The 69,007-nt window shown below is 35.3% G+C and overlaps 4 protein-coding genes and 1 non-coding gene across 5 annotated transcripts; 4 read left to right on the top strand and 1 right to left on the bottom strand.

The window, feature by feature from the left end:
- Positions 1–21,856: 21,856 nt before the first annotated feature.
- LOC110638806 (histone-lysine N-methyltransferase ASHR2-like) lies at positions 21,857–24,585 on the top strand. The gene is made up of 2 exons (XM_058143427.1): positions 21,857–22,001; positions 23,528–24,585. Exons 1-2 carry the CDS (start codon positions 21,857–21,859, stop codon positions 24,460–24,462), a joined length of 1,080 nt encoding a protein of 359 aa, XP_057999410.1. The 3' UTR covers positions 24,463–24,585.
- Positions 24,586–25,629: 1,044 nt separating this feature from the next.
- LOC110638792 (photosystem II repair protein PSB27-H1, chloroplastic) lies at positions 25,630–26,389 on the top strand. Its single transcript, XM_021789475.2, has one exon. It carries the CDS (start codon positions 25,716–25,718, stop codon positions 26,241–26,243), a length of 528 nt encoding a protein of 175 aa, XP_021645167.2. The 5' UTR covers positions 25,630–25,715; the 3' UTR covers positions 26,244–26,389.
- Positions 26,390–34,601: 8,212 nt separating this feature from the next.
- LOC131178773 (histone-lysine N-methyltransferase ASHR2-like) lies at positions 34,602–36,067 on the top strand. The gene has a single exon (XM_058144661.1). It carries the CDS (start codon positions 34,720–34,722, stop codon positions 35,941–35,943), a length of 1,224 nt encoding a protein of 407 aa, XP_058000644.1. The 5' UTR covers positions 34,602–34,719; the 3' UTR covers positions 35,944–36,067.
- A 951-nt stretch (positions 36,068–37,018) lies between these two features.
- LOC131178772 (photosystem II repair protein PSB27-H1, chloroplastic-like) lies at positions 37,019–37,883 on the top strand. The gene has a single exon (XM_058144660.1). The coding sequence runs from the start codon at positions 37,198–37,200 to the stop codon at positions 37,723–37,725; it is 528 nt and encodes a 175-aa protein (XP_058000643.1). The 5' UTR covers positions 37,019–37,197; the 3' UTR covers positions 37,726–37,883.
- Positions 37,884–44,281: 6,398 nt separating this feature from the next.
- LOC131178999 (small nucleolar RNA R71) lies at positions 44,282–44,388 on the bottom strand. Its single transcript, XR_009148006.1, has one exon. It is a non-coding gene; the product is annotated as a small nucleolar RNA R71 (small nucleolar RNA).
- Between the last annotated feature and the right edge of the window lie 24,619 nt (positions 44,389–69,007).

Here is a 69,007-nt window from a genome sequence, read left to right as displayed (position 1 = left end):
TCAAAATACCAATATTGTAGATCTATGACTTATGGAAAGTTTTCCACTGGTTTCATGGCATTTGGATTTTTGTAGAGCAAGTTATGGCCATATATCCAAAACTGGTCGGGTATGCCTAAGCCCAGAATTCTTGGACAATTTGGTTCTGGACAGTTTTGTTAACCTAAATTATGCTAGCAATTTGGTTTGGTTAGAGATATTTCTGGGTTATGTGATCTTCATAGAAGTTGTAGTTCTATGTCTAAGCTTTTCAATGGTATAAAATTTAGGTCATTTGGACCTGTCTAGAGGGAGTTATGGCCAAATGAACATGTACTGTTCAGTTGGTCAATTTTTCGAACTCAGGATTTGGTAAGCAGGATTGGAATAGTAATTAAGTCAAGATTTGGACAGAATTTGGGCATGATTTCTTCATGAAAAATGGGGCATTTTGGGTCTAGTTTCATCTCTAATTAGCGTCATATCAATTGGAGCCACACAATTTTAGTTATAGCTCAAAAAATACACTGGACTCAGGTCCGAATTTCCTGTAAGAAAATTGCACTCCCAATTTCAATTTTCTCCAACTTCCTTACTTTAATTGGCATACATGGCACTTCTAAATAGCAACAATCAATCTCAATTTGGTCAATTTTAAGCAATTTCACAAAAGCCCTAATTGTTAGGCCAAACCCTAACTCAACATGTTCCAATTCATGTGATACACATGTAATTCCTTATCTAACTCAAGTATCCTCCTCACATATCATTATTAGCAATTTTAAAACAATCAAAATCATCAAATCTCCCCTAATCCCAAGGTTACCAAAATTGGTACCCTAACATAACCCTTGATTTTCTTTAACTTTCATGCATTATTTAACTCATCGTAATATTAGCTCAATACGTAGTGAAGAAAAAAAGAAGAAATAAGCACTAACCTCTTTGGAGCTTCACTTAACCTAGTTCAAATATAAATTTTCCTTCACTTCTTGGCTGCCCTTGTCTTCCTCAAGGTGTGGGGTGAATTTTTATTGAAAGGTATTTAGGGTTTTGGGGTAGAAAACTTAGGGAATCAAGCTTTGAAAAGGAAGAAAATGGAGAGAGAGTATGGGAAGTGAAATTCGGCCATGAAAAGAAAAGAAGAAGAAGAAGATGGTTATTTTAATTGAATTTTGACTCATTTTTATGTCTTCTTTATCTCTTAATGAGCATTTGTTAATTCCCCATTGGTCTTCACTTTTTATGATGTCATCATGACATCATGGTCACCTCAAAATTTTATTTCCTTTTCTTTTCTTTTCTTTTCCCATTTCTAAGTATAATTTCACAATTTAATTTATTTTATGTGTTTTAATCCCTCTCATTTTAATTCACATTTAGGTCAAAATTCAACTTTGAGATTGAAATGACCAAAATGCCCCTTATTGTACTTATTGAGTTATAATTATCTGTACCGATTAATAAATTTTCTTGAATTTTTTTTGGCATTTCTAATGTCATTTAGACCTCAATAACTATTAATTGAAGTCACAAAAATTATTTTTCTAGGGTTCTTCATGGGTCTAGGGTCAGCAACTGTCTTCACAGTCGCTTCCTCGTACTATCACCCATTGCTGTGACCCTAACTCGTTTAACTCATTTATAATTTACTTCTTTTATTTTTCCTTGATTTTTCTTAGTCTTTATTCAGTCAATTTATGCCTCCTCACTTTAGTTTGAGTGTAGTTCCAGACATCCTAACTATCCGAACAGACGTTAGTCATCGGAACAGTAGAATGTATGGACTGCCTAAAGTGAGGGCATTACACTAGTAACTTTTTCTGAGATCAAAAGACAGATCACGAGGTATGGTTTAGGTTATGAGCCAACTGAAGAGGAAGAAGAGCCAAAGCCTCCTAAGTTCTTGAAAGAGGGGGCAATTACCTAGATGGATGATCAGGAGCTGCAACGTGTGAAAGAGCTAAAGCAAAATAAAAATGCACCACTGATCTAAAGACTACAGGGAAGCCAAGCACCTAAAGCTACACTCCTAAGTTTGAGTCTGTCTTTTATAATGACAATGATGCTAATATTTAAATTTCAGATGTACTTGATGCTGATTTTGAGGCAAAAATTAATAATATAACTAGTCTTTTTGCTTACTTATTTGATGTTTATCCTAATGACCACACGCATAGCATTTATAATCATTTAGAATCTATTTCTGTTAATGCATTAAAATCGATTTCTATTAATTTAGGTACACTAAATAATCCTAAAAACATTAAGTTAGCTGAAGATTTAACCCAAAAAGAAAGAGATACATTTATAGCCTTATTAACAAAGTAACCAATAAGCATTTGCCTGGTCTTATAAAGATATGCCTGAAATTGATCAAGACATAGTACAGCATAAAGATCCCTATGGACCATAGCATGAGGCTGGTAAAATAAAAGAAGCATCGACTTAGACCAGAATGGGATGAAAAGATAGCTCAAGAAGTGAAAAAGCTCATTGAAGCTGGTTTCATTAAAGTAATTGAGTATCCCGAGTGGTTAGCGAACATCATGCTAGTTCCCAAGAAGAATGGGTGAGTTTGGATGTGTGTAAACTATAGGGACCTAAACAAGGCTACTCCTAAGGATGATTTCCCATTGCCTCACATTGATGTGCTTGTTAACAGTGCTGCTTGCATGGCCATGTACGCCTTTATGGATGATTTTTTAGGATATAATCATAACCTCATGGATTTGATAGACAAAGCAAATACAGCTTTTATCACTGAATGGGGAACATATTATTATAAGGTCATGCCTTTTGGGCTGAAGAATGCTAGTGCGACTTATCAGAGAATGGCCACTGTGTTTTTTCATGACATGTCCCCAACTAGGGAGGGACATTTTGAGGTATTAGAGAAGTTTTTTCAGAGGGTCATCAAGTATAAGTTGAGACTGAACCCTAGCAAGCGTGTGTTCAGAGTCACTTCAAGCAAACTATTAGGGCATATGATCAGCAAGAAAGGGATTGAGATTGATCCAGATAAGGTGAAGGCAATCCAGGAGATGCCAGCCCCGAGAACGGGAAAAGAGATTAGAGGTTTCTTAAGGAAATTATAGTACATCAATAGGTTTATAGTTAGGCTCATAATTACCTATGAACCAATTTTCAAACTGTTAAGAAAGCATCAGTCAGTGTTGTGGAATGAGCAATGTCAAAAAGCATTTGAAAAGATAAAGTAGTACCTGAGCAGTCTGCTAGTTTTATCACTACCCATCCCTAACATCCCTCTAATCCTTTACGTACCAGTAGAAGACGTGGCCTTAAGGGCAATGTTGGCATAGGAAGTAGAGAATCTAGAAAGAGCCATTTATTACATCAGTAAGAAACTTCTTGCTTATAAAGAGAATTATTCACTGATAGAAAGAACCTATCTAGTTGTAGTATGGGCATATCTCATGACTGCAAGAACATTCGCAGGGCAACCCCATTTTCTTTAGTGTATGGGACTGAAGCAGTGCTACCCATTGAGCTAGAGGTCAAATCCTTGAGGGTGCTGCTAGAAGTTAATATCCTAAAAAATTAGTGGGCCTAGAAGAGATATGAAGAACTAACTTTGATTGATGAAAAGAGGATGCGAGCCTTATATCATACGCAGACTTATTAGAGGAAGATAGCCAAAGCCTTTAACAAGAAGGGGAAGCCAAGAAAGATGAAAAAGGGAAACATAGTTTTGAAACAAGCTTAGCCCATCCATTTTGATCCAAGAGAAAAGTTTAAGCCAAACTGGGATGGTCCATACATAGTTAAAAAGATCTTGCCAGGAGGTGTTGTAAGAATATTAGACCTAGATGGGAATAAATTTCAAGAACCAGTCAACTTAGATAGGCTCAAATGGTACTTTATGTGAGATAGACCCCCTAGGCTAAAACTTCCAAAAGGTGGTCTAGGTAAAAATAAGGGTCAAAAAAAAGAGAAAAGAAAAAAAATACTGGATTAAAAGAAAGTTTTTGCAAAAAAAAGGTCTCTCAGAGGACTAAGTTTTTTTAGAAAATCCAGTAAAATTAGCATGCCCATGATAGGAAATAGCATATAAGAAGCACAAAAATTACAGAGAGAGTTTTGAGACCCAGTCATCCCAATTTTTTCAAATCATGAATTAGATGTTTTGTGGTAAGTCCCTAGACGTTGTTTAGGGTGTACGACATAGTTGTGTAAGGCATAAAAGAATATGCGTTACCATAGTTTCAAGTATCGAACTACGAGGGGGTTTTATTCTTCTTCAAGATAGCGAGGGGGATACGTAGGCAGTTTAGGATCGCGGTCCTAAATATGAACCCACAACATTTCAAGATAGATGTTTTTTTTATAAGTCCTTAGACATTGTTTAGGGCACATGGCATAGTTGTGTAAGGCATAGAAGAACATACATCAACATGTTATTTGTAGGTGTGTAAGGTGTAGAAGAATATGTGTCACCACAGTTTCAAGTGTCAAACTACAAGGGAGTCTAATTCTTTCTCGGGATAGCAAGGGGGATACGCAAGCAGTTTAAGACCACGGTCTTAAATACGAACCCGTAATATTTTAAGACAAATATTTTTTTAGTAAGTCCTTAGATATTGTTTAGGGTATACGGCATAGTTGTGTAAGGCATAGAAAAACATGCATCATCACAGTTCCAAGTGTCGAACTACGAGTGGGTCTGATTCTTCCTTAGGATAGCGAGGGAGATACATAGGTAGTTTAGGACCGTGGTCCCAAATACGAATCCACAATATTTCAAATCACACAGTTGCCATTATCATTAGACCATAGCTAGTCTCATGACACCGAGTGTATCTACAGAGCGAGATGCACTCAATTTTTATATGACACAATGTCGTAAAGAATTTGCGGTCGCTGGACGATTCTCACCGAAGTGGGAAAAGTGAGGAGTCGCCACTTTAATTTTGAGGGAAATTAAAGAAACCATTTGTAGAAATTAAAATCCACTTTGAAAATAGAGATTCTAGTTTCGGTGTCCGTATACGGGTGGGGAAGGTGTTAGTTACCCCACCTCATCCCTCAACGAGGGTAAGCAGATTTAATGTTATGCTCTTTATAAATTGATAATTTAGGGGGTAGAATGATGATGTTAATCCTTTGTACAGATAAAAGGAATATTTAATATTTCACTATTTTGGGTTGCCCAAGAACACGAGTACATGAGATGACCCTTCAATGAATAGGGGCTGTGTAATGGATTTTTGTTGGGGGTTAATTTAAATACTGAAGTTGCGATATTTTAGTTTGAATTTAAGCTAAGAGAATTCGGGTAAGAACTCTCTTCCGATCTCTTAATGTATTCTGTTAAAATTTTAGCAGATTTTGGGTAAGAACTCTCCCCCGATCTCTACATATTTTATTAAGATTTTGGCTGAGAATTCAAGTAAGAACTTTCCCACGATCTCTATATGTATTCTATTAAAATTTTAGCAGATTTCGAGTAAGAACTCTCCCCCGTTCTCCACATATTTTATTAAGATTTTGATTGAGAATTTGGGTAAGAACTGTCCCCCGATCTCTATATGTATTCTGTTACTTAGCGGATTTTGGGTAAGAACTCTCCCCCGATCTCCACATATTTTATTAAAATTTTGGCCGAGAATTCGGGTAAGAACTCTCTCGATCTCTATATACTTTATTAAGATTTTAGCTAAGAATTAGGGTAAGGACTCTCCCTTGATCTCTTAATATATCGCGTTAAAAGAATTAAACTGAGTTTGGGTAAGAACTCTCCCCCAAACTTTTAATATATTGCGTTAAAAAAAATTAGGCTGAGTTCGGATAAGAACTCTCCTCCGATCTCTTAATATATTGCGTTAAAAATTAGGTTGAGTTCGGGTAAGAATTCTCCCCCGATCTCTTAATATGTTTATTAGAATGGCATTTTATAAGAACTTTGAACTAAGGATTCTGATAAAGGGTCCTTTTTGACCCCCCTTTTTATGGGAATGAAGTACCAAAGACATAGAAAACTCCTTGTTGATCTTCCACATGGTCGCTTTATCAAAACTCTTCGATTTGCAACATCCAATCTCTTTTTAGCCGCTCACCCGGGATCTGAACTTGTCTTGATTCTCGATCTATTGTCTTATCGCCTGGGTTCATTTGAAGGCCCGATCTCATAACTTATTTATTTAACCTAATCTTATTTCCAACCTATTCAACCTTTGTTACACCTATCTTTCTTTATTATTTTTCATTTATTCAGACCAAAAACTCTCGTGTTAAGTTACTCCTGCCTATGTTCTTTAGAGTATTTACAAGTCGCAGATGACTCGAACGTCTACTCTCTAATGGAATGAAAACTAGATGATGATAAATGGAGTTTACGAATAAAAAAAAGGGCACATGAAATAACTATGGGCCTAGATAACTTATTTTGAGATTTAATGCGACTGGATATAAAAGAAACTTTAAAAGAAAAAAAAAACTAGAGAGAACAAACCAAGGATATGTAACAAAATGACAGTTTAGACGCTTACCTGTGATAAGTTGAGGAGACAGGTGAGCTAACTCTGGTATCCACAAATCTTGGAGAGGTGAAAGTTGACGGCCGAAGGACTCGAGTTTACCCGAGGTAATGGGAATGGATCGGAACGAAGATGAGCTCAGAGGGTAATGCACAAACACTAGGGTGGTGAGAATGAGGCAGATTGAAGATGGTTTCATAGGGTAATGCACAGGTATTAAAAAAGAAAATCTCAGGATTTAGAGCTCCTTTTGATGAAATACTTCAGAAAACTGGTTTCTAAAGTTTCTCAACACTTCAAAAGCTCCGAATGACAAATAGCAAGACTGAATCAAAGTTTAGAGTCTTTCCACGATAATCACCACCTTCTTTTTTCTTTCTACAGTGTTGCATGCAGGTATTTATAGGGAATGGGTGTCCAAAATGAAGGGTCAGGATCTTATCAGGGGGGGACGGAAGGCTAAGATTCAAAAGGACATAATCCAATGTTTGAAAATTAAAGAGAATCAAAATGGAGGGTCGGGATTCCGTTCAGAATATCTATCCTTTCTCCTCTTAATCCAACGGTCAAGGGTCTTGTCTTATGAAATAAATCCAAAAGCTGAGAATAAAAGGCGCGAAATCTGCCATCTGCTTTTGATCTGAGGGCTCCAGATCCTTATAATTATAATCAACAGTGTAGATCAGGATGTACAAGGCTACTTTAACTGTTTTGGCGTATGGTGGCTAGGAGGGTATGCTTGCTAATGAGATGTGTGGTGAGGATCTGATCATGCATACAATGCTTTAACTAACTCGAATCTAACAATGGGGGAAGCTAATTGATGGCCATGATTTGGTAGTTATTCAACTTCCTGAGTCCTCCGATCTTACGGGTCGTTCCTTACTTTTCCGATCTTCCCATTATGGACATTCTCTTTTTAGGATCATTATTCCGATTTCTATCTCTTGCATCGGGTCCCTTCTTATTTCTCGATCTCTTTCATTCCTAATCTTTCCTTTCTATCTAACTTGCATTGGTTATTTTTCTGATCTCCGATAAGTGTACTTGATCTGATCCCTAGACGAATCGCTATTCGCCGATTCGTGGGTTTGGAAATTTGTTCAATCCGGTGACCTTAGTTGACCAATCTCATTTATCTGATTTTTTATTATGTTTCTGGAACCTTCTTGTGACATGTCAAGGAGGCGGCCCGATTCTGCTAACCGATGCGTCGCTTGGGACTTCGTGAGCATTTAATGCTCAGACGGGTATAAATAGGGGAAATGTGAGTCATTTGTTTTCTTATGTCATTTTCAGACGTTCCCCTAGCGATTTCAGCACTTCCTCTCACTTTCTAAAGTTTTTAGGCACTGATTCACACTCCGGTAAGGGTTTTGATCTTTTATCGATTAATTTTCTTTTTATTTTGTGAAAATGAGTGGTACCGAGGGTCAGAGAGCTGCGAGCCGGCCTTCCTTCCATATTTCATGGACTTCAGAAGAAGGTAACGCGACTAGACCAAACGGACGATCCAGCATAGCCATCATTCCGTTTACTGGTCTGGCTACCAGACCAAAGCAAGGAATGTCTTTGAGAAAAGAGAGCCTGCCAGTTGATGAACTACCGTCAGTCCTTAAAGAAACCGATCTCCAATCCATAAGTCAAGAATACAATCTATGGATCGACTCTTTTGAACTGATCAGATGCCATGGCAATCTTCAGGCCAATCACTTCTTTGAAGAAGGCGATGTTATCATAGGGTACGAGGAGCAGCTGAAGGCCAGGCTCCATTTTCCCTTAGATGGATTTTACAAGGCCGTCCTAAAATTCCACCATGTCTCGGTAGCTCAAGTGCATCCGAACTCTTAGCAGAATTTAGTAGCCTTCAGAGGCTTTTGTCAAGCCAAGAGACTGGAGCCCACGGTTAAGGTCTTTGCCGAGCTGTATAGGCTTGCCCAAAGAAAGGATGACGAATTCTGATTCTTTTAGGCAAAGCCGAACTGCGGGCTTTTCACCGATCTCCCCTCTTCACTGAAGAACTGGAAAGATCAGTTTTTCATCCTTAGGAGCAAGGATCAAAATGGCTTTAAGGGGATCCCACGCAATTGGAATTATTTGGTCCTCCAACTCCCTAAGAAGCTTACTTTAAATAAAGATGAAGACGCCATGGTGAAGGAATTAAAAACTCAGGCGGCCACCCATAAATATTTGTGCTTAGATGTGGTTATGGCCGAACTGAAATGGTGGATGATGTGGCTGATCTCTGACGAAGATTACGAGCTTCAGCTTTCTGACCTCGGTCTTGCTACCGATACAATCCAGATCTCTAGTCTCTCAATCTTAGCGAACTTAGTGACTTCTTCTTTGTGCAGGTATGGTAGGTGGTGACGCTTCCAAAGAAAGCTGCAAGCGAAAGAGGGAGGTCTCCCAAAAGGTACGAGCAATGAAAGAAGCTACTGCCACCGCTGCTCAGACACCTCGATGAGACCTGGTAGAAGTACCGATCTCCCCTCCTCGACCTCAGGAGCAGCCGGTCTCAGAAGTAGAGGTCGTCATCTCTCCACCTCAACAGATTGAATGTCCACATCCTCCGGTCTCTTTCAATGTAGAAGGGGAGTCTTCTGGCCCTACTGTTAGAACGCTCTCCCGAGGAGCTCAACTCCTTATCTAATCACTGGAAAGGAACTGTTCCACCCGAGGGAATCCTGGTCTAGCCAAGGTCATGGGTGCTTCCATCTGCTTCCAAGAAGATCGGAACCGATTGGCTGAGGAGAGTATTGATGATATTTTAACTCAAACAATGAGTTTGGGCTTGGAGGCTATTGCAAAACAACACGTGATCAGAGAAAAAGCCCACGCCTTAAGGAAGGAGAGTCTTAAGGCGGTCCAGGATGCATCAGCTGCAAAGGCTCAGCTTTCCACTGCCAATGATTACATCGTCAAACTGGAAGATCGAGTAAAATATTGTGAAGAGAGGATAGCTGAAGTAGCGCAGGAACTTGAATTCTCCAGGGCTGGTCGATCTGCAGATCTCACTCATTTTTCTAAGGAACTTCGGACGAAGAGAAGGAGCTCTAAGCAAAGGAAGAGGAGAGCACTACAAAAGAGGTTGGGGCATATGTGAACGCTTATAACGACCTCCTATGCGAACTAAAGAAGCGTTATCCTGAGGAGGACTTCTCCTGGATGGATAAGCTCATCCCAGAGGCTGAAGAGGACAGCGGTGAGGAGCAAGAGGGTGAGGAAAGAGAGAGGAATGTAACCGGGGAGCAGGGCGGAGAAAACCCCCCTTGCTAATTGACTTGTATATTTTATTTTTAGAATGAATTGAAGTCTTTCATATTCAATTTCTTGATGAGATCGGAAAGCATCTAAACTAAATTGTCTGAGTACTTAATTGATTCAATGTAGTTGAACATTAAACATGAGAGTGACTATTAATCGAAAGACATCAAATTACTCCAAGAGATCGGAAGAACATTACACGCGAACATGAGATCGAACTGAGCCATGATCAAATATCGAATGGAACTTTAGAATATTAGAATTGTTAAGATTTGACACTGACTTGAACTTTTAAGGTCGGAACCATTATTAGACCGGATAAAAGCCTAAACTTCATTTTGACGAACATCTGGGCAATTCGGGCGAGAAGCCCGATCACAACATTAGTCAAATGAAATCCTGCGATACATAGAGAGATCGGAGAACACAACAGGAAAGATTGGATGGTCCGGAGACCCAATATTGACTCGAACTCATCTGATAAAGACCAAGAGATCAGAAAGCAATCTAACTTGAGCATGAGATTGATTTGTTCCAGGGACGAAATAAGTTCAGAAAAACTACCTGTTATTGGGACATCGGTCGAGAACAGATAATAAAGTTTTAATTTTAAAAGATCTTTGCCTTCGAAGGTCAGCCAAAATATGGTGTCTACACACAGTTATCACTGTTATAAGACCGTAGCTAGTCTCATAACATAGAGTATGTCGAATGAGCAAAAAATACTCGATCCTCATAGCCAATGTTTCATAGTTATTAAGAGATTGAGTTTCACTTTGATGAAACTTGAGCAATGCTTTCGCATTAATTCAACTCTAACCAAAGTGGGGGGGCAAACTATAAACCCCTATTTTGTGACCTTGTGGGTATGTGCATTAAGGCCGTGAGGACCTGATGATAAAAAAATTGTATAATTGTGAGATATATTTAGAAGCATTAAAAATGGATAATCATATGCTTGACATGTTTCTTGGAGAAAATAATTTTGAAGAGTAAAAAAAAAGTGTTATAATTAAATTTAAATAAAATTTATATTTTGTTTAAATTTAATTTTGAAAATTTGTTTTATTAAAAAAAATCTAATTAGACTTAATTAGGCTCTCTAAGGCCAATAAAGCTCATTCGGGAATTTTGATTGAATAAATAAAAGCCCTCAATTCTTTTTTAAAAAGAAAATAAAAAAACAAATTAAATAGGAGGTTTCCTATTTAAGGCTCCTTAAATCTTCTTATTTAGGGATTACATAAACTTCCTATATAGTATTTTGACCTAAACCCTATAAAAATCTTGCAGAAAGGAAGAAAAAAAAGGGAGACAGAGGGAAGGGGGGAGAGAACAACACAACACATAAAAAACTCTCACTCCATCTCTCCAATTCGGTAAGCTTTTCCCATCTCTATCTTTCTTTCTTTTTCTTTTTGTCTTCCTTTTTCTTCAAAGAACCTTCAAGATTTCTTTAAAGTATGTGCTCTAAATTATGAATATTCAATAAATATGCCATACATCTATGCTTTCATGTTTATGTGCCTTTAGATGGTCTTTTATGTTTATAACATTCATGGATATGTGAAAATTTTGAGGGTAATAACAACTCTGCACATGTCCAGTTTTATGTATCTCATGTTTTTATTACTTTTCATTATTTTCTAAATCTGTAAAAATTTTAGAAAAATTATATTCATATTCTATACGAAATTTTGTTAAATCAAGCTCAATAATCACTGGAAAAGCTTTTGTATTTTGTAGGTTATGGCTGTTTGAGGTTAGGGTTCATGCAAAATCTTATTTGCAGGATACTTGATTTGTGAAGCCCATATCTCCCTTGTTTCTTAATATTCTTGTGTGAATCTAGTGTCCAAAAAGAAGTTCAGAATCTTGTGAATCTTTTCCAATCGGTTTCGCATTCATATGTGTTGTGGTTGGTGAGTTATAAACTTTACAAAAAAGTAGTGTAATTCTATCATTAGAAAAAGTTACAATTTGTATAGACTATTCAGCTAGGATTTTGCTTGGTTTATAAATTTTATGAACTTGTATGATGTTTCAGCTGTCTTTTGTAATTTTTTTTTATGATTTTTAGATATGTCTAACTACTTTTTAAAAATTGAATTTCTTATAACTATCAATCTGCCAGAATCTGGGAATTGTATGTTGATGCATGTTCTTGTGTGTTCTTCGGTTCCAATTGATATTTGATATGTTTTTTTGTGTTCTTTTAATTCAAAAAGTATTATGAAGTATTTGGATTATGTTAAAAGACCAGGATCCTTAGGTAGTTATAACTAATTAGGAATTTTAACTCCTTAGGATACTAGAGTTAGAATTCAATGCGAATTGTTATTAGTATTTTCTCATTTTCTTTACTTCATTTATTTTCTTTGGTTTTCTTTATTTTTTTTATTACAAACAAAATCGGTAAGTAGCCTTAGGGTAAGTACCAAAGAGGACATTTGCGTGGAGCTTACGTGGAGCTAAACAAAGAGTAAGCTAGGGATATCATTGCCATATTAGAAAATAAGACCCTTTTTTAAGGGGGTAGCTTGCTCCAATGCTAACTACAATTACCGACAAGTAAGTAGCCCTAAATTCCTAGAATAACCATTGGCATGAAATTGTAGTAATAATAGGATTTTTATTTCGTAAGTTAAAATTAACTTTGTTTTTAATTTAACCGACTTTTGCATATAATTAATTTAAATAAATACTTGGTAAATTAAAATTAATCTTCTTTGTAAATTAAACTAACATTGGCATATAAAATAAATTTAATTTAATGCTTGATAATTGTAAAATAAATTAGCATATTAAAAATCTTTATTAAGTTATGATTGTTTGGATTTTATATGATATTAGAATAAATTACGGATAAATTTTGATAACTGTTCCTGAACTTATCTAGTTGTAATATTACAGTCCTTCAACTTAAAAATGTAACATAAAACCTCATCAACTTTCAAATTTTGCACAGTAAAATCCCTCTAACCTCCAATTACTAGTTTTTCAGTTAGTTGCTAACCTGGACAATTCCAATATAGAGCTTAGTCAGTATTTCTCTTTTCTCTCTCAAGCCATGTGTAAATTGAATCCTTTTTCTCTCTATACACAAAATAATTTTTCATGCGTAAAGAGAATAATTTTACACTTTGCATAAGAGATGAGAGAGAAATGTTGACTAAGTGCTATGCGGGAGCTATTTACATCAGTTTCTAACTGAAAAATCAGTAATTGAAAGTCAGAGGGATTTTACTGTGAAAAATTTGAAAGTTTAGGGGTTTTATGTTACATTTTAAAGTTAAAGGACTGTAGTATAATAACTATATAAGTTGAGAGACAGTTATTAAAATTTATCCAATAAATTACACATGTGTATAATTAATTTAGTTTAATCATCGTTAGGGTAACTAGATGAAAAATTAATTAATTAAGTTAAATAGAAACTTAGAGTTGTTTGAAATTGAATTTTTTTGTATATTAAATTCTCAATAATAAATTAATTTTAGTCATCCAGTAAATATCATTTAAATAATTTACAACCCCATAGATGGGAATTACTTGTGCATAAAAACTGTTTGCAAACAACAACGTTTTTGTGAATTACTTGTGTGTGTAGGATTAGAATTATATTTTTTGGATAAAGTTTAATAAAGGAATAATAAACAAAACTTTTAGAAACATTAGTAGAGGACTGACACTCAAATTAATGAGGTTAGATCAGGCGTAAGGGGTGCCTAATACCTTCCCCTTATGTACCCACTATAAGGAGTGCCTAATACCTTCCCCTTATATACTCACTATCTCGAACCTAAATATTGGGCTATGGTAATGACAGTTGTGAAAACTCCACAAGGAGTAAGTTGTCATCCATGACCCTCGGAAGAAATACTGAATATATCCCGGTTATTACCTGGGTGGCAACTCCTATCCATCTATACTTTCGTGATATAAATCCTTAGTACTGTGGTAGTATCATGGGAAGATGATACTTATCAGTGGTTCGATTCTATTAGGATTGTATGAAGTGCATGTCTAGGAAATGTTGTCTAAAGAGGTGATACTTAAGTAAGACTATTGTGACTCTACCATCTTTTCTGGACATTACCAAATGCATTTTATATAATTCTAGTGGATATTATTTCACCTCACGCCTTACTACAACCCCCCCTCCCTCGAACAATCATCTTTTTCTTATCATCTATTTTCTTCATTATCTTTTTCTTTCTCATTTAGTTTCTTCATCATCTTTTTCTTTCTAATCTTTTTTTATTTAATTTATTTTTCTTTGGCATAAAATAAAAATTTTTGTGCAAATATATTTCTTTTGGTAAATTATTTGTAGTATTATTTTTTTGTAGTTTTTTTGTTATAATATATATATGGTAATTTTTTTTAGTAATTTGGTTCATATATATGTTTTTATATTTAATTTTTTGTTAATATTTTTCATAATAGTTATCATTAGTAATTTTTAATATTAATTTTTAGTACTAATTTTCATTAATAATTGATTATTTTAGTAAATTTTGAAAAATTTATTTATTTGAATTTTTTATTTCTTTTTTGGAAATTTAATTTTTTTATAATTTTTTAAAAATTAGCAACTGACTTACAAAGTGGTTGCAAAATTACAAAATTAAAAACACTAAATTTTTGCAACTGATTATGTTTTGGTTGATATTAATAATCGATATCAGTTGCTAAATCGGTTGCTACTAACAACTGATAGTTTTTTAATAAAAGTTTTATTTTTAAGTTTAATTAATTTAGCAACCGATTTAGTCGTCAGTTACTATTTACAATAAGGCTAATTACAACTGACTGATTTGGTTGCTAAATCGGTTGTTAAATTGATTAGCAACCAATTTTAATAGATTAGCAAGCGATTCGATCGGTTACTATTTTTTTTTTTTTTGTAGTGAACCCATCCTATAATTTGGGTACCCACAAATACTTGACCCTTTGCTATATCAAATAATTAAGCCTTATCTAGTACTTTATGAGTATGTAATTAAGTCTTACATAGTATTTTAAATATTTACAATTTATATGATTTAAAGAATAATGATACATTTATAAAACCCTTATGTTAAATAGTCCGTACATGTTACTGTTCCAATGACTAAGGTCTGTCTAGATAGTTAAAATGTCTAAAACTAAACTTAAATTATATAGAGAAGTTATAAATAACATTGATAAGGATCAAATGAAGGTGAATAAAAATAAAAGGAATGAAGAACAAATGGGTTAAATAAGCCGAGGTCCCAACGATGGGTGACCTACCCAAGAAGTTACTGTGAGCTCAGTTGCTACCCTAAATTCGTGTGGGACCCCGTAACATCTTTGGCAAAGAGATAATTGTGAAATTATTGGGAACTAGAAAATCATAGAAAGGAAAAGAGAACAAGCTCAAATAAGTGAATCTGAACTCTAGGAATTATCAAGCACTATTAAAAAGATGAATTAGACCTAATAAGGGGCATTTTGGTCAATTCACTCCTAGAGGTGACTTTTGACCCAAATGTCCATTAAAATGTGTGAGATTGAATTATTGAAAAAGGGATTAAAGATGAAGAGAGTAGGGAAAGAAAAGAAAAAGAAATGAAAAATTCAATTTTAAATAGCTTTATGACATCATTATGAGGTAAACATGACATAATTAATAATTATAATTTAAATAATTAAAAATAGAGATTTATCTACATAAAAATAAGACAAATTAAAGTAAAAAAAAAATCCTCTTCTTCTACCTAAGGCAGCCGACTCCCTCTCTCACTCTATTTTTCTCAATTTTCCTCCATTGTTAGCCATAATCAAGCTCTTGAAACCCTAATTCTTCCCATAATTTCCTTACAAAAATTATAGAAACCCTCAAATTAAGCTCCAAAGAGAAGATTGGGAGAAAAAAACTTGAAGAAATTTGAAGAGATTTGGAGTTTGCAAAAGTTCACCTAAAGGTAAGTTGCCTCCCTAACCTAAATAAGTATGTATGCATGAAATTAAACTTGGATATGGGAATTTAACTTAAGAAAGCGTGAAAATCATGCATGTATAGGGAGACATAAAATTAGATCAGCCATGGGAAAAGTATGGTTTGATGTGTTTTGATTAATTTGAGCATGAATTCTAACTTAGGTGATGGTGTATACTTGACTGGTATGATTGAATTGCATGTGTGTATGAAATTGGAAAGATGAAAGGTTAGGGTTTTGCTGAAAATTAGGATTTTGTAATATGTTGACTAATTGAGGTTTATAAGCCCTAATTATGGTCATTTGGTGTGTTTTAAATTGAGAATTGATGTGAATTATGGAATGGAATTGATGGATGAGTGGTTGTTGGGTTGCTGGAAATTTTGGACCTCTGAGTCTAGTGTGCTTTCATGTTTCTAAGTAGAGCTAGACAGCTTCAATTGGTATGAGGCCAATTAGAGATGAAACTTAAGACTAAATGACACAATTTTTATAAAGAAATCTTGCCCAAAAACTGACTATAAGTTAGTCTAAAATTGGCTTGAATCCGGATTTGGTGTTCTGGACCTGACTAGAATTGACCAAATGAATAGTAACTATTCAAATAGGCATAACTCACTATAAAAAAAACTCTAAATTAGGTGATTCTTGAACCAATGAAAACCTAAAACATAGTAGAACACTTCTTATGAAGATCATAAACCCAAATTATGACCCTAACTTGTTCAAATTGCTAAGCAAAGTTAGTCTAACAAATCTGCCAAAATCAGACTTGACCTAGAAATCTTGGACAAATGGCCATCCGACCAGTTTTGGCAAAAATGCCATAACTTGGGCTACAAAACTGCAAATACAGTGATTCAAAAATCAAAATCTTTATAAGACCCAAAACTACAACTTTGATGTTTTGGCCAGAACCCAGATCCTAAAAGAACTTAGGGAAATTGTTAGGATAAATCAGGACTTCCCAATTTGGAAATCCTGCATTGGAACCAATTTAGTCATTTGACCCCAGAACAGTAATTACACCATAACTTTCACTAAAAAATTCCAAATGGGTTTTGGTAAATGATCTGAAAACCTAAGACTTATGGCTACAACTTTCGTTTAGAAACCTTACCCAAATTTTGAGGATAAAGACCTCAAATGTGAAATGCAAGACACTGACCTGAACTTGAAATCCTGATGCATAGGGTTTATGAGTCCAGGTTAGTTAAATTGCTATAACTCAGCATACATAGCTTGAAAAATTATGATTTTAAACCTGTGTGATTAGGACACATAGGGGAACAACTCATATAAAGAACATTAGGCCAAAATATTATTGTAGTTAGTCCAATTAGCTGGACAAAATGAGGTTCCAGAATCTGTCAGGTTCTGGAATAGCATAGGGTTAGTGAACCAGTCTTGATAAATTGACCATATCTAGAGCTAAAAAACTCTAAATAGAGTGATCCAAATTGTAAAATAAAACTAAGATATAGAGAGACAGTTTTTCTAGATTAAGACTAGAATTAGGTTGAAATTGGATTCAAAAGTTAGGGTATAAATCTGTCCAGAACCCAAACTTCTTAAAATTGCTTAAGTAACTTAGGCATTCATTAGACATTTAATTAATTGACTATTAGTGGTAGTTAAATTAAGTATTGAAACATCTCCATTGTATATTTTCAGTGGAAAAGGAGCATCCTAAGGAGAGGGAAAGTTGAACTAAGTGAGAAGAGGGTAAAGAGGTTTATGCACAACTAATACTATCTCTTTGTTTTTCAAATTGAAATTGATTTGAATTAGTTGTGTGAATGATTTATGACTCTTTTTGCCTTGAGAATCTTAATTTGAGATATTGTATATTGCTAAACCTTTTGGGGTAATTATTTTGAATGAAATATATTTGATGAATGGGAAATCATTCGAATATGATTTGAAACCACAGTTGACATGACTACGCATTTTGTATTCCTCACTAGCTTGTCTAGTGAGGTGAATTGGATTTATTTTCCCTCTCTGACTAAAGTGTTGAGGTGTATTGCTAGTTGAGAACGGATTGAATGAATACTCATATAATTGCTAGCTGGCCCTTGTATTCCCCATTAACCTTTGGTTATTGGGATGAATTGGACAATTGTGTCATGTTCTAAACTATGTGATTTTCAGAAAATTATGTTTTATGATTGTTGGAATAAAATTGCTTTTGTTAAGGGATTCTCTCATTTTAGAAATATTGTAATATTTTATAGGTGTTTAACATTGTAATTGATTAAGTTTTGGTAAATTTTGATTTGTATTGAGCTTTAAATTTTTAAGTTGTGCACCACTGAGTGTAATACTCAGCAATGGCTTGTTCATGCTGTCGCAGGTAAGGAGAAGGAAAAAGCAGCAGAGTGAACTACTTGTGGCAGTAGAAAGAGTAGTATTTTGGGTCTATTTCCGGGTATAATAGTTATATCCTTTGTAAATATTCTTTTAAAGTACATGTATCTGTATGTATTTATACGTGAACGTTAAGTAGTTGTATAAAAGCCTTATAATGTTATTTTAGTTAATATAAATTTTTATAATATAAACTTGTTATTCAAATAAATGCAAATATTTAAGTTTCCTTTTGAATTCTACAAATGATAAATTACTTTTCTTATGATGGAGATGGTTGAGACTGAAATGTGATTAATTGGGGTTGAATTGTGAATAATATATTTCTATGAAGTGTTTTTAATAGATTTTGAAAAACTGTTTTCTTATATTTACGGCCGTCACTCTGTCAAAATTTAAAAAAAAAAAATTTGACATCCACCGAATTTTAAAATGATACCTTAACACTATTTTATGGTCATGTGAAACTCCCAAATGTATTGAAATTATTTTAAAATTCCTTGTAGTATATTTAATGAGTTATCGATAGGCGAAGTTCAGTAATTTATTAGATATATTATGGGATCATGTCATGCCTTATGGAGGGGTAAGGTGTGACAACATTGATAAGATAATTAATGCTTATATAATACTTATGAGTATATAGTATTGATTTAAACTATAATGACATATTGATAAGATAATTAACACTTACATAATATTTTATGAGTGTGTAACTTAGTATTATATAGTATTTTAAAGTATATAATATTTTAGATTTAATAAATAATAATACATTGATAAGATAATTAAGGTTTATAGGCTTATTTATAAGTGTATAGTATAGTTGATTTAAACTACAATGAAATATTGATAAGAGGAATTAAGTTTTATATAATATTTTATAAGTATATAATATACTATGTATTGAACCTAATGACATATTGCTAAGATAATTAAGGATCACATAGTACTTTATAAGTGTGTAATTATGTCTTACATATTATTTAAAGTATATAACATATGTGATTTAAAAAATAATAATACATTGACAAGATAATTAATGTTTATATAGTACTATGAGTATATAATATAGTCGATTTAAACTATAATGACACATTGATAAGATAATTAAGGCCTACATAACATTTCACGAGTGTGTAATTAAGTGTTATATATTATTTTTAAAATATATAACATATCTGATTTAAAAAATAATGAATGTATATAATAATCTATAAATATATATATTTAACACCTAATAACACGTTACTAGATTAATAACGTTTATATTGGGAGTATGTGTAAATATATAACATATAGTATTTAAAACATAATGATATATGTATAAGATAAATAATATTTATATAATAATCTATAAGTATATCTTTAATACCAACTTACACATTGATAAGATTAATAAGGTTTACTTTATGAATATGTAATAACCATATTTTATAGTATTTAAAGTCTAATGATGCATATATTATATATAAGATAAATTAAATAATGTTTATATAATAATCTATGAGTAAATATTTAACACCTAATGACACATTACTAATGCTATTCGTGGAATTTTCTTGCAGGTATGGACCTACAAGATAAGAGAGAATACCGAGTGGGTTGGCTTAGACAACCTCTTTGATACTTAAGTTACTATTGGTACTGAATAAAATATAAAATTGACTAAAGAAAATAGTATCAATTACGAAGATTAAGATAATGAAATTTAAAGTTTTTTGTCGTGGCAAATATAATTTATTAACATGTATATAAAAAGTAATAATTTTTATTGTAAGTTGTCATTTGTATTGAAACTTTTGATTCTTTTAAAATTAATATAAATGCAAGAGGGATAATTTGAATTTCAAATTTCAAATTTTATACATTCTCTTAAGAAAATATATAGAAGGGTAATAATATAATAATATAAAATTTTTAGTGTGAAATTACAGAAATCTCCCATTGATCAACATTGAATATGGATCAATGTGATTCATATAGCAATACTCTTTTCAATTTTCTATCAAACAGTAAAAAAAAATAACGTAAAATAAAATAAAGGAAAAAATATTATTTTAAAATGATATCAAAAAAGAGATTTTATTAGGTGCTTTTGGATTACATGCTCCTCTTACAATAAAATAGAACTCGTATCCCATGGTTCATGGGATAACTGAATTATTGTAAGTATGTATTGCATTAAAAAAATCAGTGCATTGGGAGCATTTTATAATTTTTTATAAAGAAATAGTTTGAAAAAATATATTTTAATATTATTTTAAAGATCTTATAATTAAATTATGTTAAATTTAATTTTTAAAATAAATTTTAATATTTTTAATTAATATATATTAAAAATTATTTTTCTTAACAACAACAATGATGTTAATTGGATCCATAAAAAGCCATTTGTATATGTTAATGGAAAAATGTATCCTTTGGAATCATTTTTAAGGCTTGTTTTGAGCAAGGAAAAAAAATAAGAGAAAAAGAAAAATCAATTTTCTTATTTTGTTAGAAAGTAAAAAAAATAAAAACTAAAAATCTAATTCTCTTTTTTTATAAAAAAGGAAAAGAGTAAATAAAAAAAATTATAAGGATATAAGTCATTTTATTTTTCACCCAACTTAAGCGGAAAAGAGCGAAAATTAGTATTAATTTTTTTTTTGCGCCTTTATATGCACTTTCACAAATTAATTTTTATTTTATTTTATTTTTTAATTTTATAATTTTTTTATTTAAAATTTTAATTTCAAATTAAAAATATATTTAATTAAGATATTTATTTAAATATATATAACAAAAATAGATTTAATGCGAGAATAAAATATTGTTCAACTAGTATAATTAATTATATTGAATAAAAATATTCAATTATTATATTATAAATAATTTATCATATCATTTAACTATAAAATTATATAAACTATTATTTTATTTTATAATTTAAGAATATTATAAACTATAAATTTTTGATAGTTTATGAAAAAATTAAGGAAATATACACTTTAAATTACAATGAAACAAATTAAAAAAAATACACTTAATTATAAAAAAATTCATTTAAGCATTCAACTATAAAAATTAAAATAATTTAAACCGAGAAAAAAAGAGAAGAACCTAGATAGCTAAAAAAATGAGATGAATAATATTTCAACATTTCTTTTCACTTTTAAAATTTTTATTGGACTCTTTTATATGAAGAGAATATTTCTTCAATTTCCAATGATAAAAATGCATTACTTTTTCAATTTAAAAATATACTTTCTTTGTATACACAAAGCATTTAAAAAATAACACTTAAAAATGTCATTTAAAATGATATATCCAAGAGTAAACTTAGACTCTTAAATTTTAATTTTTAATTAATATTTTTATAAGCATCATTAGTTTGATGAATTATTTTCAATTTACGTTATTTTTGTAAATAAATTTTTATTTTATATTATTTAAATAATTAATCCCACAAGATGGGTTTTATTGGTTTTTTCATTTTATTATTATTATTATTATTATAAGCAGTGTTGCCAGTAGATTAATGTTGGGGCTTGAAGGATCCTGGTTTAGGCACTGGATGGATCTAAACTTTATGTGCGATAAACTAGTTAGGAAGTGAGCCGCCGCCGCCGCCTGGTAGAACAGAGAAGGATGTCGGGCATGGCGAGGGAAAATCTAGTGCGGATTGAAGAGATACAAGGGAGAGGACGAGCTATCGTGTCCTCTCACCGCTGAGAGGCGGTGAAATTGTGCTCAGGGATTCTCCAATCCTCCTCTACTCTGCTTTTCCTCTCAATGGACAACAACTGCAATTCTCAACCTCAATTTATTGCGATAACTGCTTCAGAAAGTTACAATCAGCATCGGCACCCTTATCTTGCCCTTCTTGCTCTCAACATCGTTTCTGTAGCCCAAATTGCCTTTCGGTTTCAATTGCCTCGTCCCACAATACCTGGGTTTGCCAAGCTCTAAGCTCTAAGGCTCTGTTTGGATGGAAAGAGGGAAGGACAATTAATTAAAGGGTAAGGGAGGGCAAAGAAAGAGAAGGGTAAGGAGGGTTACAATAAAAAAAAATCTCATATTTAGAAAGAAAAAGGTGAATTAATGAAAAGGTAAAAAGAGATAATGTTTATTTTTTATGTTTGGAAAGAGGTAAAAAAATGATAAATAATTATTAAAATTATAAAAATATTTTTTTTTATTAGATAAAATTTATTTTTTATTTTTTAATATATAAATTAAGATTTTTTATTTTTAATTTAGTAGCTTATAATTTATATTTTTTATTGTCTTTTTATATTAGATCATGACATATACTATTTCAATATTCGATTTAGATATATATAAAGTAATATAAATGTCATTTTGCATCTTTTAAAATATTTTATTTTTTAAAAAGGTAGGTAAAATATTATTATTATTATAAAATAAACTTTTATAATTTTTTATTTATTAATAACCTTGAATGGTATCAATTAATCATTTTATATCTATATTTTTTTAATGGGTGAGATTAAAATTTAACAGTATGAAAGGAATTTATCTTCCACTTCATGAATATATATATATATATATATATATATATATATATATATATATATATATAAAGAAATTTAACTTCTAAAATTAAAAGAGAAGCATTTAGAATTACTATCAATAACAATAGAAAGATTTTATATTACTTGATAACTTTAAAGAAAAAATAAAGCGAATTAATAAATTAATTAATTTATAAGGCAATGCTAAAAAGAATACTTACAACCTCAAAGGGACAAAAGGTCACAAAAATTAGTAAACTAAATATATAGCTTAATTAATGTCCATAAAATCTCAAAATAATTTATTAACAGTATGTATTATCATTAACATAATAAAAGAGATGCTACTCAAAAGATAACTAGCACACTTAACGAAAATAGATATATGACTTAACTAATGTCTATAAATCTCAAAATAGTCTGTCAAAAATGTATATTATTATCGACACAATAAGGATTGAATAAAGAATGAATTATTTAGAAAAAAAAATTGATAGTTAGAACATAATAATTATAGCAATCTATTGAAAAAACAAATGCTTTAATAATTAAAATTAAATAAAAAGATAAAACTAACCTTTTTTTCTATAAGAGCGAAGAGATTAGATACGGCCACAGAGAGAAGATATTTATACAGAGAGAAGACATTTATTTATAATAGTAAGCTAGGTTTATTTTTAATGGATATAATTAGATTTTTAATAAAAAATTAAGGACATAATAGAAAAATAAAAAATAAAATAATTTTCATTACTCACCTCTCCCTGCTTACACCCCAATTAGAGGTGTAAGAAAAATTGAGATTTGAGGGGTAAGAGAGGGTAAACCTTACCCTTACTTACCCTTAACCTTCACCAGCTCACCTCTTTTTAAATAAAGAAATAAAGGTATAATAATTACTTACTTACCCCTTGTTACTCTTATTTAGCCTTTCCTCGCCCCCACGCCCAAACAGAGCCTAAGTCGCTGCGGGATTGCCCATCCCTTGTTCTGCATCGGCCTATTGAGCGCCAAATCCAAGCCCGTTTCCTCATCGCCGCCTACAACCTTGCACTTGTCTCGCCTTCCAACTTCCAAATTTTATCATCTCTTCAAGGCCATGGAGAGGATAAAGATGCCGTAGCCGCTCAATTTTTACATTCCTTCATCTCGTCTCTCTGTCCTCCTCCTTCGATTGAGGGATTCCTCTTCTCCTTGGAACTTACCTCGGCACTACTTGCCAAGGACAAGCTCAATGCTTTCGGCATAATGGAACCTGTGGATTTCAATAAAGAAAACTGTGGGCAGAGATCAGTCCGAGCCTATGGCATATACCCGAAGGCCTCCCTCTTCAACCATGACTGCCTTCCAAATGCTTGCAGATTTGATTACGTCGACAATGCTCCCGATCGCAATACTGACGTGATTATCCGGATGATTCATGATGTCCCTCAAGGAAGAGAGATCTGCTTGAGCTATTTCCCTATTAATGAGAATTATTCCAGCCGGCAGAAAAGATTGCTCGAGGACTATGGATTCACCTGCGAGTGTGACCGGTGTAAAGTCGAAGCTAATTGGTCGGATCAGGAGGACAATGAGGGCGATGATGATGATGAAGAGAATGAGGCAATGGAGGAGGACCATGATGAACCAATGGTGGAGGAGGCAGCCTCAGAATATGAAACCGACTTTCCCCACGCTTATTTCTTCGTGAGATACATGTGTAATCGAGAAAATTGCTGGGGAACTCTAGCTCCTTTGCCTTCGTCAAATGTTAACCAGTCGTCTAATCTCTTGGAGTGTAATGTGTGTGGCAACATAAAAAATGAAGCAGATGACATTGATGCTGATGGAGGACAAGGCGCGTATTCCATACCTCATTAGTTTATCCTAATCCTATGCGATTTTGCTGTTCCTGTTCCTTTAATTTCAGTGCTTTGTTTGCAGTTATGATACATATTTCTGAACGAGTAATTACTCAATTCAAAATGCATTTGTTCTTCTCAATGCACATACTTGCAATTTTCTCTCCTCACATAGTTGCAGATTTGTGGAGATATCAGTTTACATGGTATCAAAATGGGGATAGTTTCTATTATCTCAGGATTCTATTTCATTGTTCTTTCTTTTATCTGTGATGCTTCCTGTTACATTTTTTCTAAAGGAACCACATGGGTTTGGTTTTGCAAGGTCAAATGATAGGAAGGAAAAGAAATGAATAGTTTGGATGTCCCAATACGATTATACACGTTATATTAGAAAATAAAAATTTCCATTATCTTCTCCCAATTCACTTTTTTTTTTTTGAAGATATTATGTATGAGTAAGCCGAAATTGGCATGAGAGACATTTATCTTCTCCCATTTCTCTTGATTTTTTCTTTTGTCCATTTATCTTCTCCCATTTCTCTTAATTTCCTTCCAAAATGGAAGGAAATAAAAGCTATGCTTAACTTTAACCCTTTGTTAAAGAGATGTGATTTCTCACATCTCTTTATTTGATAATAAATAGAGAATAAAAAATAAAAGAAAATTATGTTTCTCAATTTTTTTTCATGAACCTAGAATATTTCTTTTTAAATTGGAGTAAAATGGAGAATTTAATTCCATTTATGTTAAAATTACTTATATACTCTTAATATCATGTAATAACAAAATTATAAATTTATGATAATTAAGTAATTTTATTAAAAAAAATTATTTCTCTTCAATTTTAACAGAAGTATTCAAACAATAAAAAAGAAATATTTTTTTTTTCTCTTCATTAATTTTTCCTCATTTCCCTTATTCAAGTAAAGATAAGGGCAAGGGAAGTCACCATTTCCCTTGCGGAAGGAAATTAAACTTTGTTTCATTTCTTTTCACTTCTCAATTCCATCAAAACAAACAGACTTCTAGTATGCGTAGATAAATTTTTGGAGTGAATGAGAAATTCTGCCATTGTACTATTTGTTCCATGATAAATTTAATAATAATTTATATAAATAAAACTCCCTTAAACCATGATTGGGTATAGTCTCAGCCAGAGATCCATAAATAGGATAAGGAGATAAGCCTATACGTGGCACAAGCCCCACCTCCCCACTCCAGAGCTCCTCTGTAGAAGCTACTCTCCCCTTCCCTCTGCCAACAAAGTCCATGGCGTCACCGACACTCCTAATCCCAACCTCCAAACCTACACCCCTCTCCACCACCAGATCCAAAGCCGTCGTTGTAGCTAGCATCAGCCCTCCACGGCCATCACAACAGCAGCACCAGAAACAACCTCTTCGCCGCCACTTCTTGGCCTTAGCCACTACTATTCTCACTCCAGCAATGTTATCCCCAGTGGCTCCAGCTCATGCTGCATCTGATGAAGAGTACGTGAAGGAGACCGAAGTAGTTATCAACAAGGTCAGAACCGCCATCAAGATGGACAAAAACGATCCTAACGTAGCAGAGGTAGCCGCTGACCTAAGAGAGACATCCAATTCTTGGGTGGCAAAGTATAGAAGAGAGAAGGCTTTACTTGGCCGTGCTTCTTTTCGTGATATATATTCGGCACTGAATGCTGTGTCTGGGCATTATATTAGCTTTGGACCTACAGCTCCCATTCCAGCAAAGCGGAAGGCGAGGATTCTTGAAGAGATGGAAACAGCTGAGAAAGCTTTGTCGAGGGGCAGATGATTTTTCTGTGCATATTGTTAATTTTATCCATTCGAATTTTGCTTTGTTTCGAGTCTGAGTTTACATAATTAGGTTCATTTTGAATCAAATTAACCGCATGTGTAAATTATCACTCTTTCTGTTTCAGTAATAATTAATTCCCTTAATTTTTTTTTATTATTTTTTTTACAGTAATTCCCTTAATGTTTCATTCCATCAATTACTCTTAGGATGAAATAATTGATTCATTTAATCCATATGAATTGAAAATTTACTTTTACAAATCTCCATATGACATTGTTTATACTCCATTATATATGAGTCCACTATGTCCAATGTCACTGGACAGGCCTAAAGTTACTCTTCTGTATCCAGCATGAGATATACTGAATATGCTGAAATGTATTGAATTCAGTAATAGATGTGTTGAATGACAATAATAATGTACTGAGCATATTGATTGGTAATAACATTTGCAAAGAGGAAAAACAGTAAAAAGTTTAATTCTTAAGTTATGTAATAAAAAAGGACTTTCACTAAATGTGCGTTCATCACGTATGGATGTTAATATTTTTACTATAAAAGTAATTATTAGTGATTTAAATGGATCGACTAAATTGATAAGAATTTATTTAACTCTAGTAGTAATTATCAGAGCTTAAAATGAATATTTAACTCTAAGGGTATACTTGGTCGAAGGTTAAAAAATTGAGGGTTAAATATTGCCCTTATAAGTTTTAACCTTCAAAGAGGTTAAGGGGGTGTTTGGTTTACCTGTTGGGTGCAGCTGATAGCTGATAGACACCCAAATAGGTAAATTATAGTGTTTGGCAAGCTCAAAAAAATAGAGCTGATAGCTGATGGGCAACTCATATGATACCCATCAGCTACAGTTTGTATCAGCTCTATTTTTAGAGCTGTTTCTCATCAGCTGATAGCTGATTTGGTTTTATTTTTTATTTTGACCATATTATCCTTTTTTATTTAACTTGAAAACTAATATTATTAATATTTTTATTTTTTCATTTTAAATTTTAACATTTTAATTAACGTATTTCAATTTTGATAAAATATTTTTTATTAATAACATAAAATATAAAATATTTATTTATATCTAAAAACTTAAAATTAATTATAAATTTTTCTATTAACAATAATAATTATTTTATTATTTTATTTATATTTTTAAAATTATTTAATTATCTTAAAAAATAATTATTTTCTTATTTCAATAATAAAATAAATGATATAATATAAAAAATTAATAATTATATATTTATTTAAATAATATAATATATTAATTTAATAATTATATATTTAATTTAATAATAAAATAAATAATATAATGTAATAAATTTATAATTTTATATTCATTTAAATAATAAAATAAATTATATGATATATACCCTTATTAGTCATTTCACATTTCAACAGCAACAGCTAAATATAATTTTACCAAACACTTAACATAAAACAGTTATTATCAGCTATCGCTATCACTATCACCTAACAAGAATACCATAATAACAATGTACTATCGATTGTATTCAACAGTTAAACCAAACAGGCCCTAATTATTAATCTAGGCCTCCTCAAGATTAGCATTTAACCTCACAAGAAGGTATAAATATTAATGAGCTGAAAAGTTAGCCTATTCTCTTTTGAGCATCCAAACAACATTAATAAAGATTAAAAGTTATAAGAGTAATAATTATCCTTTATTAATTTTATACTAGACAATAATTTCTGTAATTGCCCAAATTTTACACATTCTCTTAAGAAAATATATAGAAGGGTAATAATATAAAAGTATAAAAATTTTAGTGTGAAATTACAGAAATCTCCCATTGATCAACATTGAATATGGACCAACGTGATTCATATAGCAATACCCTTTTTAATTTTCCATCAAACAGTAAAAAAAATGACGTAAAATAAAATAAAAGAAAAAATATTATTTTAAAATGATATGAAAAAAGAGATTTTATTAGGTGTTTTTGGCTTACATGCTTCTCTTACAATAAGATAGAACTAGTATCCTATAGTTCATGGGATAACTGAACTATTGTAGGTATATATTGCATTAAAAAAACTAGTGCATTGGGAGTATTTTATAATTTTTTGTATAAAAATAGTTTGAAAAAATATATTTTAATATTATTTTAAAGTTTTTATAATTAAATTATGTTAAATTTAATTTCTAAAATAAATTTTAATACTTTTAATTAATATATATTAAAAATTATTTTTCTTTGTAACACCCCCATTTGCATAGCCTAGTATATTTCACTATTCCGGTGACCGGTGTCGGTCCGGACAATTAAGGGGATTAGAACCATACTTAAGACAACTAAATAAGCCATAAACACAAATAATTAGTAATTGCCAATTAGTTAGGTATAAATAAGAAAAACAGAACATAAGAAGTTAAACGAGCCGAGAGTCACAACGATGGGTGACCATCTCGGGAACGACTGCGAAGTCGTTTTAAACTCAAATTTCGAACCGTAAAAAGTGACGCTGCTGTCCTTAGGACCCTCATGAACACAGTGGAAAAGAGAAAATCACGAAAAAAAACTGTTAAGCCAGTTAAATAATTAGGTCAGGGAGCCGGAAGAAATATTGGATTATTTGCAAATCGGGATGAACCGGTGAGGGGCAATTTGGTCAATTGACACCGAGAGCTGACTCCTGACCTAACTGTCAAATAAAATCGGGGAAAAGAAAATTTTAGAATCGAGAATTTAATTGAAGAACTAATAGAAAAGTATGAAAAAAAAAGAAGAGAAAAATGAGAAAAGTAAATGGGTGATAACATCATGCATGACCTCATGCATGATGTTATAAAAGAATTAATTAAATTATTTATTAAATTTCATTTTGTGGTCTTCCATAAGCCAAGTTTATAAAATAAAAGAAAAGAAAAAAATAATTAAAAGTCATCTTTTTCATAAAAAAAAAAAAAACGTGACTCTCTCTTTCCCTCTCCCAAAGCTCACTCTCAAACCTCCATTAGAGCTCTTAGCTCAAGCTTTATACACCCTAAATTAACCATAAGTTCCCCTAAAATTCTCCACTAAACCTCATCCTTGCATCTTGAAGAGTATAGAGGAGCAAGAAAAAGAAAGAAAATTGGTGAAAAGGGAAGTTAGAAATTGCTACACAAAGGTTGGTATTCTAACTCTTAATTTTCTGTTTTAAGTGCATGTTTAGTGACTTAAATGAACTTAGGAACTAAGGAAATGAAGAGAAATCAATTGTTGAAGGACTAAACTGAATTTCGGCCTGTGAAGGAGAGTATGATTTTGTATGGTTTGATGGAGTTAAATGAGTTTAGAAGCTTTATTTAGTTGATTGATTAGGATTAAAACCATTAAATGTAGTTAAATACAATAATTTAGTAAGTTAGGGTTTTGGGACTTAGGGTTTGTGAATAAAAAATGTAAGAAATGAGTAAATGGCATGTTTGACCTATTGTGAAGTGAAAAATGGTCAATTGTGACCAAATGAGTTGTGTTTGAATTATTAGAAGTGAAGTCAAATTTGTAGGGTAAATGCAGCATGACCAAGCCAACTTTGAAGGACCAAAACGGAAATTTTACAAGTCCAATTGATATGCCACCAATTGGGGATGAAAATAGACATAAAATGACACAATTTTCATTGAGAAACCATGCCCAAAAACTGACCAAAACCTAGTGAACAAATTGACCAAAGTTGAGTAAGAGCAGTCTGCCACTGCACAAACTGACCAAATGAACAGTAACTGTTCATTTGGTCATAACTAGAGCTAGGCAGGTCAAAATGACCTGAAATTTTACCAGTAATTAGATAAGATATAGATCTAAAACTTTCATGAAGAACACCAACCCAAATTATGCCATTAATGTAATCAAATTATTGAGCAAAGTTGAGTTACTGAACCTGCAAAACTGCAGATTTTCATTTGAACAGTAAAGTTCCAATGGCTATAACTCTCTCTAGAAAACTCCGATTTAGGCGATTCTTGAACCGATGGAAACCTAAGACATAGTAGAACATTTCGTATGAAGGAAATTAGATCAAATTATGGAATTAACTTGATCAAATTACTGAACGAAGTTGGATAAAAAATCTGCCAGAACCAAAATAGCAGTATGAACAGTGCACGTGAACAGTAACTGTATTTTGGCCATAACTTGAGCTACAAAACTCCAATTGGGGTGATCCAAAAATGAGAATACACTTAAGACAATAAGGAACATTTTCTATGAATGAAGGTTTGCCAAATTCTAACAGTAAAAGGACTAATGAAACAGTGCAACTTAGGACTCCAAAATCGAAAATTGGCAATTTTGCCTAAAAGACCTAAGCTTTGAGAAAATGACCAAAACCAACAAAGTTAATGACCAAAATATGGTATGTGGGTGAAGTTGGAGTTCCCATACCTATTAAGCCTTAAAAAGTCAACAATTTGACTTGAATAGTGTAGTGAATAGTAACTCGAAACACAAAATTTCAAGAACATCGAATTTAGCACGTTAGAGCTAGGTAAAAGTGAAGCTAAATTTATTTTGGATTTATTTTAAGTTCTAGTACTGAAACACTATAAAATTGTGTATTTCAGTTGGAAAGAATACCGGGAAAGAACCCGAGGAACCGAGTCAAGGCCAAGAGGCGACTCGCTTGAGGTTTGTGCACAACTAACACTTTTGTTACTTTTCAATTCCAAATTGATTTGAAATAAATTTATTGTATGATTTATGATTTTGTTGTGTTGAGAATTTTAACTTATTGAATGAAATTGTATATTTTGAATATAAATTTTTTTATGCATTTAAAGAATTATTGCATTGTTTTGAGGATTGTAAATTTTAAGTTTGATGTGTTGCCAACCTTGAGCATGAATTTATGATGATTAAATATGTTGATTTGTAAATACTTTGCAAATAGAAATTATTTTGAATATGATTTGAAACCACAGTTGACATGACAAAATATGTTGTGAATTCTCATTAGCTTGTCTAGTGAGATAACTCCTCCACTTGATGGAGCGAGTTTCTTCCTCTCTGGCTTGCCAGTTGGGGAATGATGTGAATGAGTACTCATATATACTAGCTAGTCTTTGTTTCTCCCTTTTAGCCTCGGTTATTGGGAGAATGTGAAATGTCGTGGTGTACAACACGGCATCTATTCGAATTTTGGGTCATGGGTTCGACTGTGTGTATTGTTAGCAACGCCCTTTAAATTATGCATAATTTGATAAATTGTGATTGAAATAAATAATTTGTTAATGATTCAAAAATTTTTGCATTGTTTCGGAATTTAAAAGAAATGTAAATAAATAGTTACTATTTGATCAAAATGTTATTCGAATGAATAATTTGCATAAATGAAAATGTTGATTTCTGAAGGTCATGGACTTTGAAGAATTTAGAAATTTTTAAATTCTATTTGTTATAAATTGTCAAGCATAAATTGTATTAAGTTTTAAATTATTAGTTTGTGCACCACTGAGTTCACCACTCAGTGATAGCTTGTTATGCTGTCGCAGATATAGAGACTAGAGGAACAGCAGATTGAGCTGCTGAGGACAGGGGAGCTACCTGCTAGAAGTTATCAGGTATAATTTATACCCTGACTGTAAGTATTCATTTTGATGTATGTATTGCACGTAATTGTATGGACATGTAAAATCGGTCTTGAGCAGCTTGTACAAAGTTTGTATAAAGTTGTAATATTTATTGTAGTTTGAAATTCTCTTAATGTAAATTTTGTAATGATGTATCTAAATTGTTTTGTTTCTAATGAAATATGAATGATATTGATTGATAGTATTTTGAGAATTATTGAACTTGTGAATTTGAGAAATTGATTGAGATTGAGTATGAAATTGAAGCAGTTGTTGAGAAAAATTTTTAGAAGTGCTTTTTACAGGTATTTGAAGAACTGTTTTCTCAAAACACAGAGGGAACTCTGTCAAAATTTTTATAAAATTTGCGGAAAAAGAAAATGGGCTAAAATTTCCAACTAGATTTAATTTAACTAAATGTTTTAAGTACTTATTAGAAAATGCTCACCACTTGTCAAAAATAAAAAAATTGTTTTAAAATCCCTTATAGGGTACTTAATGAGTTATCGGTAGGTGAAGTTCGGTAGTTCATTAGGTATTCTACGGAACCATGTTATACCTTACAGAGGGGTAAGGTGTGACATGTTTTAGTAAAGGTCCCTTAGGCAAATCCCAGATCGGCAAAGCACGGAGATGGTCTTGGGTTCAAAAAGTAATGATATATAAAATGGTGGAACTAATCACTAGAGGCGCCTTTTGGTGGAATGGCCTGGAGAGTTGGAAGAACTCCAGGGTTAAGCGTGCTCGCTTGAGAGAAATCCTAGGATGGGTGACCTCCTGGGAAGTTCTCCACTCCACCTATGGGACAAAACCGTGAGGCTTATGGCCAAAGCGGATAATTCCTCTAGTGGTTGTAGCCTGATCGTTACAATTGGTATCAGAGCCGCTCGCGTGTCCTCTTGGGCGATGGTGGGGCAATCCTCAGCGAGGACGCTGAGTCCCGAAAGGGGGGGAGAAAGGTCCCTTAGGCAAATCCCACATCGGCAAAGCACGAGATGGTCTTGGGTTCAAAAAGTAATGATATATAAAATGGTGGAACTAATCACTAGAGGCGCCTTTTGGTGGAATGGCCTGGAGAGTTGGAAGAACTCGAGGGTTAAGCGTGCTCGCTTGAGAGAAATCCTAGGATGGGTGACCTCCTGAGAAGTTCTCCACTCCACCTATGGGACAAAACCGTGAGGCTTATGGCCAAAGCGACAATTCCTCTAGTGGTTGTAGCCCGATCGTTACAATTGGTATCAGAGCCGCTCGCGTGTCCTCTTGGGCAATGGTGGGGCAATCCTCAGCGAGGACGCTGAGTCTCGAAAGGGGGGGGAGAAAGGTCCCTTAGGCAAATCCCACATCGGCAAAGCACAGAGATGGTCTTGGGTTCAAAAAGTAATGATATATAAAATGGTGGAACTAATCACTAGAGACGCCTTTTGGTGGAATGGCCTGGAGAGTTGGAAGAACTCCAGGGTTAAGCGTGCTCGCTTGAGAGAAATCCTAAGATGGGTGACCTCCTGGGAAGTTCTCCACTCCACCTATGGGACAAAACCGTGAGGCTTATGGCCAAAGCGGACAATTTCTCTAGTGGTTGTAGCCCGATCGTTACATTCTTAACAACAACAATGATGTTAATTGGATCCATAAAAAGCCATTTGTATATGTTAAGGGAAAAATGTATCCTTTGGAATCATTTTTAAGGCTGTTTTGAGCAAGGAAAAAGATAAGAGAAAAAGAAAAATCAATTTTCTTATTTTGTTAGAAAGTAAAAAAAGTAAAAACTACAAATCTAATTCTCTTTTTTTATAAAAAAGGAAAAGAGTAAATAAAAAAAAATTATAATGATATAAGTCATTTTATTTTTCACCCAACTTAAGCGGAAAAGAGCGAAAAATAGCATTAATTTTTTTTTTTTGCCTTTATATGCACTTTCACAAATTAATTTTTATTTTATTTTATTTTTTAATTTTATAATTTTTTTAATTAAAATTTTAATTTCAAATTAAAAATATATTTAATTAAGATATTTATTTAAATATATATAACAAAAATAGATTAAATGCGAGAATAAAATATTGTTCAACTAGTATAATTAATTATATTGAATAAAAATATTCAATTATTATATTATAAATAATTTATCATATTATTTAACTATAAAATTATATAAACTATTATTTTATTTTATAATTTAAAAATATTATAAAATATAAATTTTTGATAGTTTATGAAAAAATTAAGGAAATATACACTTTAAATTACAATGAAACAAATTAAAAAAAATACACTTAATTATAAAAAAAAAATTCATTTAAGCATTCAACTATAAAAATTATAAAATAATTTAAGCCGAAAAAGAAGAGAAGAACCTAGGCAGCTAAAAAAATGAGATGAATAATATTTCAACATTCTTTTTCTCTCTTAAAATTTTTATTCGACTCTTTTATATGTAGAAAATATTTCTTCAATTTCCAATGATAAAAATGCATTACTTTTTTAGTTTAAAAGTATACTTTCATTATATACACAACGCATTTAAAAAATAACACTTAAAAATGTCATTTAAAATAATATATCTAAAAGAAAACTTAGACTCTTTAATTTTAATTTTTAATTAATATTTTTATAAGCAATCATTAGTTTGATGAATTATTTTCAATTTACGTTATTTTTGTAAATAAATTTTTATTTTATATTTTTTAAATAATTAATCCCAAAAGATGGGTTTTATTGGTTTTTTCATTTTATTATTATTATTATTATTATCATTATAATCAGTGTTGCCCGTAGTTTAATGTTGGGGCTTGAAGGATCCTGGTTTAGGCACTGGATAGATCTAAACTTTATGTGCGATGAACTAGCTAGGAAGTGAGCCGCCGCCGCCTGGTAGAACAGAGAAGGATGTCGGGCATGGCGAGGGAAAATCTAGTGCGGATTGAAGAGATACAAGGGAGAGGACGAGCTATAGTGTCCTCTCAGCCGCTGAGGGGCGGTGAAATTGTGCTTAGGGATTCTCCAATCCTCCTCTACTCTGCTTTTCCTCTCAATGGACAACAACTGCAATTCTCAACCTCAATTTATTGCGATAACTGCTTCAGAAAGTTACAATCAGCATCGGCACCCTTATCTTGCCCATCTTGCTCTCAACATCGTTTCTGTAGCCCAAATTGCCTTTCGGTTTCAATTGCCTCGTCCCACAATACCTGGGTTTGCCAAGCTCTAAGTCGCATGCGGGATTGCCCATCCCTTGTTCTGCATCAGCCTATGGAGCGCCAAATCCAAGCCCGTTTCCTCATCGCCGCCTACAACCTTGCACTTGTCTCGCCTTCCAACTTCCAAATTTTATCATCTCTTCAAGGCCATGGAGAGGATAAAGATGCCGTAGCCGCTCAATTTTTACATTCCGTCATCTCGTCTCTCTGTCCTCCTCCTTCGATTGAGGGATTCCTCTTCTCCTTGGAACTTACCTCGGCACTACTTGCCAAGGACAAGCTCAATGCTTTCGGCATAATGGAACCTGTGGATTTCAATAAAGAAAACTGTGGGCAGAGATCAGTCCGAGCCTATGGCATATACCCGAAGGCCTCCCTCTTCAACCATGACTGCCTTCCAAATGCTTGCAGATTTGATTACGTCGACAATGCTCCCGATCGCAATACTGACGTGATTATCCGGATGATTCATGATGTCCCTCAAGGAAGAGAGATCTGCTTGAGCTATTTCCCTATTAATGAGAATTATTCCAGCCGGCAGAAAAGATTGCTCGAGGACTATGGATTCACCTGCGAGTGTGACCGGTGTAAAGTCGAAGCTAATTGGTCGGATCAGGAGGACAATGAGGGCGATGATGATGATGAAGAGAATGAGGCAATGGAGGAGGACCATGATGAACCAATGGTGGAGGAGGCAGCCTCAGAATATGAAACCGACTTTCCCCACGCTTATTTCTTCGTGAGATACATGTGTAATCGAGAAAATTGCTGGGGAACTCTAGCTCCTTTGCCTTCGTCAAATGTTAACCAGTCGTCTAATCTCTTGGAGTGTAATGTGTGTGGCAACATAAAAAATGAAGCAGATGACATTGATGCTGATGGAGGACAAGGCGCGTATTCCATACCTCATTAGTTTATCCTAATCCTATGCGATTTTGCAGTTCCTGTTCCTTTAATTTCAGTGCTATGATTGCAGTTATGATATATATTTTCTGAACGAGTAATTACTCAATTCAAAATGCATTTGTTTTTCTCAATGCACATACTTGCAATTTTCTCTCCTCACATAGTTGCAGATTTGTGGAGATATCAGTTTACATGGTATCAAAATGGGGATAGTTTCTATTATCTCAGGATTCTATTTCATTGTTCTTTCTTTTCTCTGTGATGCTTCCTGTTACATTCTTTCTAAAGGAACCACATGGGTTTGGTTTTGCAAGATCAAATGATAGGAAGGAAAAGAAATGAATAGTTTGGATGTCCCAATACGATTATACACGTTATATTAGAAAATAAAAATTTCCATTTATCTTCTCCCAATTCACATTTTTTTTTTCGAAGATATTATGTATTACTAAGCCGAAATTAGCATGAGAGACGTTTATCTTCTCCCATTTCTCTTGATTTTTTCTTTTGTCCATTTATCTTCTCCCATTTCTCTTAATTTGCTTACAAAATGGAAGGAAATAAAAGCTATGCTTAACTTTAACCCTTTGTTAAAGAAATGTGATTTCTCACATCTCTTTATTTGATAATAAATAGAGAATAAAAAATAAAAGGAAATTATGTTTCTCAATTTTTTTTCATGAACCTAGAATATTTCTTTTTAAATTGGAGTAAAATGGAGAATTTAATACCATTTATGTTAAAATTACTTATATACTCTTAATATCATGTAATAACAAAATTATAAATTTATGATAATTAAGTAATTTTATTAAAAAAAAAATTTTCTCTTCAATTTTAACAGAAGTATTCAAACAATAAAAAAGAAATATTTTTTTTTTCTCTTCATTAATTTTTCCTCATTTCCCTTATTCAAGTAAAGATAAGGGCAAGGGAAGTCACCATTTCCCTTGCGGAAGGAAATTAAACTTTGTTTCATTTCTTTTCACTTCTCAATTCCATCAAAACATACAGACTTCTAGTATGCGTAGATAAATTTTTGGAGTGAATGAGAAATTCTGCCATTGTACTATTTGTTCCATGATAAATTTAATAATAATTTATATAAATAAAACTCCCTTAAACCATGATTGGGTATAGTCTCAGCCAGAGATCCATAAATAGGATAAGGAGATAAGCCTATACGTGGCACAAGCCCACCTCCCCACTCCAGAGCTCCTCTGTAGAAGCTACTCTCCCCTTCCCTCTGCCAACAAAGTCCATGGCGTCACCGACACTCCTAATCCCAACCTCCAAACCAACACCCCTCTCCACCACCAGATCCAAAGCCGTCGTTGTCGCTACCATCAGCCCTCCACGGCCATCACAACAGCAGCACCAGAAACAACCTCTTCGCCGCCACTTCTTGGCCTTAGCCACTACTATTCTCACTCCAGCAATGTTATCCCCAGTGGCTCCAGCTCATGCTGCATCTGATGAAGAGTACGTGAAGGAGACCGAAGTAGTTATCAACAAGGTCAGAACCGCCATCAAGATGGACAAAAACGATCCTAACGTAGCAGAGGTAGCCGCTGACCTAAGAGAGACATCCAATTCTTGGGTGGCAAAGTATAGAAGAGAGAAGGCTTTACTTGGCCGTGCTTCTTTTCGTGATATATATTCGGCACTGAATGCTGTGTCTGGGCATTATATTAGCTTTGGACTTACAGCTCCCATTCCAGCAAAGCGGAAGGCGAGGATTCTTGAAGAGATGGACACAGCTGAGAAAGCTTTATCGAGGGGCAGATGATTTTTCTTCGCATATTGTTAATTTTATCCATTCGAATTTTGCTTTGTTTTGAGTCTGAGTTTACGTAATTAGGTTCATTTTGAATCAAATTAACCGCATGTGTAAATTATCACTCATTATGTTTCGGTAATAATTAATTCCCTTAATGTTTTTTTTTTTTTAATTTTTTTTACAGTAATTCCCTTAATGTTTCATTCCATCAATTACTCTTAGGATGAAATAATTGATTCATTTTAATCCATATGAATTGAAAATTTACTTTTACAAATCTTCATATGACATTGTTTATACTCCATTAAATATGAGTCCAGTATGTCCAATGTCACTGGACAGGCCTAATGTTACTCTTCTATATCCAGCATGAGATATACTGAATATGCTGAAATGTATTGAATTCAGTATTAGATATGTTGAATGGCAATAATAATGCACCGAGTGTATTGATTGGTAATAACATTTGTGTATTGATTGGTAATAACATTTGCAAAGAGAAAAAACAGTAAAAAGTTTAATTCTTAAGTTATGTAATAAAAAAGAACGTCTACTAAATGTGCATTCATCACATATGGAGGTTAATATTTTTACTTTAAAAGTAATTGTTAGTGATTTAAATGGATCGATTAAATTGATAAGAATTTATTTAACCCTAATAGTAATTGTTAGAGCTTAAAATGGATATTTAACTCTAATGGTATACTTGGTGGAAGGTTAAAAAATTGAGGGTTAAATGTTGCCCTTATAGGTTTTAACCTTCAAAGAGGTTAATTATTAACCTAGACCTCCTCAAGATTAGCATTTAACTTCCTAAAAAGCTATAAATATTAATGAGCTATAAAGTTAGCCTAATCTCTTTTGAGCATCCAAATAATATTAATAAAGGTTAAAAGTTATAAAGGTAACAATTATCCCTTATTAATTTTGTACTTAGACACCCCCTTAAGAGTAATTGTTAAGGCTTAAATGGATCAACTAAATTGAAAATGACTTATTTGATTTAAGAGTAATTATAAGGGGTTTAAAAAGTCTTTTTATCAATTTTTTTTTATTGGGAAATAGAGTGAGACAGGTTTAGTGTAAATTTTTTTTTCTATTTTTTATTTTAATAAATCATTATAAAATATAAATTTATTTATTGAAAATATTATAAATTAAAAATATAAATTTTAAATATAATCTTAATAATATATTAAAATTATAATATTTAAATATTTAAAAATAAATTAATTTTAATGTAAAATAATGATATATTATTAGGGCAGATTATGGTGATTTGGAATATGAAAAAGATCTTCCTATCTCCTATGTTGCGTGATATAAGAGTCGAAAAAATTAATGAAAACAGATGGAAAAAGTTTTATCAAAAAAAAAAGGAAAAAGTTCAAGAACCTATCCATCCATAACACGGAAATGAGATTTTAGAAACGGTTATTAAGCCCTCGGACGTCACACTCCGTAACTTCTCTTTCTAATTACGAGAATTTCCTAAAGAATTAGGAGGAAAATACGAGTATAGTCACTTGTCTCTCTTGGCTAATGCTGGTTACAACACCAAGTGTTAAGTAATACAACTCCAAGTGTTTCTTTTTTGTAAGGAATACAACAACAAGGTTAAGTAATTGAAAATATTCGGCGTAAATTGTAATCTTATTGTGGCATTATTGCTATAAATAGACACTAAAAAATGCCGATTATATCTCCTATGTTTGAAACATAAATTAATTAAACAAAATTAAAATATATGTCATACCATGTTTTTTTTTTTTCCTTTTATCTCTCAACAAACAATCATTGAATTGTAAAAGTTGTATGACGATCATAACAAATGCTTCCTTTCTTTTTCACCCAGAGAATAGCAATAGTATATTTAGTAGGAGCATTGTGTGAGACTTGGCTCAAAGGTGATCATCAAGCAAGCTCGGATTTAAATGTTTTAAGGAAATATCGATTTTAATGGTAAGTTTCTTTTACGGCATGTCAGGACACTATCACTTGCTTTCCCTGGCAATTTAAACGGCAAGTCAGCAACTTGTGAAACCATACAACCCTTCCTATGTTTTAAAACAAACATATTAATGTCACCCAAAAGTCCATTTTGATTGTTTTCATTCATAAAACAAACATATCAACGTCTCCCACTGCTAGATTTCTGGTGTTTCTGATTATCAGATGCAGTGGAAGTCTTATGAGATCACTCATGTAGCCCTCTTGTTCAGAAGAGCAGCGTTATGATCTCTTTTAATAATAATAATAAAAATAATAATAGTAAAAAAGGTTTGATATCCTAAATCTGTCATAAGGTGATAGTTAATTTCATTTTTCATAAGGTGATTGTGCATCCTTGAGCAATGTTCAGTTGGTTCATTCTGTTTGTGCACATACTTAAAAACTTTTGTGCTTTCATTAAATATTCTCAGTTAAAATTTTGCTTGTCAACTGTGATCAAATATGAAAGAAAAAAACTAAATCTTTAAAAGTAGGTGTTGAGAATGAAAATATTTATTTCTCATTGCTGTGAATACAGTACAAATTGTTCTTATATACAAAAAAAAATTTCTGGAATCTACTAAAACTAACTTTATATAACTAAGCACTAAACAAGCCCGCCAAAGAATAACAGACTAACAATTTCTTACTGTACACATTTTTTGCATGAGTTGAGATCCTTCGAGAGTCTTGTTTATATTGATACTACGCCCCGTTTCATTTAACCTCCTTCTTGCACACACCGTTTTGCTAAGACTCTTATAATAAGCATACTCTTATTAGCTTCGGGTTACTCTCTGTTCTTTGTACCTGTAAATTTGCAACTACATGAATTAAATATTTTTTTTGCTGACCTATATCTTTATCATCCCCTCCTCAAGCTGGAGATTGGTGAATGAGTGAAATCAACCAAGCCTAGCTTGGATACAAACATTAAAAAAAGTGGGTAGCCTAGGCATTTTGTAAAAAGATCTGCCAGCTGAAATTTTGATGTAACACGTTGAGGCTTAATGAATCCTTTTACCATTTGATCCCTGACAACATAAGAATCAATGTCTATATGCTTCATGCGTTCATGGAAAACTGTTAAGGCCATGCTTCTATATTCAACTTCTGCAGATGATCTACTAACAGTGGATTGTTTCTTGGACTTCCAAGAAATCAAGTCATGCCCAAGAAATACACAAAATCTAGTTACTGATTTCCTAGTATCAACACATGATGCCCAATCTGCATCACAATAGGCAGTGAGATGAAAAGAATTTTCAGAAGGGAAAAATAATCCTTTTCCAAGACAACTCTTAAGGTACTTAAGGACATGTATAGCAATATCCCAGTGTAACTGGAGTGGGTTCTGCATATGCTGAGTTAATTATTGCACAGAGAATGAAATGTCAAGCCTAGTGAGATTCAAATATAGTAGCTTGCCCACTAACCTTTGGTACTTCTCTGGTTCAGTGAGAAGTGGACTAGTATCAGAAGAAAGTTTCATGCCTCTAGGAAGAGAAGTCTAAGCTATCTTGGCATTTTGCAAACCATGGTTAGACAAAATGTCTAAAATATACTTCTTTTGATCAATGTACATTCCTGAGGGAGACCAAGCAATCTCCAAACCAAGGAAGAATTTGGCATGTCCCAAGTCTTTGATGGTGAATGTTCTGTCCAGAAAGTTTTTAGTAGCAACAATATTTATCTCACATGGACCAGAAATGAGAACATCATCAACATAGACAATTAAGGCCAAAAAGTGAGTACTTGATCCTTTAATAAAAAAGCAGTGATCGTAGGGACATTGTGTGAATCCAAATTCAATAAGTTTAGAGGTAAACTCTTTATTCCACTGTCACCCAGCTTGTTTGAGACCATAAAAGGATTTTTTAAGCTTACACATTTGACCACTATGAGCTTTTGTGTATCCCAAAGGTGGAAGCATGTATAGTTCTTCATCAATGAATCCATGTAGGTATGCATTATTAATATCCAATTGATGGATAGCCCAATTAGAAGCAGTAGATATGGCCAGAAAGAGCCTCACTGTGACTAGCTTGGCAACTAGACTAAAGCTGTCAATGTAGGAAATTCCCTCCAATTGATTAAAGCCCTTCGCTATAAGCCTGGCTTTATACCTATCAATGCTGCCATCTGATTTATGTTTAATTCTGAAAAACCATTTAGATGTGATAGGCTTCTTATGAGAGGGATAAGCGACCAATTCCCAAGTTTGATTTGCTTCAAGTGCTTCTAATTCAAGCTGCATAGCTTTTATCCAATTTGGATCTGATTTGGCTTGCTCATATGAAACAGGTTCATGAATTGAGGATATTGAAGCAACAAATTACATGTGATCTTGATCAAATGAAATATTAGAAAAAGTAAAAGGTGGGTTATGGACATTACCTGTAGTGACCTCTGAATCATGAAGATTACTGCTGTGATAGATATTAGCATACATTTATTTAATTTTTCCTTCTTACACTTAGTTTAATTTTTGAAATTTATTTGTTTTGTAGGTTGAATTTGGAGAATTTTGGTGTATTTTAATCAGAGCAGCCATTTGAAAGAAATTAGAGTTGAATTGCAAAATTTTGAAGTTGAGTTAAAGAAATAGAAAGTTGCACAACTTATGACATAGCTTGTGTCACGGGTTGTATCATTTTCAGATATGAAGTTTTTCAAGGGCAAAAAGTTACACAGCTTGCAACACAAGGTACAATACAACCGATTCAGCTTGTGTCGTTTTAATGAAAATGGCTGACGTGGCACTTTCGTCCCTCTAATTTAATACATCACTTTCTGCAGAATCTTCTGTCTTTTTACCCATTCTAGGGCAGACCTCTGAATCATATAAAAATTTCTTTTTCTCTTTCTTTCCACAAGGAGAAAGAGAAGGAGATTTTGCAAGAAAGAGAGAGAGGAGGAGGAGCACGTAAGATCGTTTTGCAGCAGCAGTAGAGGAAATTTTCTACAACATTCCAGCAACAGATTCTTTATCATTTTACTGGGTTTTTCTTTCCCTTAGCTTAGATTTTCATTATTTCTTCATTTTTATACTTGGGTTTATCTTGAAACTATGCTTTGTGAGTAGATATTTGAGATTCTAGAGATGGGCTTATAAATATTGCTTTGTATTGTGGTCTTTAAACTGATTTAGTCATTTAAATGAGATTTGCTACATTTTGATTTATTGCTTGTGAGCTTGTTGGCCCTCATTAAGTTAAGTTTTAATCCTTGACAGATGGACTGAAAAGTGAATGTTTAGGATAGATAATCTTGCAATAAACTTAGTTTTCTTGATGTTAGAGATAAGCTAAGAGGATTAAGGGGACTTTCAAAACCAATTAGAGCTTTAATTGGGTTTTTGTCAGGTTTGAAGTACCGTGAAAACAGGGTTTGATTTGATAAATACCAACTTTGAAATGCTTGAAAAAGGTTTCAAAGAACTAAGAATTGATTTCCCTCAAAATTGTAATTTTCATGTGTTTGGCTAAATTGGGGATAAACCACATGCAAACAATATTGAAAACTCTATCTCTAGAATCACTTTAATTTTTATTGAATTTAGATTTAAATTCCTCTCAATTTCATAATTAGCAATTTCAATTTAAATTTTGGTAATATAGTCTAATTAATTTAATTAATTGTTTGATTTAGCTTAAATTCCTCAAATACCAATTTTAATTTTAAATTTCATTTTTAATATCTTTAAATTTTATCATTCTAATTAGCTTATTCCTTTAATTCTAATTTAAGCACAATTCCTTGTGGAAATGATATATTTTTTTTAAAACTATACTACTGTGACCCGTGCACTTGCGGAAGCTATTTCACAGCTAACACCAAGTTTTTAACGCCGTTGCCGAAGAATTGTTTGTTTTTAAGTTGGATTTTAATTGTTTTAAGCTGATTAGAATTTTTATTTTCTTTTATTTTCACTGCTGTTCCTTGTGTTTTTCAAGTACTTTTCATGTTTATGAGACGATAAAAAAGGACAAGTGATACTGAATTGTTGTTCAACCCTGAAATTGAAAAATTTTGTCGAGCAAACAAAAAGGAATCTAAGAGGGGAAAGGAAGCAGAAAAAGAAGAACAACAAGGGTTTGAGCAAGAGGAGAAAATTGAAAATATGGAGAATCAAAATAAAGCTATTGATGGAAACAATGGAGGAAATGAGGAAAACAAGCAGAATGAAGTTGTTAACCAAAATGATCCTCAGAGAAGATCCATGTTAGATTATGCTTTTCCTAGATGTGCAGATGTGAGAGATAATAGACCTATCATTGGAGCTAATCAATTTGAGTTAAAGACTAGTCTCATTCAAATGGTTCAGACTTCACAATTTGGAGGTAGCTCATTTGAAAATCCCCATTCTCATTTGAAGAAATTTTTGATGATATGTGGTACACAAAGGCAGCCTGGAGTTTTAGATGAAGTGATTCGGCTCACTTTATTTCCATTCTCTCTTCTGGATTCAGCATTTGAGTGGTATGACTCACTTCCAGAAGCTACTATAGCTAATTAGGAGCAGCTATCTCAAGCTTTTCTATCTCAGTTTTTCTCACCTGGGAAGACCACTCATTTGAGGAATTTGATGGTAGCTTTTAAAGCAAGGGATGATGAAACTTTGTATGAATCTTGGATGAGATTTAAGGAGCTTGAAAGGCAGTGTCCTCATCATGAAATACCCAAATGGATGATTGTTCAGAATTTCTACACCAGAGTTACTCTAGCCATAAGAAACACAATTGATTCACAAGCAGGAGGAGATTTCATGAGAATGAAAAGTGAAGAATGCTATGATCTATTAGAGAAAATTGCTCATAATACCCATTTATGGGGAAATCTTATAGCACTTGAGCTAAAGAAGGCTGGGATTTATGAACTTGATTCAGTTAGCTACATGAATGCAAGATTTGATCAGTTGACTCAGCTTCTTAGTGATTTTTGCACAAAGGCAACAACCTCAACTCCTACAACTATGCAACAAGTTGCCTACATAGATAGAACCCAAAGTTGTGGAGTTGATTACTCTTCTTATGGTGATGATTATCTACAAGAAAAAGCTGCTTATGCAGGAGGTTATCAACAAACACCTATGGGAAATTCTTACTCTAATTGTAGACACCATATTTTGGCCGACCTTCAAACACTAGGACCCTTTTAAATTGAAACTTTATCCGTTCTCGACCGATGCCCCAGTCACAAGTAGCTTTTCTGAATTTACCGATCACTCGTCCCAGGAACAAACCGATCTCACACTCAAGTTAATTGTTTTCCGATCTCTTGGTCTTTATTAGAAGGGTCCGAATTAATATTGGGTCTCCGTGCCACCCAATCTTGCCTACTGATATTCTTCAATCTCTCTGTACAAATATTGCAGAACTTCATTAGGCTAATGATGTGATTGGGCTTTCTCGCTTGAATGCCCTAGATATTCCTTAAAATAAAGTTAAGGTTTCTATCCGGTCTAATGATGGTTTTGATCTTAAAAGTTCAAAATCAATGTCAAAACTCTGCAATTCTAATATTTTAAAGTTTCATCCGGTATTTGGTCATGACTTAGTCTGATCTTATATTCACGTATAATATTTTTCTGATCTCTTATCTTCTGATTAATAGTCACTTTCAAGTTTAATGATCAACTACATACTCAAACAATTTGGACGTTTTCCGATCTCATCAAGAAATTAAACAAAAAAAGAGCTTCAATTTATTTCAAAGTAAAAATTTACAAGTCATTCAGTAGGAGGATCTCCCTCAGCCTGCTCCCCAGATACATTATCAGTTCTCTCATCCCTTCCCTCTCTCTCAGGCTCCTTATTGCTCTCCTTTTCGGCCTCTAGGATGAGCTGATTCATCCAGGAGAAGTCCTCCTCAGGATAATGCTTTTTTAGCTCGGCCAGGAGGTCATTATGGGCATTCACATATGCCCCAGCCTCTTTTGTAGTACTCTCCTCCTCCTTGGCCTGGAGCTCCTCCTCCTTCGCCCGAAGTTCTTCAGCAAAACGAGTGAGATCGGCAGATCGACTAGCTTGGGAGACTTCAAGTTCCCGCTCCACCTCCGCTATCCTCTCTTCGCAATGTCTCACCTGCTCCTCCAGCTGGACGATGTAATCATTGGCAGTGGAGAGCTGAGCCTTTGCAGCTGAGGCATCGTGGACCACTTTAAGAATATCCCTCCTTAAGGCGTGGGCTTTTTCTCTAATCACATGTTGATTTGTAATAGCCTCCAAGCCCAAACTCATTGTTTGAGTTAAGATGTCGTCGATACTCTCTTCTACCAATCTGTTCTGATCTTCTTAGAAGTAGATGGAAGCTCCCATGACTTTGGCCAGACCATGATTCCCTCAGGTGGAACAGTTCCTTTCTAGTGATTGAATGAGGAGTTGAGCTCCCTGAGAAAGCGTCCTAACAGTAGGTTCGGAAGACTCCCCTTCCACATTGGAAGAGATCGGAGGTGGCGGAGGAGGTAGGCATTCAATCTACTGAGGTGGAAAAACGGCGACCTCTACTTCACGGACCGACTGCTCTTGAGGTCGAGGAGGGGAGCTCAATATTTCTACCAAATCTCCCTGAGGTGTCTGAGTAGTAGCAGCGGTAGCCTCCTTCATCACCTGTACCTTTCAGGAGACCTCCCTCTTTCGCTTGCAGCTCTCTTTAGAAGCGTCACCACCCGCTATACCTACACAAAGAAGAAGTTAGTGAGTACGCTAAGATTTAGAGGCTAGAGATATGGATTGTACCAGGATCAAGGTCAGAGAACTGAAGCTCGTAGTCTTCGTCGGTGATCAGCCGCATCATCCACCACTTTAGTTTGGCCATAACCGCATCTAAGCATGAGAATTTGTGGGTGGACGCCTGAGTCTTTAACTCATTCACCATGGCATCTTCGTCCTTATTTAAAGTGATCTTCTTTGGAATTGAAGCGACCAGGTATTGCCAACTCCGTGGGATACCCTCGAAGCTATTCGGAATCTTGCTCCTCAATATAAATAATTGGTTCTTCCAATTCTTCAACGAAGAAGGGAGATCGATAAAAAGCGTGCAGTTTGGCTTTTCCTAAAAGAACCAGAATTTGTCATCCTTCCTTCGGGCAAGCCCATGCAGCTCATCAAAGACTTTAGCCGTGGGCTCCAATCTCTTGGCTCGGCAGAGGCCCCTAAAGGCTACTAAAGTCCGCCAGGAGTTCGGATGCATTTGAGCTACCGAGACATGGTGGAACTTTAGGATGGCCTTGTAAAATTCATCTAAGGGGAAACGAAGCCTGGCCTTCAGTTGCTCTTCGTATACTATGATGAGGTCACTTTCATCAAAGAAGTGATCAGCTCGAAAGTTGCTATGGCATTTGATCAGTTCAAAGGAGTCGATCCACAGATTGTACTCCTGACTTATGGATTGGAGATCAGCTTCTCTCAGGATGGACGAAAACTCATCAACTGGCAGGTTTTCCCTTCTCTAAGAGGTTCCTCATTTCGGTCTGGTAGCTAGACCAGTAACCGGAACGATGGCTGTGCTGGATCACCCGCCTGATCTGATCACATCGCCTTCTTTTGAGGTCCACGAAAAATGGATAAAAGGAGGGCTTGCAGCTCTCTGACCATTGGTGCTGCTCACTTTCAAAAACAGGAAAGAAAATAACTGAGAAAAGATTGAAACCCTTACCGGAGTATAAATCGGTGCTTGGAAACGTTAGAAAATGAGAAGAAATACTGAGATTGTTGGGGTAGGTCTGAAAATGACATAAGGAAAAAATGACTCACCTTTCCCCCTATTTATACCCATCTGAGCATTAAATGCTCACAAAGTCCTAAGTGACGCATCGGTTAGCGTAGCTGGGCTGCTTCCTTGACACATCGCGGGAAGGTTCCAGAAACATAATAAAAAATTGGATAAATGAGATCGGTTAACCAAGGTCATCAAATTGAATAAATTTCCAAAGCCATGGGTCGCCGAATGGCGATTCGTCTAGGGATCAGATCGGTTACACTAATCAGAGATCAAAAAAATAACTAATGCAATAACAAAACAAAAACATTTAAATAAAAATTTCATTTCATTTCCAAAAGATCGGATTACATCATTTGGGCGATCTCAAAAGATCAGATTATATCATTTGGGTGATCTCAAAAGATCGGATTATATTATTTAGGCCAATCTACCTAGCTTAAGACTACTCCGAGGCCCAGAATGCTGGCCTATGTCAAAGCCTAGTCTTGTGGCTGAATCAAAAGATGTGTTTGATCAGAAAGCTAGCCACAAATATTGGATAGATGTGCTACTCAGATAGGGCGACTATGACTCTCATGATATTGAGCAGAGTCATCGCCGATGTCATCGACCAGAACCGAGCTGTAGTCGGGACGCCCGATATGGTTAGGAGCCAAATGGACTTCAAGATGTGGTCACTAACATTAAGATTGAAATTAGAAGTCCTCTTGTCCGAGATCGGTCTATCGATTGTACCGATAGACAGATTCGAGATCGGCACGACCGTCACTTTTGATCTTGATCGGCAAATTAGTCCGATTCCCTCACTATCATTAGATGACACTTTCCTAGTTCACCGATCTTCAGGGTCATAAATTTTCAGACGAGGGGTGAAAGAAATAGTCTAAAAAAGATAAAATGGCCATCATAATTAGAACCATCACCGAAAAAGCTAGAATTAGGGAGGTGGCGCATTGAAAATGAACTGAAAAAGGAAAAGTGAGGTGTGAGAATGATTTCCCATTTGCTACATATATATAGGGCCTTGGCATTTATTGCATACAGAACCCGAAGTGGATGCATCGGTAACTGAAAAATTTATTACTTTGACCAATGTAAGTTAGATAGAGAGGAAAGATCTAGAATGAGAGAGATCAGGAAATAAGCGGGGATCCGATGCAAGAGATAGAGATCGGAAAAGGGAATGGTCATAATGGGGAGATCGGAAGAAACAGGAGACGACCTATAGTGATCGGAAAACATAGAGGGATTAAATAACTTTCAATTAACTCTCTTCATCGTCAGATTCAAGTTAGTTAAAGCATTTACAGGCGTGATCAGATCCTCGCCGCACATCTCGTCTGCAGAAATGCCCACCTAGCTGCCAAACGCCAAAACAGTTAAAGCAGTCCTGTACATCTCGATCTCCACCGTTGATCACAATCATAAGAATGGATCCGGAGCCCTCGGATCAAAAAGCAGATGACAGGTTTAGCGCTTTTTATTCCCAGCCTTTGGATCCATTTTGTAACGCAAGGCCCTGAGCCATTGGATTAAGAGAAGAAAGGATGAATATTCTGAACGGGATCCCGACCCTCCATTTTGATTCTCCTTGATTCTCAGACATCAGATTATGTCCTTTTGAATATGAACCCTCCGTCTGCCCTTGGCAAGATCCTGACCCTTCATTAGGGACACCCGTTCCCTATAAATACCTCCACACAATACTGTAGAAGGAGGACAAAAAAATAAAAAGGTGGTGATTATAGTGGAAAGAATATGAAATTGATTCAGTCTTGCTACTTTCCATTCTGAGCTTTCGAAGTGCTGAGAAACTTTAAAAACTAGTTTTCTTAAGTATTTTCATCAAAAGGAGCTCTAAGTCCTGAAACTTCCATTTTTAGTTTCTGTGCTACCATCTTCCCATCACCTCCTTTCCACCGCTCTAGTATCTAGCATTATCTTCCAAGCGCAATTTTGTTTCGACCTATTCCCATTACTTCAGGTAAGTTCAAGTCCTTCGGCCGTCAGCTTTCTCCTTTACAAGATTTGTGGATTCCGGAGTCAGCTCATTTGTCTCCTCAACTTCCCACAGGTAAGCGCCTAAACTGTTGTTTTGTCGAATACCCTCGTTTTGTTTTCTCCAATTTTCTTTTGTAATTTCTTTTATATCCAGTCACACTAAATCTCGAATAGATTATCTAGGCCAATAGTTATTTCCTGTGTCTTCTTTTATTCGCAAATTCCATTTATCATCATTTAGTTTTCATTTCCTTCAAGAGTAGACATTCAATTCACTGACAACTTGTAGATACTCAAAAGAATATAAGCAGGGGTGTTTCGACATGAGAGCTTTCGGTCTAAAAAAATAAAATATTAAAGGAAGATAGGTGTAGCATAGGTCGGGCAGGTTGGAAATAAGAATAGGTCAAACAAATGATTTATGAGGTCGGGCTAAGGAACGAGCCCAGGTGATAATATAATAGATCAGGAATTGAGATAATCTCGGATCCCGAGTGAGCAACTAAAAGAGATCGGATCAAAGAGTTCGGATAAAGTTATCACGCGGAAGATCGGCAAGGAGTTCGATCTTTCGTCCTCCATCTAGTCATAAGGTCTCGTAGGCTAGGAAAAGCTTTACACAAGTTTCCTGTGTTTTTGGTACTCCATTCCCAAAAAGAGGGGTCAAGAGAGACCCTTTACCTAAATCCCTAGTTTCGAAGTTCCTACAAACGCTATTCTAATAAATGCATGAAGAGTTCGGGAGAGAGTTCTTACCCGAACTCAGTCCAATTTTTAAACGCAACACATTAAGAGTTCGGGGGAGAGTTCTTACCCGAACTCAGTCCAATTTGTAAACGCAACACATTAAGAGTTCAAGGGAGAGTTCTTACCCGAAATCAATCTAATTTTTAACGCAACACATTAAGAGTTCGGGGGAGAGTCCTTACCCGAGCTCGGCTTAATTTTTAAACATAATATATTAAGAGATCGAGGGAGAGTTCTTACCCGAGCTCAGTTTAAACGCAATAAATTAAAGAGATCGGGGGAGAGTTCTTACCCAAATTCTCAATTAAAATTCTCAACACTAAGAGATCGAGGGAGAGTTCTTACCTGAATTCTGGCCAAAATCTTTATAAAATATGTGGAGATTGAAGGAGAGTTCTTATCCGAAATCTCCCGCTTAAATTTTAAACAGAATAAACTAAGAGATCGGGGGAGAGTTCTTACCCAAATTCTCAGCCAAAATCTTAATAAAATATGTAGAGATTGGAGGAGAGTTCTTATCCTAAATCTCCCGCTTAAATTTTAAACAGAATACACTAAGAGATTGGGGGAGAGTTCTTACCCGAATTCTCGGCTAAAACCTTAATAAAACAAGTGGAGATCGGAGGAGCGTTCTTATCCGAAATCTCCCGCTTAAATTCTTAACAAAATACATCAAGAGATCGGGAGAGAGTTCTTACCCGAATTCTCTTAACATAAATTCAAATTAAAATATCACAACTCCAATATGCGAATTAACCCCCAACAAAGAAATCCATTACACAACAACTATTTACTGAAGGGTCATCTCATGTACTCGTATTCTTGGGCAACCCTAAATAGTGAAATATCAAATATTCCTTTTATCCGTACAAAGGATTGACATCATCATTCTAACCCCCTAATTATCATTTTTAATTTATAAAGAGCATAACATTAAATCTGCTTACCCTCGTTAAGGGACAAGGTGGGATGCTTAACACCTTTCCCACCCGTATACAGACCCCGAACTTAGAATCTCTGTTTTCGAAGTGGTTTTTTTTTTTTATTATTTTGACAAATGGTTTTCTTTAATTTCTCTCAAAATTAAAGTGGCGACTCCTCACTTTTTCCACTTCGGTGAGAATTTGTCTAGGCGACCGCAAAAACCCTTGCGACAGCTTGGCTACTCTGCTGGGGACTTATTCCTTAATCCTGGTTTAGAGGTCCAAAAGCAGATTTAATTTTGTGCTCTTGTAAATTAAAATCATAATTAGGGGATTTAACTTACCAAAATTTGAAAGTCTTGATATATTGATTGTTATTATTCTTTTTATCCATTTTGCTTATTTTGATTATCTTATTTATTACAGCAATTTTCGTCAAAAAAACTCCCCCATACAGGGAAGAGGTAAATATGTCCCTTCACACTTTGAATACTTACACAATGTCCTCACACACTCCAGCCCTATACCCGGCTTTCTTACCATTTTAGGAAATAGGAGGGGGTCATGTAGCGGTATCCATGGGTTTTACCCCGTTAGTATCCGTGAAGGTTTCTGCTCAAATTGGAACTTGTTCCATCTGCTGTGATACCCATGGTATTCTTCTGTTAGTATCATGGTAGTGGAATTGTCCCTACTGTTTATAGTAGTACAATTTGGGAACCTGTGGCTTTAGAAAATTAGACATTGAGCTAAACTATCACAGTAGTTGAAAACTATAGCAAACTACCTCGTAAGATAGAACTATCCAATTAGATAGTACTTACCCGGTATTAGGAATCTCCCTATTTTAGGATAAAAGGGACATACTTGCTTTTACCTTACTCTGCTTGTATTTTTAAATTTTTAAATAACATAAGGATAATTTTGAATCATACTGTTAGGATGATCTAAACACCTTCCTACTTCGATAGGTGTATAGTTATTGCCACGCCAGCAGTATAATTCAAAATTACCTGAATTTATTTTGCTAACCTATTTTCTCCACAGGCAATATAAATCGGGGTCTGTAAAGGATAAACAGAAATTTTAATATGGCATCCTCGAGTCAGTCAACTGAAAGAGTTCCAAGGCAGGAGCAGAATGCTAAACAATGGTCCAAACTGCTTCATAGTTCAGAGTCCTCACAGATTGATGACGTAGGGGCAGATATTGGCTCATTACCTCCATTGGATCCAAGCAAGGTTGAGGTTAGAATGACCGGTCTTGATGATCTATCCAGCAGTTGGAAATCACTTCTCAATCATGTCAAAGAAAAGTTTGAGGAAAAGTATGGGAGGATTGCAACTTTGATACGGGTCAGAGTACAAGTTCCTGCGTTAAAGGCCATGCTATCGACTTGGAATCCCAAGTATGGGGTGTTCTCCTTCAATGATATTGATACAACTCCCACTATAGAAGAATATCAAACACTGCTAGAAATCCCTTATGTGGGGCAGAATCAGATTTATCTACACCACGAGCATTGGCAGACCTAGAAACGGTTCACGCATATACTTGGAATCTCTGCAGAAGAAGCAAAAGCAAAAGAAACCATCAAGGGAAGTACACATGAGTGGTATTGGACTTACATCAAGAAGCATTTGGATCTGCATATTCAAAGCAAGCAATGGGAACAGGCTTCGTTGGCACTAGCTTTGGGAATTTATGGCCTGATCTTATTTCCCGAGCCTTTGGGAGTTATAACTTATGGCGACACAGAAATATTTTGGGCAGTAAAGAAGCAAAACATCAACCTAATACCTGCAATCCTCGCAGAGACTCTTTTGACTCTGACCTATTACCGACGACAGGGTAAGGGGACCATCAAGTGTTGTTCCCACTTGCTACATCTTTGGATCCTCAGCCACATCTATCCTTTGGAAAATAAGGGATTAACTTGGTATCCCGACCAGTCGCTCATCAAAAAAATGGCTAGATTGGCAATAAGTCCAAAGAATGAACTATAATGGCAAGAGCAGATTCTAAGCTTCAACAGTCACAACTATTATTGGAGGAAGTTATGGACAGTGGGCCAGCCTATTTTGCTTTGTATGGGTTATAATCACTTGGTACCTTTGGTCGGATTGACCGGATACACAAGTTACATTCCAGCCTTGGTAATGAGGCAATTCGGTTCAACCCAGTTTGCACCCAGTGTTGAAGGACTTCATCAAGCTCATTTTTATCGTGAACCCGGTAGAGAGGAAGAGCTTAAAACATTTCGCAAATCCTGGGAGAGGGTCACTATGATTGAGCGGTCGCCTAAAGGGCCAAATACCACGAAAGATTACCTCAGATGGAGAACAAGTAGTGACCAAGGGTATCAAGTTTCTGCACTAGCAGAGCCTAAGAGAAGCATGCCTCACCAGGAAGTTCTTTCAGAAGAAGTTAATGCCAAGTTGGTCAGCTCTCTAAAGAGTTTGAACGCCGAGAACCAGCAATTACAAGAACATATAAGGCAGTTGGAAAACCGACAGTGAATCTTGAAAAAGGAGTTAAAGAGACTCAAGGAAGAAATGATGGCAAAAAAAGTGGAATTTGAGGAAGGGGAAACACGGTGGGAGAAAGAAAAGACCTCTCTTCAAGGTGTAATAAGGGAGGCAGGAGTTCAGAATTGCAAATTACGAGAAAAGCTAGAATATCAGTAAATACTCATGGAAGAATATAAGCAGGAAAGCAAAAAGAAGAAGCTTGAATTGAAGGAGCAGGCACAACTTATTAATGACATTTTGAAAGAATGTGCTAAAGAAAGGAAAGAAAAAGAAAAACAAGCAGCCCTTCATCAAGAGCTAAAGGAGAATGTTGACCAGCTGAAAAGAATAATAGCACAAGGAAAACAAGAGCTCCTGCCAGAATCTGAGTATGCCTTGAAGACATTCAATCCGGCCAGACAAGAAGAAAGACTCTATGAGTACCTCAAAAGATGTCATTGTATTTTAAAGAGTCTTCTTGAACCTAGGCCATAAATGCTATGTATGAACACATTGATTAATGAATTGTTTTCAACCATGATTAGCAAAATACGAATGAATAACATAACTCCCGTGGGAACTGTCCTCATTAGGGTCATACGAAAAGATGAATGCGTCATATGGATAAGTATCATAGACAAGCATACGATCCCGTCATTTACTGTTGGACTATCGAGCGATGCCATGATAAAGTTGACACAATTCGTCTTCTACAGACTCCATTTTGGCAGTTATCTACCACCGTATCCTTTGTCTAGTTAGGATCTTTAAAACTAACATAATTTAAAATTAATTTAAAATTTTTCCCACAGGAAATCAACATTGCTCCAAACAAAGCAAACCCGATCGAGCAAGCAGTTCAGTCAAAAAGAGTGTACTTAACAAGGTCCCGGGCAAAAAAGATAATGGAAGACTAGGAACAAGTACAGAACCTACAGGGACAAGTTTTAGAATTGAGAGACCAAGTCTCAGAGCTGATGAAACTAATGAAGGAGATGTCCCAAAATAGACCTACATTAGAACCAAACTTGCCATTACCTCCCCCACTCCCTACAATGGTTGATTCCCATCAAGCTTCAACCTCTTTCACTTTTCAACCTCCTATTCCTGATTCGACGATCACTGTTAATCCGACATTCCCAAATAATGGCCTACCATTTTCTTATAATTCGACTGTCCCAAACATCAAATTGAACCCTTCCCTACCGATCCCTCCAGTTCACCCTGCAGCTCATTTCCTAACTAGAGGCATGGCTTATGCAGCAGGGGGTGAAAATAGAGAGAAAGAATGTGAGAAGTTGTCTGCTCTAGAGAAAAGATTAAGAGCAATAGAGGGTCTGAATATGTATGACTCAGTAGATGTATCGTCACTGAGATTGGTACCAGATGTGGTAGTACCACCCAAGTCCAAAGTTTCGGATTTCGACAAGTATACCAGGAATTCAGACCCCCACATCCATTTAGCCACTTACATAGCTAAGATGTCTGCCCTCATATAAGATGACAGACTTCTGGTCCACTTCTTTCATGAAAGCCTCTCTGGGGCAGCTTTGAGGTGGTGCACACAACTGGATAGGAGCAAACTATGCTCCTGAAAGGATTTAGCCGATGCTTTCCTGAAACAATACAAGTTCAATTGTGATGTTGCCCCCACAAGGAGAGACCTCCAAAATCTAGTGCAGAAAGAGAGGGAAAGCTTTAAGGAGTATGTCCAGAGATGGAGAGAGAAGACAGCGGAGGTATATCCTCTAATTACTGATAATGAGCCTGCTATCTGTTCATTGAAACCTTGAAGGCTCCGTACTTCAATCTAATGATCGGAAACACATCCAATAGCTTTTTCGATATTATTCAAGTTGGCGAAAGAATTGAAGCTAACCTTAAGTTAGGGAGATTGTAGGAGTTGACTGAGAATTCTGCAAAGAAGATCGCTAGTTTTGGAAAGAAGAAGGAAGATGATGTACACTCCATCACCCGACAAGCCCAATCGCCATTCCCTCAAAATAACTTTCGGCCATACCTTTCTACTGAAGGCCTGACAATAGTAAACATTCCCTCCCTTTTCCAAATTATCCTCACCCTCACCCACAATACCCGCCGCAAGTTGCTTACCACCCCAGACCCCTTGCTCAACCTGTTCAATCGAGACCACCTCCTCCCCAAACCAATCTAAGACCACAAAGGAACCCTAATCCACCTCTCCCCCTTCCACTCAGTGAAATATATCGATACTTACTCGGCATAAATCAGATAGTGCCTATCCCCCTTGACCCAATTCAGCCACCATATCCTAGGTGGTATGATGCTAATGCTCGATGTGAATATCATGGCGGGGCACTGGGGCACTCAACTGACAACTATGGAGCTCTTCGGGGAAGAGTACAGGCCCTAATCAGAAATGGGTGGTTAAAAATTGAGGGAAATGGCTCTCTTCCCAACGTCACTTCAAACCCATTGCCTAATCATGGTACAGGCAATGGCGTGAATATGATAGAGTCTGTGGATGAAAGATCAATTTTGGAGATAGATCAACTGATTCTTCATTTTGAGGAAATTTTTGCAATGGCAATAAGAGAGGGATACCTTTGCCCCAGGCATCCGGGTCGGAAAGTGATACAGGATGCCCCTACCATGGAGGAGCAGTTGATCATTAGTTGCACATTTGTGAGGAGTTTAGGCAGGAAGTTCAAAGAATGCTGTCCCTCAAAACTTTGAGATGTCAGCAAAGGTCAAGGATGGAGGGTGAAGTGAACACGGCCAGATTCGGCCGAGATGCCTCTACTCCCAACCCAAGGTTAATCTTTTCTGCTCCCAACACACTGACACCACCAGTAGCACCAATAACAATCATTCAAACCCCGCCTCAACTCCCAGTCACCAACACCCATGCAGTGCCTTGGAATTACAACTTCCAAATATTTACTCGGGGCGCATCCAGCAGTACTTCAACTCCTACCCTCAACCATGCCCACACTCAACCCATTACCCCTCCTAAACCATGCTTCGCTCCTCGCAAGCATTTTAAGATGACCTATACTGAACCTTCCAATGATGCTACTCCCCAACCTAACCCAAAGCCCGTCACAACCAGTAACTCCTTCCCACAAGATCAGGAAGTAGAATTCATAACTCGGAGTAGGAGATGTTACATAAATGGTGAGGCTGAAAAGAAGAAGGTGAAAGTAAAAATGGGAGAGCCACAAGAAATTACGGAGGAAAGGGTTGTGAGGGGTGAGAAAGGGGAAGCTACTGAACAGAAAGAAGAGGAGGAACTGCTGCTACAAATAATGAAACAGAGCGAATATGATGTCATCGAGCAACTGAGAAAAACCCCCGCTCGGATTTCCTTGCTGTTACTAATTTTGAGCTCGGAAGTGCATCGCCATGCCTTACAGAAAGTTTTGTACCAGGCCTTTGTGAACCCCGATATCACACCGGGACAATTTGAGAAAATAGTTGGGCAAATTCAGGCATCCAGTTTTGTCACCTTCTCTAAAGATGAGATAGACCCGGCTGGCTTGAAGCATACCAAAGCTTTGCATGTAACAGTCAAATATAAAGGATGCATAGTTGCCAAGGTCCTAATTGACAATGGATCCACCCTCAACGTCTTACCTAATGCCAGCTTAGCAAGACTACCTGTTGACCCGTCAGCCATACGCCAAAGTGTCATGGTGGTAAGAGCCTTTGACGGTACAAAGAGGGAAGTACTTGGGGACATCAATTTGCCACTGCAGATCGGGTATGCACTTTTAACGTCACATTCTAAGTAATGGATATCGAGCCCGCATACACTATGTTGTTGGAGAGACCCTGGATCCATTCGGCAAACGCCGTGCCTTCAACTTTGCATCAGAGGATTAAGTACATCATGGGCGGCAAAATCATCACAGTGAAAGAGGAGGAGGCCATGCTAGTCACCAAGCCTCAATCTGTTCCTTATGTGGAAACGACTGAAAGATCCTTGGAAAGTTCTTTCCAAGCACTGGAGTTACAAGGAACCACCCCGAGAGATGAAGGAGCTGTAGCTATGGTTGCAAAGGTGATGTTGAAAAGCAGCTATGATAAGGGCAAGGGATTGGGCGTCGCGTTACAGGGGATTTTCAAACCTGTACCGGCTATTCAGAAGATCGACCGCTTCGGCTTAGGGTATGAGAACGATGCTCTCGTGGATGGGAGATTCTGGATGAGGAATATGCTCCGGGATCAAAGGTTGATCGAAAAGATGGGAAAGTGAAAGTTGTCCCGAAAATCACAGATGTCTTCACCAAACCGATCATCAAGAATTCCGAAGAAAGTGAAGAATCTCCTGAAGAACCATCCATTGATGTCATACAACTAGACTCCCTATCTGAGGCACTGATTTCCCCAATCGCTAAGGGGCAAGAGCTTGATAATTGGGAAGTGGAAGATGTCCCCATGCTTAATCTCGAGTAAAGTACATTTTGTTATCAACACTTAATCATTCTGTCCATGGTGACAAGTGTAATGTTGTAAATGGACCCCTTTTTTTATGATAAACATATTAATGAATTAATAGCGCAATTTGTATCCAATTCTCTTCTCCTTTTGACATTAAAATCCATTCCTTTAATATACTCCACTTTCATTTCTTCAGGACCATTGACCAATTCACACCTAATAATTCAATTGACTCAGAAGTTCTTTATGTTAACTTTGAAACTCCCATAACTGCCATTGGTTCAAGTGATTCCGAAGAAGAAACTGTAGAAGAATAGGGCGAAAGAGATGAACCTTCCCTGGTGCCATGTGGGGATGAAACGCATACCATAAATCTGGGGACTGAGGAAATAAAGAGGGAAATCAAGGTCGTGAATAACGGAGAATTAGAGAGTATGGTCAGTTTGCTTAAGGACTTCCTGGATGTATTCTCGTGGAGCTATGATGGCATGCCCGGATTGGATCCTCAGATAGTAATGCACAAGATCCCCCTAATTCCTGGGACGATTCTAGTGAAATAGAAGTTGAGAAGAATGAAACCCGACAAGCTGCTCAAAGTTAGGGATGAAGTCAAAAAGTAGTATGATGCTGGGTTCCTAGAAGTAGTTGAATACCCTCAGTGGATAGCTAATGTCGTCCCAGTAATGAAGAAGGATGGAGGAGTAAGGGTATGTGTTGATTACAAGGATCTCAATAAGACAAGCTTGAAGGATGATTTTCCTCTCCCACACATAGATGTGCTAGTAGACAACGCTACAGAACTGGGAAGATGTTCATGTATCGATGGGGCATCAGGGTATAATCAAATCCCCATGGATGAAGAGTGTCACACCTTACCCCTCCGTAAGGCATAACATGATCCCGTAGAATACTTAATGAACTACCGAACTTCACCTACCGATAACTCATTAAGTACCCTACAAGGGATTTTAAAACGATTTTCTTACATTTTGGAAGTGGTGAGCATTTTGATGAGAATTAAAAATCATTTATTCAAGTTTAAATACTAGTAAAAATTTTTGTCCATTTTACTTTTGCGGCAATTTTTATAAAAATTTTGACAGAGTTCTGTTTGTTTTTGGAGGAAACCGTTCTTCAATTACCTGAGAAAAACACTCCCAAAATGTTTCACAACTCCCAACCATCAATAATTCTCAAATCAATTCAATTCAAGGCACTTCAACTAATTTCACAATACAAATCAAGGTTTCTCATCTCAAAATATTTAATATTTCCATTCACAAAGCATAAAGCAGAAAATCCATATGAACAAATATTAAATTTACAGAAGAGAATCCAAAATAATATTGTTACAATTTATTTACAACTGCTCGACTTTATATTGATACATACAACATTTCCATATTTACATCAAAATTTATCTACAAGGGCATAAAATAATACCCGTATAAAAGATCAATGTAATCCTCGATTTAATCACAGCTCACTCTGTTACTTTTTCCTTGCTCTTATCTGCGACAGCAAAATAAGCCATCGCTGAGTATAAAAATACTCAGTGGTGCACAATAAAAATTTAAAATGCAATAAATAAATCATTCATTGCCAAACACAATTTAAATGTTTCTCAATCACATTTCACAAATATTAAAGTTCATAATAACATCATTTTGTCAAATAATCTATTAAACACAGTTTAGTCAAACAATTTCATAAACACAGTGTTGCCAAAGACATACACGACTTAAGCAATGACACAAAATTTCCGATCAATGCCGTGTTGTACACCACGACAAAGCAATCTCAACCCCATTAATGAAAATCAATGAGGGAGGTGGCTAGCTAGCTAATGAGTACTCATTCGATCTACAACCTCAACTGGCAAGCCAGAGAGGGAGGAAAATAAACGATCTCAACCCCATAAATGGAGGAGGAATAATAAGTAACTGTCATGCTAAGTGTGAATCAAAAATCCATTTCAAACATTTCATTCAAATATTGCATACAAAAATCAAATCAATTTCCAAAGTTACAATTTGATCACAAGGTGGCAACACAAAAGTTCATAAATTCATAATGCGTACTAAATCAATTTTTCAAGGATAAAATGCTTAAATAGGGTTTATTGTGCACAAACCTCAAGCGAGTCATCCCTTAGCCTCGACTCGGTTCCTCGGGTTCCTTCCCGATATTCTTTTCAACTGAAACACACAATTTTACAATGTTTCAGTACTAGAACTTAACATAAATCCAAAATAAATTTAGCTTCACAATTACCTAGCTCTAACGTGCTAAATTCGACGTTCTTTAAATTTTGTGTTTCGGGTTACTATTCACTGCACTATTCAAGTCAAATAGTTGACTTTCTAAGGCTTAATAGGTATGGGAACTTCAACTTCACCCACATACCACATTTTGGTCATTAAACTTGTTGGTTTTGGTCATTTTCTCAAAGCTTAGGTCATTTTGGCAAAATTGCCAATTTTCGGTTTTGGAGCTCCAAAGTTGCACTGTTCCATTGGTCAATCTACTGTTGGAATTTGGAAAAACTTCCTTCATAGAAAATGTTCCTTATTGTCTTAAGTGTATTCTCATTTTGGATCACCCCAATCGGAGTTTTGTAGCTCAAGTTATAGCCAAAATACAATTACTGTTCACGTGCACTGTTCATACTGCAACTATGATTCTGGCAGATTTTTGGTCCAACTTCATTCAATAATTTGATCGAGTTAAGTCCATAATTTGGTCTAATTTCCTTCATAAAAATGTTCTACTATGTCTTAGGTTTCCATCGGTTCAAGAATCACCTAAATCGGAGTTTTCTAGAGAGAGTTATAGCCATTGGAACTTTACTGCTCAATGGCAATTCTGCAGAGTTGCAGGTTCAATAACTCAACTTTGCTCAATAATTTGACTAGGTTAATGGCATAATTTGGGGTGGTTTTCTTCATGAAAGTTTTAGATCTATGTCTTATCTAATTTCTGGTAAAATTTCAGGTCAATTTGACCTTTCTAGCTCGAATTATGACCAAATGAACAGTTACTGTTCATTTGGTCGATTTAATCTTGATGGCAGCCTGCTCTCATTTCACTTTGGTCAATTGTTTCACTAAGTTTTGGTCAGTTTTTGGGCATGGTTCCTTAATGAAAATTGTGCCATTTTATGTCTATTTTCATCCTCAATTGATGGCATATCAATTGGACTTGTAAAATTTGAGTTTTGGTCCTTCAAAGTTGGCTTGGTCATGCTGCCAGCAGCATGACCAATTGACCTACGAATTTGTCTTCCATTCTAACAATTCCCATACATTTCTTTTGGTCATTATTGACCATTTTTCAGTCCACAATTGGTCAAAGATATCATTTATGCATTTCTCCAAAATTTGGTTCACAAACCCTAACATTCAAACCCTAATCTCACTAATTCATTGTATTTAACTACATTAATGGTTTTAATGCTAATCATTCAACTAATTAAGGTTTCTACACTCATTCAAACTCATTTAATTCATGCAATTCATACTCCCTTCAACCAGGCCAAAATTTCAGCATGGGTCCTTCCCCCATATTTGTTTCATTTAATCAAGTTCCAAGCTCATTTCAAACAATAATTATGCATTTAAATGGAAAAATAAGGAGTTAACATACTAACCTTAGCTTAAAGCTTCAATCTCTAGCTTTAGCCCTTCTTTCTTCTTATACTCTTCTTCCTAAGTTGAGATTACAAGTTCTAGTGAGGTATTTAAGGGAGTTATGTTGATTAAGTGGAGAAAATCAAGCTTAATTGTAAGCTTAAATGGAAGAATTCCATGGAAATGGGAGGGAGAAGGTGGGGCGGCAAACCAAGGGAAGAAGAAGACACTTTTCTAATTTTTTTTTGTTTTATTTTCTTTAGTCTTATCCCCTTTTTGAAGACCAAAAATCCCATTTAATAAATAATTTAATTAATCCTTTATGACATCATGCATGATGTCATCACCTTTGACTTTTCCATCTTCTTTCTTTTTTTTTTCTATTTATTTTTTTCTATTAGTTCTTTAATTTAATTCTCGATTTCGAAATTTTCTTTTCTCCGATTTTATTTGACAGTTAGGTCAGGAGTTAGCTCTCGGGGTCAATTGACCAAATTGCCCCTCGCCGGTTCATCCCGGTTTGCAAATAATTCAATATTTCTTCCGGCTCCCTGACCTAATTTTTTGATTGGCTTAACAGTTCTTTTTCGTGATTTTCTCTTTTCCACTGTGTTCATAAGAGTCCTAAGGACCGCAGCGTCACTTTTTACGGTTCGAAATTTGAGTTTAAAATGACTTCGCAGTCGTTCCCGAGGAGGTCACCCATCGCTGTGACTCTCGGCTCGTTTAACCTCTTATGTTCTGTTTTTCTTATTTATAGTTAACTAATTAAACATTACTAATTATTTGTGTTTGTGGCTTCTCAAGTTGTCTTAAGTATGGTTCTAATCCCCTTAATTATCCGGACCGACACTGGTCACTGGAACAGTGAAATATACCAGGCTATACAAATTGGGGTATTACAAAGAGGACAAAGACAAAACTGCTTTCATCACCTAGTGGGGGGTATTCTGCTATCGGGTTATGCCTTTTGGGTTAAAGAATGCCGAAGCCACCTATCAAAGCGCCATGGTTACATTATTCCACGATATGATGCACAAGGAAGTAGAAGTATATGTGGATGATATGATCATCAAATCCAGAGGTGCAGAAAGTCAAGTACAAGTATTGAGAAAGGTGTTCGAAAGGCTCAGGAAGTATCAACTGAAACTGAATCTGGCTAAGTGCGTGTTTGGGGCCAGATCTGGTAAACTATTGGGATTCATAATAAGTGAGAATGGAATAGAAGTGGATCCAGACAAAGTTCAAGCCATACAAGAAATGCCATCCCCAAAGACAGAAAAGAAGGTGCGCAGCTTCCTGGGAAAGCTGAACTACATCTCGAGATTCATCTCCAATCTCACTGCTAAAGCTGAGCCCATTTTTAAACTACTCAGGAAAAATAACACCACTCAGTAGGATCAAGTTTGTCAAGAGGCTTTTGAAAAGATTAAACAGTACTTGTCAAATCCGCCAATATTGGTTCCTCCAGTGGCAGGAAAGCCGTTGATTTTGTATATGACAGTTCAGCAGAGCTCGATGGGTTGTGTTCTAGGGCAGCATGATGACACAGGGAGAAAGGAAAAAGCCATTTACTATTTAAGTAAGAAATTCAACGATTGTGAGTCGAGATACTCATTCCTAGAGAAAACCTGTTGCGCATTGGCATGGACGGCAAATCGACTCAAGCACTACATATTGAATCATAAAACATGGCTCATCTCCAGAATGGACCCAATCAAGTATGTATTTGAAAGCCCGTTCGTGCCAGGAAGGATAGCAAAATGGCAAGTCATTCTTTCTCAATATGACATTGTCTACATGACTAGAAAAGCAGTGAAAGGAAGCGTGATTGCTGATCTCCTAGTAGAAAACCCGATCCATGATTATGAAGCCCTGGATTTCGAATTTTTCGATGAGTACGTTAATGAAGTCAGCAGCGAGGACAAAGAACTGAATGACGTATGGGAAATGTACTTTGACGGAGCGGTCAATTTGTCTGGTAATGGGATTGGGGCAGTTTTGATATCCCCAGATGGAAAGCACTTCCCTATAGCTATCAAGCTAAGGTTCGACTGCACCAACAACGTTACAGAGTATGAAGCCTGTGTGATGGGTCTACAGGTTGCCATCGAAATAAAGATAAGAAAGTTAGAGGTGTATGGAGATTCGGCCTTGATTATTTACCAAGTCAAAGTGGAATGGCAAACTAAAGACCCAAAGCTGATCCCGTATCAAAAGTATCTCCTAGAATTGATCAAGGAATTCGAAGAGATTTCCTTCACTCACCTCAACCGTGACAAGAACCAATTCGCTGATGCCTTAGCCACTTTGGCCGTTATGACTCAGATGGAAGAGAGACAGATAACACAGGAGTTGCAAATCAAAGTAAGGAGTGAACCGGCATACTGCTTCATGATCGAAGAAGAAATAGATGGTAGACCCTGGTATCATGACATCCAGGTTTACATCAAAACCAAGGAGTATCCTCCCTGGGCAAGCAGAAATGAAAGAAGAATGATCAGGAGATTAGCACTGGGATACTTCCCCAGTGGGGAAATTTTATACAAAAGGAGCTCCAATGGCGAATTGTTAAGGTGCATGGATGCAAAAGAAGCAAGGAGGATCCTTTTTGAGACCCATGAAGGGAATTGCGCTACTCACGCTAATGGGCATATGATGGCCAAGCAAATCATGAGACGGGGATACTTCTGGACTACTTTGGAAAAAGACTGCATCGAGTACTTTTGGAAGTGCCATAAATGTCAAATCTATGCTAATCCGATAAACGTCCCGCCTCATTAGCCTTTTAATCTTCTCTTGCCTTGGCATTTCGCAATGTGAGGCATCGATGTAATCGGTGCTGTTAATCCCAAGGCCTCCAATGGGCACAGGTTCATTTTGGTGGCTATTGACTACTTTTCCAAATGGGTTGAGGCAATGTCATATGCTCATATCACACAGAATACATTACTCAAATTTTTCAAGAATAATATTATCTGCCGACATGGTCTCCCCAGTTAAATTGTCACCGACAATGCTAAGAATTTAAATGGCCCTAAGATCTAAAATTTCTGTGACCAGTACAAAATTCGACATCTCAATTCTTCACCATACCATCCTCAAATGAACGGAGCGGTGGAGGCTGCTAACAAAAACCTTAAGAGAATAATCTGGAAGATGACCGTCACTTATAGAGATTGGCACAATATGCTTCCCTTCGCCTTTCATGCTTATCGGACCTCCGTAAGAACATTGACTGGGGCAACTCCATACTCGTTAGTCTACGGGATGAAAGCTGTTTTGCCTATAGAGGTGGAAATTTCCTTTCTGGGAATTCTAAAAGAGTCGGGAATCGACGAGTCAGAATGGAATCAATCGAGGTTAGATCAACTGAATCTAATAGACGAGAAAAGATTAGCAGTAGCGTGTCATGGGCAATTATACCAAAGGAGAATGGCTAAAGTATTTAATAAAGACATTCGCCCATGTGAATTCCAATCGAGAGATTTGGTTTTGAAAAAGATCCTCCCAAATCAAAATGATCCTCGAGGCAAATGGTCACCAACTTACGAAGGGCCCTACGTGGTTAAAAAGGCATTTTCTGGCGGTGCGTTGATATTGACTCATATGGACGGTGAAGAATTCCCAAGACCTATGAATGCAGATGCTGTCAAAAGATATTATGCCTAAAAAAAAATGTAGGAGTGAAAACTTGAAAGGGCACTCCTACCAAAATGTGTGAAAGAGGGCGAAAACAAGCAAGGGCGCTTTCTGCAAAATGAGCAAAGGGTGAAAACCTGAAAGGGCATCCTGAAAAAGTGAGAAAAAAAAAACTCTAGGGTTGAAAACCCGAAAGGGCACTCCTAGAACTAGAAAACGGAGAAATAAGGGAGGGAACCGAAGACTGAAAGAGGTAATAAGTCACCACGGCACGAACGTTCATCGGAAGATTACTTGAAATAGTGGCAGTTAAGGGAGTTTAAAGTTAGCTACAAGGAATTTATGAGATCTATTCTTGTACCCCTTTTCCTTTGGAATTGTACCTTCATTTTTCAAGCCATAATAAAATTGTTCCTTCAATTCATTTTTCTTATATACCCTCATTTATGCGCTGTTAATTCGTTAAAAGTTTATTATAAGATCAGGATTTGAATATTGATAACCTCATATACTTTGCTACAAGATTTGTAGGAGATGAATGATGGCCGGGCTATTAAAAAAAATGTAGGAGTGAAAATCCGAAAGAGCGCTCCTAGCAAAACGTGTAAAAGAGAGTGAAAACCCGCAAGGGCGCTTTCTGCAAAGTAAGGAGCCCAAAACCAAGAGGGACATTCTGAAAAAGTGAGTAAAAGGAGGAAATTCTAGGCCAAGCCTTGGGACTTGTTCTGACTCTCTCCATTAATCATCTATCTTCGGGACCTTGTTAAGTACACTTTGATTGGAGGAACATCTTGTGTAAGGTTTGCTTTGTGAGGACATTTAATTTTCTGTCATCAATATCTGGTTCTTAGATCCAAGTTGACTTTAATTTTCTGCACTTTAATTTCCAGTCATCAACCTCTGGTCCCTTGATCCAAGTTGATTTTAATTTCCAGCATTTAATTTCCTGTCATCAACCTCTGGTTCCTTGATCCAAGTTAATTTTAATTTTTAGCATTTTAAATTCCTGTCATTAACCTCTGGTTCCTCGATCCAAGTTGATTTTAATTTTCTGCACTTTAATTTTCTGTCATCAACCTCTGGTTTCTTGATCCAAGTTGATTTTAATTTTCACCATTTTAATTCCCTGCCATCAAAATCTGGTTCCTTGATCCAAGTTGATTTTAAATTCCAGCATTTTAATTCCCTGCCATCAACCTTTGGTTCCTTGATCCAAGTTGATTTTAATTTCCAGCATTTTAATTTCCAGTCATCAACCTCTGGTTCCTTGATCCAAGTTGATTTTAATTTTCAGTATTTTAATTTTCAGTCATCAACCTCTGGTTCCTTGATCCAAGTTGATTTTAATTTTTAGCATTTTAAATTCTTGTCATCAACCTTTGGTTCCTAGATCCAAGTTGACTTTAATTTTCTGCACTTTAATTTCCAGTTATCAACCTCTGGTTGCTTGATCCAAGTTGACTTTAATTTTCAGTATTTAATTTCCTGTCATCAACCTCTGGTTCCTTGATCTAAGTTGATTTTAATTTTCAGCATTTAAAATTCCTGTCATCAACCTCTGGTTCCTAGATCCAAGTTGACTTTAATTTTCTGCACTTTAATTTCCTGTTATCAACCTCTGGTTCCTTGATCCAAGTTGATTTTAATTTTCAGTATTTAATTTTCTGTCATTAACCTCTGGTTCCTTGATCCAAGTTGATTTTAACTTTCAGCATTTAAATTCCTGTTATCAATCTCTGGTTCCTTGATCCAAGTTGATTTTAATTTTCAGTATTTTAAATTCCTATTATCAACCTCTGGTTCTTAGATCCAAGTTGATTTTAATTTTCAGCATTTTAATTTTCAGTATTCCAACCACCCAAAATATGGTTCTGAATCTTTACATAATTCCTAGACAAGAGAATTTCATTCTCTTTAATAGAAATTATGTAAAGAGGGGCAGCTGTAGACACAATATTTTGGTCGACCTTCAAACGCTAGGACCCTTTTCAATTGAATCTTTATCTGTTCTCGACCGATGCCCCAGTCACAAGTAGCTTTTCCGAATTTACTGATCACTCGTCCCAGGAACAAACCTATCTCACGTTCAAGTTAATTATTTTCCGATCTCTTGGTCTTTATCAGATGGGTTCGAATCAATATTGGGTCTCCGGGCCATCCAATCTTGCCTACTGATATTCTCTGATCTCTCTATGCAAATATTGCAGAACATCATTTGGCTAATGATGTGATCGGACTTTCTTGCTTGAATGCCCCAAATATTCCTTAAAATAAAGTTAAGGTTTCTATCCGGTCTAATGATGGTTTCGATATTAAAAGTTCAAAATCAATGTCAAAACTCTGCAATTCTAATATTTTAAAGTTTCATACGGTATTTGGTCATGACTTAGTTCGATCTTATGTTCACGCATAATGTCTTTTCCGATCTCTTATCTTCTGATTAATAGTCACTTTCAAGTTTAATGATCAACTACATACTCAGACAATTTGGACGCTTTCCGATCTCATCAAGAAATTGAACAAAGAAAGAGCTTCAATTCATTTCAAAGTAAAAATTTACAAGTCATTCAGCGGGAGGATCTCCCCCAGCCTGCTCCTCTGATGTGGCCCAACCGCAAGTGCACGGGTCGTACAAGTAATATAGAAAAGATATCGTTCCCACGAGGAGTTGTGTTAATGATTGAATTTTTGATATAAAAAGTTAACTAAATTGAACTATTCTTGAAATTAAAGTACTGTCTGAGATAGGATATATGATCCCTGCATCAAGCAACTTTAAAATTTCCTTTTTAACAACTTCTTTCATATTTGGGTTCAACCTCCTCTGATGTTCAATAGATGGCTTACAATTTTCTTCCAAAATAATTCTGTGCATGCAAAAGTGCGGGCTTATTCCCTTAATGTCTTCTATGGTATATCCTAAAACTTTTCTGAATTGCCTCAACACTCTTAACAACTTATCAGCCTCTAAAGTACTCAAGTTTGCATTTATAATTACTGGATAAGTGTTATTAGTGCCAAGAAATTCATACCTGAGCTGAGAAGGAAGTTACTTAAGTTCTACCTTAGGTGCATCTTCTTCCTTGAATGATAGTTGCTTAGATTATGCTATTTCCTTTTGTGTGAGTTGAAAAACTGGAGCAGAAATTAACGGTGGACTTCCCTCTAAATGTTGAGCATATGCAGCCACATGAGGGTTGTCATAGTCTATGCCTCCTCCATGAACCAAACAATTTTCAAGTGGATCTTCTGGATATTTCTTTCTGAAGTGTTCTTCAACCAGCTCATCAATGATATCAACTCTTAAGCAAGTATCAGCTTCGGAATGATGCTTCTTCATAGTGTTATTAATATTGAAAACCAATTGATCTTCACCAACTCTAAGAGTCAATTTTTCTCCCTTAACATTAATCAATGCTCCTGCTGTAGCTAGAAAGGGTCTTCCCAAGATAATTGGAATATTAGAATCCTCCTCCATGTCCAAGATGACAAAGTCAACAGGTATATAGAACTTCCCAACCTTCAGAGGCACATTCTCCAAAATCCCTTCAGGATACTTAATTGATCTGTCAGCTAACTGAAGAGAAATGTGGGTTGGCTTAAGATCTCCCATGTTGAGCTTCTCATAGATGGAGAGGGGCATGAGGCTAACACTAGCCCCTAAATCACATAAAGCTTTTATCGAACATGATTCCCCAAT

The sequence above is a fragment of the Hevea brasiliensis genome, chromosome 3 (genome assembly GCF_030052815.1).
Source record: "Hevea brasiliensis isolate MT/VB/25A 57/8 chromosome 3, ASM3005281v1, whole genome shotgun sequence".
NCBI lineage: Eukaryota > Viridiplantae > Streptophyta > Magnoliopsida > Malpighiales > Euphorbiaceae > Hevea > Hevea brasiliensis.
This window is presented reverse-complemented; position numbering and strand designations above follow the sequence as displayed.

Coding starts and splice junctions, on each gene's coding strand:
- LOC110638806 (XM_058143427.1), top strand. CDS start 21,857: ATGGACAACAACTGCAATTCTCAACCTCAATTTATTGCGATAACTGCT. Junction 22,002..23,527: donor CTTTCGGTTTCAATTGCCTC/GTCCCACAATAC, acceptor ACTCTTATTTAG/CCTTTCCTCGCCCCCACGCC.
- LOC110638792 (XM_021789475.2), top strand. CDS start 25,716: ATGGCGTCACCGACACTCCTAATCCCAACCTCCAAACCTACACCCCTC.
- LOC131178773 (XM_058144661.1), top strand. CDS start 34,720: ATGTCGGGCATGGCGAGGGAAAATCTAGTGCGGATTGAAGAGATACAA.
- LOC131178772 (XM_058144660.1), top strand. CDS start 37,198: ATGGCGTCACCGACACTCCTAATCCCAACCTCCAAACCAACACCCCTC.